Genomic DNA, 61705 nt, shown 5'->3' with positions numbered 1-61705 from the left:
CAAGCTGATCAAGCACTTTTATCTGAAACTTGGTTCCTTACAGGTTTGGGCAGTCGGGACAAAAATGGGAACACGGGTTATCGCTAGCTCTGGAATTTAATTCGAAGAAGGTAGGTTCAAAAGATATCATACAACTGTGCTCTTTTGAAATTGGCCGTACAAGGAGATTATAAATGTAAAGTAATAGAAAGAAAGTAGGGAAGATGTCATTGCTTCTGCTAGTAATCTGTTAGATGTCATACCTTAGGAATTTAATTTTTTGAGTCTTCCCAACTGGAAATCTATCTTACCCAAGCACAGGACTGACAGAAGAAAAAAGTAAAAAATTAACTAGAAATGAGAAACTGTGTAGTCAGAAGAACAAATCTATGGCTGGGGTTTGCTCATTTAAAACCTAATGAATCCCAACAGGCTCAACAGTTTAAAAGTAAATTGTACTAACTTCTAACAAGTACTACCAAGCAAAATTGAAAAGGCTACTAAGCGACTCCAGTAGTATCAACTATAACATCAAACAGAGTTGGTTTGTAATTTTGCATCTACTTTAGTATGACATGTATCAGGAAAAAACAAAAAAGAATCAAGCCAGCATTTTATCTGAGTTGCAAGCTGTAGTTAGCTGTGTTATAAACTTCATTATTTGGGGTGTGGGGCACTTGGTGCAGGTGCAAGTGTAAGATCTTAGCTTAATCTGAATAGGCTAAGAACTAACCATTGGTTGCATTAACAGGCCGAACAGATGTGCTATGGCTACTTGAGCTCAGTTAGTCTGATGAATATCCAACTCAGCCTGGTTTCTGAAACTCAAAAGACAGACAACATAATGAAGATGCTTTTTTAACATGTTGAGAGAAGGACAGGGAAAAGTATCTAAATGCTTTTTATAATTCATTGATCAGGGGGCAACATAAACCATGACTAGATATATTGAATGATGCTGGCAGGTTAAATGGTTAATAATGTTTTTACACTTTTAAGCATCATATTTGGTAGAAATTTTTCCACAGAAGTACATATTTCACATAGTTCCAAAACCCGGCCATCATCAGGAACTGAATTAATAATTCTTTTTAGGGATTTTGTTTTCCCCACAGAAAAACAGAAAATGTCACAGATCATAAACAAAAAAAATATTCATAAACCTAAGAGAAAAAATTAGAAAGTTTTTGTAAATCAAGACCCAATAGAACTATTAAACTACAAATTTGTCACTACCATATATATGTCGCAATCGTAGGCCAAGGCATCAGAGCTTGAATTTATACATCCCATACAGGAAATTCAGAGAGCTTACATCACAATCAATACGAAACACGAAAATTTAACAATTCATATGAGTAGTGTGCTGCATTAACCAAGTTTTCAATTCAATTTTGTGAAACAGTACTCAACCAAATCACTTTTCCATTTACGCATCTTGTCAGTGTGACGAAAGTTCTCACCACTATAGTTCAAGTCGGAGGAGGTCCACGGAATGAGTTTTCGACTCTTGAGCTGAAGAAGAAAGTCATAGCCATCGCAAGGATCCAAAACACGAAACAGAGAAGCACAATTTGTTTTTTCCTAGCGATGAGTTCAGCAAAGCGATCTTTCTTCTTTGGCTGAGCGTAGAACTCGTCTACAATGATACACAACAGCGCATCCAGAAGCTTCTTTGATCGAGTATCTATGTCCACCGAGTTCAAGGCCTGAGATCGAGCTTTTTTGAGAAAATCAACCACAATCTCCATCTCCACAGATCTGTTCTTCGAACCATCCAGTTCGCTTGATCTGTACAGATTCATTGCAAGCTTTCCTGGTTCGTCATTTTCAGTAGTGACCGTAGAAGATGGAGTGAGATCAGAAGGAAGCAGCGATTCTGACGAAGCTGTAGGAGTCGGACTCATCGTCATTGAGAAGCTCTAGAAAATGAACCACAGAATTCAAACTACATTATGTGAAATTTTTTCTTCTGTCTTCATTTCCTATATTTTCTCAGAAACCAAACAGTACAAGTTGATATTGAATTCAAAGCTTAACACGTTCGTAATCGTTCTAATTTCGTTGATAGTGAATACGAAAGAGTAATCAACGAAAATTAAGCATCAAACAACACGACTATCAAACTTATATATAGATAAAGATGAATTTGCGTGCAAAATAGATTACATGAATGCAATTTTTCACATAAAAATGTACACACAGCTTGAAATTTGGATTGGATTGGAAATTGAATCTTACATCTGTGATATCTCCGGCGTGATTAGATTCCGAGATCTCAGAAATCGAAGATAACTCATCCTTGGAAGATTCATCGGAAACTGACGTAAACACCGCATTCAAGTTCTTCTTCGTGACCTGGAGAAGAAGAAAAAGCGAATCTGAATTCGAATTCGAATTCGAAACGTAGAGATTATGGTTTGGAAATGTACCTTCTGGAGCTTCTTCAACGAGGAGTCCTTGAATCTCCGATTCGCGAGCTCTGGTTTTTGGTGCTCTTTCATTTTTGCTGTGTGTTTTCGCGGAAAGATTTTGAATTTCAATTTTTAACCGAGTATGGGAAAAATGAACCGTATATATAGTGCGGGATTTGAGAGAGATTAGAGAATTGGGCTTTGTCGTTTTAGGTGGGCTTTTGCTTCTTCCGAATTCAAACTAGTTTTGGGCTTTAAATTGGCCCAAGTTGGAGTACGCTTTGGGACAGGATGCAAGTTCCAAACTTCACACATCATCTATAGTTCTATCCTACTATTTCAGGGCTTTTTCTTGTTGGTATTAAACATTTTTTTGGTTCTAACATAACCCAACCGCATATATATATATATATATATATATATTTTTTTTTTGAGAAACAAACACACACACGCACAAAAGGGAGAGGGAAAGAGGTTCTAATACAAAGGAATACCACAACTCCACTCAAAAGCCATGGTAACTTTTAAGGGAGGGTGGGGCAAGTTATACTACACACAACACATTCTCTTAAGCAATGTGGGACAATTAGCCTTTTTTTTTTTTTTGAGAAACAAACACACACACACACACAAGAGAGACGGAAAGGTGTACGGCTTATATTTAAATAGAGGCAAAACTTGAGAATAAAACTGTAAAAATATATTTCTAACTCTCACTCAAAACATTTCCTACAAAATATGATCACTCTCCCACTAGTCCACTGCTTCAAAGCAACTATAGGTTTACTATTTATTTATTTTAAATAAATAAAAAAAGTTGAACAACCCCACGTTGCTGTTGTTGTTCTTTTTTTCTTTTATAACAAAAAAAAAATTTCTCAAGTTTAAGATGTATTTTATTTTTCTAACCTTCTATAAAAAAAGTTTTATATTTGAAATTTCAAATGAAAAAGAAAGGTCCAAGAATTAATTTGAGTGACATACTACAAACTATCACTAACTCACTATCTCAGCACCATGCACTATATCAACATCCATTATAAACATCGTCAAGATCCCTCCATAATATCTAGAATTGACGACGTTAACATCAAGAAGTTGAATGCCCACCACCATAGAGTGTGGTTTGGTGGTAGGAGTTCTCTGTCGTTTAACATAATACTTGGCAAGAGTTGAGTGATTAGAGTAGTACTTTAACGAATGTGTTGTGCCCCACTATGATAGCCCTATCAAGTCCAAATGGTACACATGATATTACTCATTGTTGTCACGTGGCATGAGGTTGATGAGTCCACACCAAATACCCTCTTTTTATTCGGGAAAAAAGAAAAGAAAAAATTGAATGCGCAATCGTTTCACTAAATCACATTTGAATGTTTGTACATGGCCATATCTTAGTAGTAACAAAGTTTGCTTATAGTTGCAGGATTAATTGGTCCGACCTAAAAGAAATTGATTTTAGTATAGGATTACTTGACCAATTAGATTAATCAATCTGAATATCTCTCAAATCTCAATCATCTAAGACTAAGAGAAATGAAAAGGCAAATATGTCTGCATTTAATCAAAATAACTTAAATCTAATATATATATATATATATATCATAAAAAATATTGTCAAACCAAGTGTGGTTCTACAACTTGACAAATGCATTGTTTTTGACTAAAATGTTTTTCTATTTCCATATCCTTCTAGTAATTAAAGAAAATAGGATAAACAATTACACAATTTTGTACAAAAAATATTAATATTAATACAAAACGGTCATTTGGATAACGACCTGCATATTCCAAAACCACTCACAATACTTCCATTCTACTAACATTTACATTAATTAATTAATCAATAAATTAGCCCAACAACCCCACTCCAAAAAATAAAAAAGAAATTACATTTTTGAAAAACTAAACCACATCTTCCCTTTACAAACAATATGATTTCCATGCCTAGCTTCAGTGGTTTGTTGTTTTTCCTAGTCTTTCGATCCTTTTCTTAGCAGTTTGGGTATGCAGCTTTGCCTACATTGATGAATTGCTAAAGTAAAGATAATCAAGATACACCACCTCTGTTCTTGAGGATGCCCACACTAAATAGTCCTTGCTTCCTAAACAAAATATTAGATACATTTATCTATTAGTTTACAAAGTAGAAGAAAATATTAAAGAACCAAAAAATAAAAATAAAAAAACTCAAAACATATTATATTTACTTTTTCAAGTGTGGAATAGATAAAAGAAAAAAAAAAAATCAAAACATATCAAATTTCACACCTTCATCTATCCTTTTTTTTTTAATATATGATTTATTAAACCCATAAAAGAAAGTTAGACCTGATAACAGCTTTGGACCTCTGGTTATGATCGGACAATGCAAGAAATTACAGTCGTGCGGACATCTGTTGGAAATTCCCTTTGAATTATGAAAGCTAAGTTTTTTCCTACATACCCCATATGGCTAAAGAATTTATGAACCCCTAAATTGGTATTAAAAAAAAAAAAAAAAAAAAAAAAAAGCCCAATCAAATGAGTATAAAATACATGTTAATGCAATTCAATAATTAAAAGGAAGAAATGGATTCAAGGCAATATACCATTGGACAAAGAAACAAAAGGAATCCAAAGACCATTCCTAAACACAACACTTCCAAAATCAACATTGTACTCTGGTCCATCCATTTTGTTTAAAACATGGGTTGAGTATTTTAGTAATCGAAGGAATATGAAAGTTGTAGCAGTTTAAATCTCTAATAGATATCAAGTTGACCAGGAGGGTTGTCATATTTTGTAGGCCATGTTTCAGGTGGGAGTTAAGGGGGTATTATTACCGTGTTATTCTCAAATTTTGGTTTTGCTAAATTTTAGGGTAGAGGGGTCTTTTTGGAAAAAAACAATCTGATCCAAATAGGGAAAGCTCTTTAAATACTAGTATAGATATATACGTTTGATTACAATTTAAACTACTTTTTAAAAAAACTAACTACTCTTAACTTCTTATACTTATCTAAATTAACAATATCAAATCCTTCATTATTCATAATTATATCTCTATAGGTTGGAAGTCTTGAATCCAAGAGGTTCAATGTGATTTTTTTTTTTTTTGGGTGTTTAATCATTAATGTTGTTTTGAAAGTCATATGCTTGATTTTAGGTTCATCGCTAATGCATTATGTTGTTATTTACTTATTTTTATTCTTTTGTGTAGATGAATTTATTGGTTAAGATTTTTGCCTTGTAGATTGTGTTGGGACCTCAACTATTAGGTCTCTTTGGGGTTTCAGGTTTATTGTTTCAAATAATTTAATCTTGCTTTAGACAAGTCTTCACGTCTGTCATGTTCTATCTTGCTCTAGTTTTTAATCTCTCACATTCTTTTTTTTTTTTTTTTTTTTTTTTTTTTTTTTCACCTGTGAGTTAAGGTTGGAAATGTGTTCCAGTCTAACAATACTGATTCGGAAATAGGGATGAAGGGAGGATTGCAGCGAAAAGCGAGAGACGAAGAGAGCATGGACTATGGAGGAACCACAACTAAAGCATATACTTTGATGTTTTGTGACAATGCAATAATAGAATAGTTGTGTTTGAGTCTATTAATAGTGTCGGGGTTGTTATCCACTGCATCATGGACTAATCTACATTTTTTTTTTTTTTTTTCTATTGGGGTTATTATTGAAAACTTGGATTTAGGTGGTAATGCACAATTGCATAGGATAAGTCTTCATGTGTAGAGAGTTAGGAATTTTTTTTCCTTTTTTTTTGAGGGAGTTAGGAAGTTAATCATGAAAGGTACAATAATTTTGTTTTTTTTTTTGTTTTTATTTTATTTTATTTTATTTTATAGTGCTTGTTTGAGAATTACTTATTTCGGATAGTTTATTAATTATTTGCATATGTGAGAGGAAAAAAAAATAAAAAATGACTTATTTTCAAATAATTGAAACTAAAACTATTTGAAATAAAGTTGAGACAAAGAATAATGTGAGACTCACAAAAAGTACATAAAATAAGTGAAAAGACTATCCATAAATATGAACTCGTGATGTAAATTTTAGACTTAACTTTAATTAGTAATTTAAGCATAGTTTTTTTTTTTTTTTTTTTTTTCAATTTACATATTTATTTTTTGATTTTTTTTATTTAACTCCCAGTTCAACTCGTGATCTACTATTTTTTTTGATAGTCAACTCGTGAACTACTAGTTGAACCACCACTAACCCTCATTAATGCTTGAGTTTAATAACTGTGGTTGTGACACTAAATATGGTTGTGACACCATATTTATATGTTAATTAATACTAGTTTGCCCGCCACCACCTATCATATCGACCTTATACTTTGATGTTTTGTGACAATGCAATAATAGAATAGTTGTGTTTGAGTCTATTAATAGTGTTGGGTTGTCATCCACCGCATCATGGATTGATCTACATGTTGCTTATTTATTTATTTATTTTTTCCACTGGGGTTATTGTTGAAAACTTGGATTTGGGTGGTAATGCACAATTGCATAGGATAAGTCTTCATCTGTAGAGAGTTAGGAATTATTATTATTATTATTTTTTTTTTTTTTGAGAGGGTTAGGAAGTTAATCATGAAAGGTACAATAGTTTTTTTTTTTTTTTTAATTTTTTTATTCTATAATAGTGCCTATTTGAGAATTACTTATTTCAGATAGTTTATTAATTATTTGCATATGTGAGAGAAAAAAAAAATGATTTATTTTCAAATAATTGAAACTTAAACTATTTGAAATAAAGTTGAGATAAAGAATAATGTGAGACTCACAAAAAGTACATAAAATAAGTGAAAAGACTATCCATAAATATGAACTCGTGATGTAAATTTTAGACTCAATTTTAATTAGTACCTTAAGCATAGTTTTTTTTTTTTTTTTTTTTTTCAATTTACATATTTATTTATTTATTTTATTTAACTCCCAGTTCAACTCGTGATCTACTAGTTGAACCACCACTAACCCTCATTAATGCTCGAGTTTAATAACTATGATTGTGACACTAAATATGGTTGTGACACCATATTTATCTGTTAATTAATACTAGTTTGCCCGCCAATCACCTCTCATATCGACCTTTCGTTTTAAAGATTTTCAAAACACACAACAATCTGTAACTGTAACACCAACACTATGCAATTCCACTCTCTCTCTCTCACGAATCACTACAAATGTGTTATGCATACAATCTCACACTCCCAAATCCCACACACATATCCATTTTAATTTCACTTCTATAATCTCTCTCTCTCTCTCTCACTCTCTTTGATCAAAAATTCCAAAACGAATTTTTGAGAGAGTTAGGAAGTTAATTATGAAAGGTACAATAGTTTTTTTTTTTTTTTTTTAATTTTATTTTATAGTGCCTGTTTGAGAATTACTTATTTCGGATAGTTTATTAATTGTTTGTGTGGGGCCCGAAATCTGAGGTCCCAGCCCACTTTGTATTAGAAGCCCAAGCCTAGGCCGAGGAGCCTTACTGCTAAGGACGCGCAATGAAAGCTTCTCGAAGGTCCACGGATGTGGCCGAGGACGACTTTACGCCCAACATCTTACGGAAAGACTTGAAGAAAAGGACAAATCCAGTACAAGATAAGCACAAGGGGGAAGGCTGCCAACGCCTTAATGTGGAGCCCAGCGCCTGACAAACCCACACTCATATCCTGCTATCCAGCCTTCCCCAACCACTGTGACGTGAGGATTGATAAGACAAGTAACCATCCTGAACAATGAGAAACGGACACGTGGGTGAAGAGTGGGAATGAAATACTGGTATAAAAGGGAAGCTCGTCGCATTGACAAAAGGGGGGGATTTCCCAGGAACCAGAGGGAAGGGGGAGAATGAACTCATAAAAAGGAGGATGGTGAGGACGAGACGCTCCTCAGACAAATTCCGAGGAGATAGATCTTCACACCCTATCCATGTAAGGCTTAGCCACTCAGGCCAAACCCATTTTCAGATGGGTTTCCGTGAAAATCCCGACGAAACCGTTGCCCAACGACCAAGGTCTAGCCTTTTCCAAGCCCACTCTCTACAAATCGTGTTGTTTGGACCCTTTACACAAAAGCCCAATGTCATCCTTGGGTCGTAAAAATCGTGTCCTTACAATTGGCGCCGTCTGTGGGAAGGGCTCGCACGTTGGCGCAGGTGGCGGTGGAGTCAACTCTCTAGCAAGCAGAGGTTCGCGGAGTTTCCTCCATCTCCGGCGACATGCAGTTGTTGCCTTGACATAAATTTCTGCCAGGGGCTACGCCTTGCAGTGCCAACGGCGCGGACAGCTTCAGGGGCTTCTGACCTCAAGCCGGCTCTCCCCGCCCTGGCCTAGGGGCTCACGTTCGAAAAATAAACAAGCAAAAAAGAAATCTTACAAGTTTTGGACATAACTAAGGACTTGCATGGTCCTCGGACTCAAGCCTATGGGGAAACCAAGTACATAAAAGAAATCTTACAAGTTTTGGACAGAACCAAGGCCTTGCATGGTCCTCGGACCCAAGCCTATGGGGAAACCAAGTACATAAAAGAAATCTTACAAGTTTTGGACAGAACCAAGGCCTTACATGGTCCTCGGACTCAAGCCTATGGGGAAACCAAGTACATAAAAGAAATTTTACAAGTTTCGGACAGAACTAAGGCCTTGCATGGTCCTCGGACTCAAGCCTATGGGGAAACCAAGTACATAAAAGAAATCTTACAAGTTTTAGACAGAACCAAGGCTTTGCATGGTCCTCGGACTCAAGCCTATGGGGAAACCAAGTACATAAAAGAAAAACCACAAGTTTTGGACAGAACCAAGGCCTTGCATGGTCCTCGGACTCAAGCCTATGGGAAACCAAGTACAAGAAAAACCACAAGTTTTGGACAGAACCAAACCTTGCATGGTCCTCGGACCAAGCCTATGGGGAAACCAAGTACATAAAAGAAATCTTGCAAGTTTTGGACAGAACCAAGGCCTTGCATGGTCCTTGGACTCAAGCCTATGGGGAAACCAAGTACATAAAAGAAAAACCACAAGTTTTGGACAGAACCAAGGCTTGCATGATCCTCGGACTCAAGCCTATGGGGAAACCAAGTACATAAAGAAATCTTACAAGTTTTGGACAGAACCAAGGCCTTGCATGGTCCTCGGACCCAAACCTATGGGGAAACCAAGTACATAAAAGAAATCTTACAAGTTTTGGACAGAACCAAGGCCTTGCATGGTCCTCGGACTGAAGCCTATGGGGAAACCAAGTACATAAAAGAAAAACCACAAGTTTTGGACAGAACCAAGGCCTTGCATGATCCTCGGACTCAAGCCTATGGGGAAACCAAGTACATAAAAGAAAAACCACAAGTTTTGGACAGAGCCAAGGCCTTGCATGGTCCTCGAACTCAAGCCTATGGGGAAACCAAGTACATAAAAGAAAAACCACAAGTTTTGGACAGAACCAAGGCCTTGCATGGTCCTCAGACTCAAGCATATAGGGAAACCAAGTACATAAAAGAAAAACCACAAGTTTTGGACAGAACCAAGGCCTTGCATGGTCCTCGGACCCAAGCCTATGGGGAAACTAAGTACATAAAAGAAATCTTACAAGTTTTGGACAGAACCAAGGCCTTGCATAGTCCTCGGACCAGAGCCTATGGGGAAACCCAGTACATAAAAGAAATCTTACAAGTTTTGGACAGAATCAAGGCCTTGCATGGTCCTCGGACCCAAGCCTATGGGGAAACCTAGTACATAAAAGAAATCTTACAAGTTTTGGACAGAACCAATGCCTTGCATGGTCCTCGGACCCAAGCCTATGGGGAAACCAAGTACATAAAAGAAATCTTACAAGTTTTGGACAGAATCAAGGCCTTGCATGGTCCTCGGACTCAAGCCTATGGGGAAACCAAGTACATAAAAGAAAAACCACAAGTTTTGGTTAGAACCAAGGCCTTGCATGGTCCTCGGACTCAAGCCTATGGGGAAACCAAGTACATAAAAGAAAAGTCACAAGTTTTGGACAGAACCAAGGCCTTGCATGGTCCTCGGACTCAAGCCTATGGGGAAACCAAGTACATAATAGAAAAAACTGTTATTCGAACATTAAATTCTATCCGAGGATAACTCCCCGTTAACAGTTGGGTTAATCCCTAAACTGCATGGATCCCCCAGTCTACCCTCGGATCCCCAACACCAAAGGGATTGATGTAATATAGTGCAATATATTACCCAAAAACACAATCGAAGTCCCTCGCTATTCGGCTACCCTCTCGGACGAATTATTCAGAGTTCATCGATCTCGGTCATTTGTTTTGCATGCATCGCTTAGTGCTCGGCCGTTATTCCGGTTAGTTTCCAGAGTTTAATTTACTGATAATTACCATTTTGATACTTGATAACATTGATAAGTTTAAAGACGAGCGTGTATTTAATGTTCACGCACTAAGTAGTTGTTGCAGAAAAGAAAAGTATTTAGAAAGAAATAAACTTATCTTTTATTAAGACAAAGAAATAGTACAGCGTACAATGAAAAGCTGAAATAAGCTTATACTAAAGCTAACTACGTGAGTAAAAAGAAAAAATACAAGAGAATGAAGGTAAAGCCGAAGAAGAAGCACAGATGAGAGGTTGGCTGCTGTTCCGAGGAGTTGTGTAAGAAAACCATTCCTCAATACTTTTACATGCCCATAACTCAGGCAGCCAAAGAACCCAACGTGGGGCCTGCACCGTTGAAGAAAAGGTGCAGAGAGCACCTGGCCTCGGGCTAGCGCCGCTGAAGAAAAGGTGCCGAGAACCCAACTTGAGGCCTGCACCGTTGAAGAAAAGGTGCAGGGAGCCGGAAGTTGAGGAGCCCCCACGAGGGTTTGCCTGCTACAAGGCAGACGGCGATGATGGCTGAAATTCCTTCTTCTGACATACCAAAAATCTGGCATGACCAGAACCTGCTTCGGATTTTGACTAAAAGAGGGAGGAATACCATTTTCCCCCTGTCAAAACGGAGGACTGACTTGAATCTGTACCATCCTTGTCCATACCATACCACCTTGAGGATTCGGTGCCTCTGAAGTGTGCGAAGACCTTTCATCCCTATCCATGCCTCGAACATCTTGCTTTGAGGCAGAGTGGCACTAGAAATGAAGATCACGAATATGAAAGAAGAAGTATGATCCTAAAGAAAGCAGGAGAGTTCATGTGCAGATGGAGTGACCCCCTACCCTATTTATACACAGAAGTAAACCGGTGGCATTTAATGCATGCAAATTTCCAAGGGATGCTACGAACGAAGTAGACTTGGCTCAATTTCCAACTTCATCCTCAGCCGTAGGATCTGAAGATCCTCGTGAAGGCGCGCCTCGAGTACCAAAATGTTAGAGGACCCTGTGTGAGCGAAAAATAAAGGAATGACCCTTATCTTGACACGCCTCCCATGTAAATGACAAAATACAAATAATAGTGGAGTACTGAATTTGGGCGAGCCATAATGTGGGCCCAACGTCACCAAAACCCTCCTCCCCAACTAAAAAGCTGGACAGCAGGATTTTGAGGGGCTATTGTGGGGCCCGAAATCTGAGGTCCCAGCTCACTTTGTATTAGAAGCCCAAGCCCAGGCCAAGGAGCCTTACTGCTAAGGACGCGCAATGAAAGCTTCTCGAAGGTCCACGGATGTGGCCGATGACGACTTTACGCCCAACATCTTACGGAAAGACTTGAAGAAAAGGACAAATCCAGTACAAGATAAGCACAAGGGGTAAGGCTACCAACGCCTTAATGTGGAGCCCAGTGCCTGACAAACCCACACTCATATCCTGCTATCCAGCCTTCCCCAACCACTGTGACGTGAGGATTGATAAGACAAGTAACCACCCTGAACAATGAGAAACGGACACGTGGGTGAAGAGTGGGAAGGAAATACTGGTATAAAAGGGAAGCTCGTCGCATTGACAAAAGGGGGGGATTTCCCAGGAACCAGAGGGAAGGGGGAGAATGAACTCATAAAAAGAAGGATGGTGAGGACGAGACGCTCCTCGGACAAATTCCGAGGAGATAGATCTTCACACCCTATCCATGTAAGGCTTAGCCACTCAGGCCAAACCCATTTTCAGATGGGCTTCCGTGAAAATCCCGACGAAACCGTTGCCCAACGACCAAGGTCTAGCCTTTTCCAAGCCCACTCTCTACAAATCGTGTTGTTTGGACCCTTTACACACAAGCCCAATGTCATCCTTGGGTCGTAAAAATCGTGTCCTTACAGTTTGCATATGTGAGAGAAAAATAAAAATAAAAAATGACTTATTTTCAAATAATTGAAACTTAAATTATTTGAAATAAAGTTAAGACAAAGAATAATGTGAGACTCACAAAAAGTACATAAAATAAGTGAAAAGACTATCCATAAATATGAACTCATGATGTAAATTTTAGACTTAATTTTAATTAGTAACTTAAGAATAGTTTTTTTTTTTTTTTTTTCAATTTACATATTTATTTTTCAATTTTTTATTTAACTTCCAGTTCAACTCGTGATCTACTACTATTTTTTTTTAATAGTTAACTCATGATCTACTAGTTGAACCACCACTAACCCTCATTAATGTTCAAGTTTAATAACTATGGTTGTGACACCATATTTATCTGTTAATTAATACTAGTTTGCCCGCCAACCACCTCTCATATCGACCTTTCATTTTTAAGATTTTCAAAGCACACAACAGTCTGTAACTGTAACACCAACACTATGTAATTCCACTCTCTCTCCCTCACGAATCACTACAAATGTGTTATGCATACAATCTCACACTCCCAAATCCCACACACACATCCATTTTCATTTCACTTCTATAATCTCTCTCTCTCTCTCTCTCTCTCTCTCTCTCAGATCAAAAATTCCAAAACGAATTTTTGAGAGAGTTAGGAAGTTAATCATGAAAGGTACAATATTTTTTTTTTTTATTTAAATTTTATTTTGTAGTGCCTATTTAAGAATTACTTATTTCGTATAGTTTATTAATTATTTGCATATGCGAGAGAGAGAAAAAAAGACTTATTTTCAAATAATTGAAACTTAAACTATTTGAAATAAAATTGAGACAAAGAATAATGTGAGACTCACAAAAAGTACATAAAATAAGTGAAAAGACTATCCATAAATATGAACTCGTGATGTAAGTTTTAGACTTAATTTTAATTAGTAACTTAAGCATAGTTATTTTTTTTATTTTTTTTTTCAATTTACATATTTATTTTTTGATTTTTTATTTAACTCCCAGTTCAACTTGTGATCTACTACTATTTTTTTTGATAGTCAACTCGTGATCTACTAGTTGAACCACCACTAACCCTCATTAATGTTCAAGTTTAATAACTATGGTTGTGACACCATATTTATCTGTTAATTAATACTAGTTTGCCCGCCAACCACCTCTAATATCGACCTTTCGTTTTAAAGGTTTTCAAAACACACAACAGTCTGTAACTGTAACACTAACACTATGCAATTCCACTCTCTCTCCCTCATGAATCACTAAATGTGTTATGCATACAATCTCACACTCCCAAATCCCACACATATATCCATTTTCATTTCACTTCTATAATCTCTCTCTCTCTCATTGATCAAAAATTCCAAAATGAATTTTTTGAGAGAGTTAGGAAGTTAATCATGAAAGGTACAATAGTTTTTATTTTATTTTATTTTATTTTATAGTGCTTGTTTGAGAATTACTTATTTCAGATAGTTTATTAATTATTTGCATATGTGAGAGAAAAAAAAAGGACTTATTTTCAAATAATTGAAAATTAAACTATTTGAAATAAAGTTGAGACAGAGAATAATGTGAGACTCACAAAAAGGACATAAAATAAGTGAAAAGACTATTCATAAATTTTAACTTGTGATGTAAATTTTAGACTTAATTTTAATTAGTAACTTAAGCATATTTTTTTTTTCAATTTACATATTTATTTTTTATTTAACTCCCAATTCAACTCATGATCTACTATTTTTTTTTTTTGATAGTCAACTTGAGATCGACTAGTTGAACCACCACAAACCCCCGTTAATGTTCGAGTTTAATAACTATAGTGACACCATATTTATCTGTTGAGTAGTACTAGTTTGCCCGCCACTACCTCTCATATCGACCTTTCGTTTTTAAGATTTTCAAAGCACACAACAGTCTGTAACTGTAACACCAACACTATGTAATTCCACTCTCTCTCCCTCACGAATCACTACAAATGTGTTATGCATACAATCTCACACTCCCAAATCCCACACACACATCCATTTTCATTTCACTTCTATAATCTCTCTCTCTCTCTCTCTCTCTCTCTCTCTCAGATCAAAAATTCCAAAACGAATTTTTGAGAGAGTTAGGAAGTTAATCATGAAAGGTACAATATTTTTTTTTTTTATTTAAATTTTATTTTGTAGTGCCTATTTAAGAATTACTTATTTCGTATAGTTTATTAATTATTTGCATATGCGAGAGAGAGAAAAAAAGACTTATTTTCAAATAATTGAAACTTAAACTATTTGAAATAAAATTGAGACAAAGAATAATGTGAGACTCACAAAAAGTACATAAAATAAGTGAAAAGACTATCCATAAATATGAACTCGTGATGTAAGTTTTAGACTTAATTTTAATTAGTAACTTAAGCATAGTTATTTTTTTTATTTATTTTTTCAATTTACATATTTATTTTTTGATTTTTTATTTAACTCCCAGTTCAACTTGTGATCTACTACTATTTTTTTTGATAGTCAACTCGTGATCTACTAGTTGAACCACCACTAACCCTCATTAATGTTCAAGTTTAATAACTATGGTTGTGACACCATATTTATCTGTTAATTAATACTAGTTTGCCCGCCAACCACCTCTAATATCGACCTTTCGTTTTAAAGGTTTTCAAAACACACAACAGTCTGTAACTGTAACACTAACACTATGCAATTCCACTCTCTCTCCCTCATGAATCACTAAATGTGTTATGCATACAATCTCACACTCCCAAATCCCACACATATATCCATTTTCATTTCACTTCTATAATCTCTCTCTCTCTCATTGATCAAAAATTCCAAAATGAATTTTTTGAGAGAGTTAGGAAGTTAATCATGAAAGGTACAATAGTTTTTATTTTATTTTATTTTATTTTATAGTGCTTGTTTGAGAATTACTTATTTCAGATAGTTTATTAATTATTTGCATATGTGAGAGAAAAAAAAAGGACTTATTTTCAAATAATTGAAACTTAAACTATTTGAAATAAAGTTGAGACAGAGAATAATGTGAGACTCACAAAAAGGACATAAAATAAGTGAAAAGACTATTCATAAATTTTAACTTGTGATGTAAATTTTAGACTTAATTTTAATTAGTAACTTAAGCATATTTTTTTTTTCAATTTACATATTTATTTTTTATTTAACTCCCAATTCAACTCATGATCTACTATTTTTTTTTTTTGATAGTCAACTTGAGATCGACTAGTTGAACCACCACAAACCCCCGTTAATGTTCGAGTTTAATAACTATAGTGACACCATATTTATCTGTTGAGTAGTACTAGTTTGCCCGCCACTACCTCTCATATCGACCTTTCGTTTTTAAGATTTTCAAAGCACACAACAGTCTGTAACTGTAACACCAACACTATGTAATTCCACTCTCTCTCCCTCACGAATCACTACAAATGTGTTATGCATACAATCTCACACTCCCAAATCCCACACACACATCCATTTTCATTTCACTTCTATAATCTCTCTCTCTCTCTCTCTCTCTCTCTCTCTCAGATCAAAAATTCCAAAACGAATTTTTGAGAGAGTTAGGAAGTTAATCATGAAAGGTACAATATTTTTTTTTTTTATTTAAATTTTATTTTGTAGTGCCTATTTAAGAATTACTTATTTCGTATAGTTTATTAATTATTTGCATATGCGAGAGAGAGAAAAAAAGACTTATTTTCAAATAATTGAAACTTAAACTATTTGAAATAAAATTGAGACAAAGAATAATGTGAGACTCACAAAAAGTACATAAAATAAGTGAAAAGACTATCCATAAATATGAACTCGTGATGTAAGTTTTAGACTTAATTTTAATTAGTAACTTAAGCATAGTTATTTTTTTTATTTTTTTTTCAATTTACATATTTATTTTTTGATTTTTTATTTAACTCCCAGTTCAACTTGTGATCTACTACTATTTTTTTTGATAGTCAACTCGTGATCTACTAGTTGAACCACCACTAACCCTCATTAATGTTCAAGTTTAATAACTATGGTTGTGACACCATATTTATCTGTTAATTAATACTAGTTTGCCCGCCAACCACCTCTAATATCGACCTTTCGTTTTAAAGGTTTTCAAAACACACAACAGTCTGTAACTGTAACACTAACACTATGCAATTCCACTCTCTCTCCCTCATGAATCACTAAATGTGTTATGTATACAATCTCACACTCCCAAATCCCACACATATATCCATTTTCATTTCACTTCTATAATCTCTCTCTCTCTCATTGATCAAAAATTCCAAAACGAATTTTTTGAGAGAGTTAGGAAGTTAATCATGAAAGGTACAATAGTTTTTATTTTATTTTATAGTGCTTGTTTGAGAATTACTTATTTCAGATAGTTTATTAATTATTTGCATATGTGAGAGAAAAAAAAAGGACTTATTTTCAAATAATTGAAACTTAAACTATTTGAAATAAAGTTGAGACAGAGAATAATGTGAGACTCACAAAAAGGACATAAAATAAGTGAAAAGACTATTCATAAATTTTAACTTGTGATGTAAATTTTAGACTTAATTTTAATTAGTAACTTAAGCATATTTTTTTTTTCAATTTACATATTTATTTTTTATTTAACTCCCAATTCAACTCATGATCTACTATTTTTTTTTTTGATAGTCAACTCGAGATCGACTAGTTGAACCACCACAAACCCCCGTTAATGTTCGAGTTTAATAACTATAGTGACACCATATTTATCTGTTGAGTAGTACTAGTTTGCCCGCCACTACCTCTCATATCGACCTTTCGTTTTTAAGATTTTCAAAGCACACAACAGTCTGTAACTGTAACACCAACACTATGTAATTCCACTCTCTCTCCCTCACGAATCACTACAAATGTGTTATGCATACAATCTCACACTCCCAAATCCCACACACACATCCATTTTCATTTCACTTCTATAATCTCTCTCTCTCTCTCTCTCTCTCTCTCTCTCAGATCAAAAATTCCAAAACGAATTTTTGAGAGAGTTAGGAAGTTAATCATGAAAGGTACAATATTTTTTTTTTTTATTTAAATTTTATTTTGTAGTGCCTATTTAAGAATTACTTATTTCGTATAGTTTATTAATTATTTGCATATGCGAGAGAGAGAAAAAAAGACTTATTTTCAAATAATTGAAACTTAAACTATTTGAAATAAAGTTGAGACAAAGAATAATGTGAGACTCACAAAAAGTACATAAAATAAGTGAAAAGACTATCCATAAATATGAACTCGTGATGTAAATTTTAGACTTAATTTTAATTAGTAACTTAAGCATAGTTATTTTTTTATTTTTTTTTTCAATTTACATATTTATTTTTTGATTTTTTATTTTAACTCCCAGTTCAACTTGTGATCTGCTACTATTTTTTTTTGATAGTCAACTCGTGATCTACTAGTTGAACCACCACTAACCCTCATTAATGTTCAAGTTTAATAACTATGGTTGTGACACCATATTTATCTGTTAATTAATACTAGTTTGCCTGCCAACCACCTCTAATATCGACCTTTCGTTTTAAAGATTTTCAAAACACACGACAGTCTGTAACTGTAACACTAACACTATGCAATTCCACTCTCTCTCCCTCATGAATCACTAAATGTGTTATGCATACAATCTCACACTCCCAAATCCCACACATATATCCATTTTCATTTCACTTCTATAATCTCTCTCTCTCATTGATCAAAAATTCCAAAACGAATTTTTTGAGAGAGTTAGGAAGTTAATCATGAAAGGTACAATAGTTTTTATTTTATTTTATTTTATTTTATAGTGCTTGTTTGAGAATTACTTATTTCAGATAGTTTATTAATTATTTGCATATGTGAGAGAAAAAAAAAAAGGACTTATTTTCAAATAATTGAAACTTAAACTATTTGAAATAAAGTTGAGACAGAGAATAATGTGAGACTCACAAAAAGTACATAAAATAAGTGAAAAGACTATTCATAAATTTTAACTTGTGATGTAAATTTTAGACTTAATTTTAATTAGTAACTTAAGCATATTTTTTTTTTCAATTTACATATTTATTTTTTATTTAACTCCCAATTCAACTCGTGGTCTACTATTTTTTTTGATAGTCAACTCGAGATCGACTAGTTGAACCACCACAAAACCCCGTTAATGTTCGAGTTTAATAACTATAGTGACACCATATTTATCTGTTGAGTAGTACTACTTTGCCCGCCACAACCTCTCATATCGACCTTTCGTTTTAAAGATTTTCAAAACAAACAACAGTCAAAACTGTTAACTCCAACACTACGCAATTCCACTCTCTCTCCCTCACGAATCACTACAAATGTGTTCTGCATACAATCTCACACTCCCAAATCCCACACACATATCCATTTTCATTTCACTTCTATAATCTCTCTCTCTGATCAAAAATTCCAAAACGAATTCGCAATGGAAACAAAGCTCTTCTCTCTCTGCCATCAACCTCGCCATTTCTCTCCCAACTTAGGGTTTCCATCCACGAACTTCAATTCCACACTCAAACTCAAGCTCAATCTCCCTCAACCTTCTTCGAAGCTAGGTTTTCGAACGAGTCCGATCGTGTTCGCTTCCACTTCGACTTCACAAGGTGAATCTAACGCGTCCTCCACCATTGAAACAGAGAAGCAAAGCTCGGCCTCTGTTAGTCCCCTCTACGTGCCTACCCCTCCAAATCGAGAGCTTCGAACCCCTCACAGCGGGTAATTCGTAATTCATCATCGTAATTTCGTTCCAATTCAATTTAATTTAACTATTACTTTTGAGTTTTTTAACCTCTAGGGATTTGAATTTGGAATTGTTTGGATTTGAATTTTTGTTATTAAGATTTTTGCCCTTGAATTGATTTTGCTGTGGGTAAAATTGAAGCAACTGAAAAAAAGATCAATGACATTTAGCATTACTAGGTTGTAACCCGTGGTATTCATCTCGGTTTTTGTGTCGAGTATTATGAATAATTTACGTTATGTGATAAATTATTGATGGTCTCAAAAGTTTAAGTGTTAGGAAATGGTAAATTTAATTATTTAATCTAACACAGTCCTTTACACGTGGGAGATAAGGTGTAGACATTGATTGTCACAGAAGCTTAAGTTCTTAGGAAATAGTGAATTTAATCATTTAATGGATCAGGATGGCATATGTTTTGCTTTACAGAGCTATAATACTTTAGTTAAGTGATTTGGGCTTTGTAAATATAATTTATCTACAATGACAGGAGTAGCAGGTGACTACAGTACCTTTTTCGGGTTAATTAACAATTGGCTTATTTTATAAGTTCGCATAATTGTTCCCCACTTATTGAATCAGGTACCATTTTGATGGAACCACTAGGAAGTTCTTTGAGGGTTGGTACTTCAAGGTCTCTATTCCGGAACTCAGGCAGAGTTTCTGCTTTATGTATTCCGTGGAGAATCCTGCATTCCCTAAGAAATTATCGGCTTTGGAAGTAGCACAGCATGGACCTAGATATACTGGAGTTGGGGCTCAAATTCTTGGCGCGGGTGACAAGTATATTTGCCAATACTCTGAAGAATCTCGTAACTTTTGGGGAAGTAAGTTTCTTTGCTTTAAGCTGTTCAACTTATTGTCTTTTCTTCAAAAGGGACATACATAGCATCAGATCAATCATGTTAGTGTAATCCTTGTTATCCTGTCTTAATCATGCTTGGTTGTAATAATCATCCTTATTTGTCAAATTAGCAATTACAGTACATTATTACTTGTTGATTTGACGCACACAACATTAATTGAAGCACATTTTGCCCCCCAAAAATGAAATTATTGGGATGTGAAGTGGGAATTCACCCATAACTGTGCTTTTTTCTCCCCACTTTATATTATCGTTCATAGGCAAGCTACTGAGATTGCAACAAATTTGGTGAGGGGCTTACATGTTTCCTTTGAGATTTGGGAAATGAAATGCACATGTTTCAATTCGTATTTACTAAAAACTTAATGTATACACACATGGATGTCCCTTGACATCAGTATTCTTGGATGTTTTGGGGCATCGTAGTTGCTTGATCCTTTGCATTTGTTGACATTTGGTGGTTTACGATATATCACCTTTTTATTTCAATATATATTTCAAGAGAATTATCGTATGTTGTGATATTTAGCCAATTTAGTTTAGTTTACTTTTGTCAGGTGTCATCCATATACCTTGAGACAATTGAATGCATGCATTTGTCATTCTATGCAAGTGTTGTATACTCAGCGCACTTGCTATGAAAAGTAAATACACTTTTATTCTTCAAGCTGTAGTTTTTGTTTAATTTCATTATCCCCTGTTCTCCCGCTCCCCCTTTTTCCAACAGTTCATTTTGTTGGAGTGGGGGGCTTTTTGGTGTTACTGTTTGGATATTTTTCGTTTATTTGAATGCATTTTTTTTGGCTTCTAGGTAAGGTAGTATGTTAGAGATCTGCTCTTTTTAATTTTTTGGTGAACAATGTTGTCTAACGGTTCAAATCTATGAAATATAGTGTTGAGTCTTTCCATGTTAACATGGAAAAAGGTTTGTTCAAATTCTATAGAGTCTTGACTCTAACTTACAATTTTTAATTCATAGGTAGGCATGAGCTAATATTGGGGAATACTTTTATTGCGGAAAAAGAATTGAAGCCTCCAAACAAGGAGGTCCCTCCTCAGGTTGATGCGCCACTTTGGATTTTTATTTTTGTGCATAAATGTTGAAATGATTTTCTTTTGATCATATTTCTACAAATCTAATGTATTCAATACAATCACAGATTTGATTGTAGTCCCTGACTATGATCAATTGCGCTTTAATCTCTCATCAGTAGCTATTTTGGGTTATTAAATGTTTGAGGATTGTCAAAGACAGTGTAGTCAAAGGCGAGCTCCCTGGCTCGCCTAGGCGAGGCGAGGCACCACTAAGGCGCCTTAAAGGCTCTAAGGCGAGGCACCTTTAGTGAGGCGCTCGCCTTTAGAGCCTAGGTGAGCAAGGCGACTACCTTAAGCCATGAAAAAGTCGCTAAGGCGAGATCCTCAAGTTTTTTTATTTTATTATTATTATTATTATTATTTTTAAATAGAAGTTTGTTGTGAAACCTATTTTTAGATTATTAATTTCAAATTGCATGTTATAAAACCTATTGTTAGTTAAATTAATTTACCAATTTGTTTTGTAAGACTTACTGTTATATTGAAGCTTGTTTTAAATCGTATTGTTAGAACTAACTAATAGAGGCTAAACCATGTTAATCCTATTTTGAAATAATTTGATAGACCTAATTTCTTCATGCTAGACATTGAAAAACAATTCATTATAATATTATAATACACTAGGTACATATGATTTAAGTTCTGTATGTATAATAAATATATTAAGATTTGGCGCCTTGCTTTACTCGGGCTAGTGCCTTTTTGTCGCCTCAGGTGATACTAGACCTTGGTGCCTTATGGTCTCCTTTCGCCTTTGACTACCTTGGTCAAAGAAAGTTCCTAACCCCCCATTTTGTTTTGTAAGCCGGTACAAAATGGGGGGTTAGGTATTACGTGTTTGAGAAAATTTAATTATGTCTTGTTAGGCAAATGATTGTGGAGATATGGCATGGAGAGAGATGCTCTTTGGAGGAGGGTTGTAGAGGCAAAATATGGGAATGAATGGGGTGGTTGGTGCACAAAATTTGTGTCAGCTGTGTATGGTGTAAGCCTATAGAAATTCATTGCAAGCAATTGGTTGAATTTTTCAAGACTCCTATAGTATGATGTGGGCAATGGTACTAGAGTGAAATTTTGGGAGGATGTGTGGTGTGGGGATTGTACTCTTAAGGAAGTATTCCTAGAATTTTACTGTGTTAGTTGAGCAAGGGAGTCTCCCGTTGTGGAGGTTATGTGTTTCTATGATGGAAGGATCCATTGGGATGTTCAGTTCTGTCATCCAGTGCATGATTGAGAATTAGAATCATTGGCATTGTTTATGAACATTACTTACTCCACGTTTGTGCAGCGTGTTGGTCTTGACGAAGTCTGTTGGAAGCCAACTAAGAGTCAAGGTTTTGAGGTGTGAGAATATTATCATATTTTATCCCCTCCCACTGTCATATCATTCCCTTGAAAAATGGTGTGGCAATTGAAGGTTCCTCCTAGGGTAGCATTCTTTTTTGGTCTGATTCTTTAGGTAAGATTTTAACTACAGATAATCTTCAAAATAGGCGAATTATTGTCCTCGATAGGTGTTACATGCGTAAAAGGTGTGGAAAATCGGTGGATCATTTTCTTCTTCATTGCCTTATAGCATATGAGTTGTGGTAACCGATGCTTTGCTTGTTTGGAATTCATTGGGTTATGCCGCATAGGGTTATCGAGTTGTTAGCTTCTTGGCACGGTAAGTTTAGTCAACATCGCAATATAGCTATTTGGAGGCTTGTGCTACATTGCTTGACGTGATGTATTTGGCGAGAATGGAATGCTAGAAGTTTTGAGGGATGTGAATGGCCTATACTCAGGATTAAGTCTTTTTTCTTTCATAGTCTCCTTGAATGGAGTTTAGTTTTACCAACTTTTTCTTGTTTTTCCCTTCATGTTTTACCTGATTATTGTAATTTTTATTCTTGATTATTTTGCCCTTATAGTACATTTCCAGTGTACTTGGGTTGGCTTTGGTTTTTAATAAAATTTTTCATTACCTATCAAAAAAAAAAAAAAAAAATTATTTGTCATTTAGCAGACCTTTTTATACGTTGGAGTGCATTTATATGCATAGCTGGTGCTCTATATTTGACTGTGGGCAAACTTTGTCCTTTTATATTTGAACTTTAGAAATTTTCCTGTTTGAGTACTTAATATCTTCCATGATTTCAAGTTCATGATTTCAAGTTGATAAAGCAAGAGAATGTATATTTGCATGAGAATATTAATGGCTTGTAAGTTGTAACGCAAAGTTTGTTCTAAACACTTTTATGTGTTATTTTGTGCAGGAATTTAACAAAAGAGTGGTGGAAGGGTTCCAAGTCAGCCCATTATGGAATCAAGGATTCATTCGTGATGATGGCAGGTAACACAATTTTTTCTGGTCATGTATCGCAATCTGTCAGATACACATAGGATGTATATGGGTTATTTTGCTGAAATTTTGATGGTATAGTGCGTTTCCTTATTTGGGCCTTAAAGTGAACTGGGCTTTTCTAGTTCTTATTCCAATCATTTTTTCCAATCAAATCTTTTTCTCTCTCTCTCTCTCTCTATATATATATATATATATAGAGAGAGAGAGAGAGAGAGAGAGAGAGAGAGAGAGAGAGAGAGTTGGGTTCAAGTTACACCACCTAATAACTTGTTATTGAATTAATATTTTGAAAATTCAACCATTGAATTATATGTTCTATATGTTTTTAACATGCATGCCAATTTTCATATTAATCGGATGCTATTTACCATTTGATCCATAAACTCATATTTTATGCATTATTTTAAACTACAAAAATTTGAATTTTAACAATTGATTAATGACATGGATGTTAATTTTTAGTCACCTTGAAATTTTGCAAACATAAAAAATATACAAAGATAATATAATCTAACGGTGGATTTGTCAATATTCACATCCAATTAAAAAATATTGATTCGTGTAACATTGCTTGGAGTTACACTAGATGTAACTTGAACCCAATCCATATAAATATTCCTTATAAGAAGTAATAGCATTAGAAATTCTATAAATTCACAAGAAAAATAAATGAATGTCATAAGATTGCAACAAAGTTTTTGCTAAATAAATTCTTGTTACTTGTCTTAAAATTTTGGATCAAAAAAAAAAAAAAAAAAGCAAATCTCAAACTACGTAAACAATAGAAGAAAAATAAAGGTTAAAGACTTCAACTTAAAGCAATAAACAAATACAGCACAAAAAAAACATAAACAAAATAAGGGAAAAGAAAGTTTAAGCAATAAACCATATAACATATACTGATATACTCATACCTACATGCTAACTGGTGATTCGTTATTAGATTACTATATTATAATTCATTATACAGTAAAGAAGTAAGTGATTTCTTATTAAATTACTATATCATCATACATTAAACAGTAAAGAAGTGAGAGAACAATGTTTTTTTGTTTCTTCTCTTCTTTTTCTTTTCTTTAGGTTTTCGCTTATTTAAATTACCATATTATCATACATTAAGTAGTAAAAAAGTCAATAAGGTGAATCTACTAATGTAATTTTACACAATTTACAAACCCAACTGGATCACACGGTTTGCTTAAAACCTGCTGGGTTTTATCGGTTTTAACCAGATCTTGTGCACATCTGATCCAATTGATGACCCGGACCGGTCTATGTGTTGGGTCACCTACTGGTTCGACTAGTTGGGTGAAGCCAGGTTTAATAACTCTAATTCAGATCCAAGTTCTCCTTCATGGGAGAACCTATCAATGCTACTAAGGTACAAGGCTCTTGGCTGTTGGGATAACTAAAATTAAGAGCATCTCCAGTAGCCTATTCAAATTTTCACCCAAATTTAAAGGAAGAAGGAAATAAAAAAAGAGAACATATTTTCTACTTTTGCTTATCCACTTTTTCAACACTCCCTTCAACAACCTCTCTATCATTTCTCTATTTTATTAAAATAATATGTTTTATGAGAGAGAGAGAGAGAGAGAGAATCACATCGGTGGTGCCCCTCCGCAGCTCTTGTCCTTGCCACTCTCATCCTAGCCCTCCACCGTGCATAGTCATCGTCGTCCTCCTGACTTGCAAAATATTATGTTGTTTTGACTGATCAACTGTGTTGATGAATTGGGCTGGGTGAGGAGAGAGATGTCTGAGAGAGAGAGAGAGAGGAAATAATGGGGTTGGGTTCTGGGTTCTGTGATGAAGAGAGAGAAAGGTGCTGGGTGAGAAAAAGATGTTTTTATTTTTTTTTTGAGAATGGGGTGAGAAAAAGATGTTGGTAGAAAGAGAGGGGACAAATGAATATTTTAATTCAGGTGTTGAATATTTTACTCTAAAGAATTGTTTTACAGAGCTACTCTCTTCAAAACAAAAATATAAACAAAAAATCAATTAAATGGAGAGATTGTTGGATTTTGATTTTGTGGGTTTACTCTCCAAAAATGAAGAGAAAAAAGGCTTGAGAGAGTCTATCAAAGATCCTTTGAGTATTGGAATATAGGACTATACCTCAACCATCTGAAACTTTTTCGTTGAGGTAACAAAAAAAGAACAAAAGGAAAATGCCCTTCTAACTTTTTCTTAATAGTTCACCTTGGGGTAACCCAGCCAAACCAATCTGAGACCAACCAAGAATTTGGGCAAACCAAGGTTCAGACTTTGCAAACTGTGGTGGGCCTATGTTGAAAAAATCCTACCCAAGATAAATCTGGGCTAGGCTAGGGTTGAATTTTTTTTTTTTTTTGGATAAGTAGGCTAGGGTTGAAATTCTTACAACCCAAACCCAACTTGTAACCAAGACCCATTAGCCCAGCCCATAACCCAACTTGTAGTCCAACCTCCCAATCCAAAAAATAATAGAAATTATATTATTTGTAAATAAATGTAAATTAGATGTTAATTTTTGATTGGCTATCATTAGTTGATTAATTTCATGGTTATTTGATGTTGTTTTACCTATAAAATTATTTGTGGCTATTTTGTTTTCTTCTTTAAAGATATTTATATTTATAAGTTTTTTATTCTTAGTTTTGTATTTGAAATATATCAATCTTAAAATCTTATTTGTAATACTTTGATATTTGTTCAGTTTTTAAATGATGACTAAGGAATAAATAATTTATAGCACGTAAATACTATGAGTTATTTTTCATAGTTGGAGCTAAGTACCATTTGTAGAAGTCAGCATAAACCCAACCTAACCTGAAGATCAGATTGACCCAACCTTGGAATACAACCTAGACAGAGCTCAAAATTTTCATACACTCTGGGTCTGGCTGAATTGTAGGGATAGAAGGTTGGGCTGGGTAGGGTAGATCATGAGGTTGAAAAGCTTGGGTTTAGCTTAGGTTAATCTTAAATCCAAACTAGTTCATCCAGGTTGTAGCCCAATTTGTCAAATTAGTAATGATGTAGTGTGAGTTTGCTCTTCATTTATTTGATAGATGTGACTAAGCTCTTCATTGACAGGTCAAATTATGTGGAAACAGTGAAGACTGCTCGTTGGGAGTACAGTACCCGCCCTACTTATGGCTGGGGTAATGTTGGGTCCAAACAGAAGTCCTCAGCAGGCTGGCTGGCAGCTTTTCCAGTCTTTGAACCCCATTGGCAAATATGCATGGCAGGCGGATTGTCAACAGGCATGGCTTCTTCCGTGCATTGGCTATTAATATCTGGCTTTTTAGTTCACAATTATCTTTTTGCTTTGTCATTCATATTGTTATTGGTTGTGAATCTTTTCATTTTTGGTTAGGCGTAGGCATTCTGATGTTTGAATTACTGCTTTTAGTTAATTACTTAAGTACAATGCTTACACCTATCAATATAAGTAACAACTTTAGTGTTTGTTTGGGAATAACTTATTTGGTTAGCTTTTATGTTCAGCTTTTTAAAACCTTATTTTTTTCCTCTTTTTTTCTAAGTAAAGTATACTTTAGCACACTTTCAACAAAAATCAATCAGCTGATGCCAAATGCACACATAATAATTGGTATTAGCATATCTGCATTATTTACTGTGAAAAACCAACTCTTCACCCCCTCCCCCTTAATATCTATTACTTTGATCTCCATGGGGGTGTAAAACTGAGAACTTTTTTAGATTAGGATGTGAATGTAGAACGCCATTGCTAAATGTGGATAGAAAGCTAGAGGAACAGTTTTCTAATGCTTCACTCCAATAAAAGGGATGACACAATACATCTACTTCATCCATGTATACATAATTTGTTAGTTACTAAGAGATCAGTCAGAATTTTTTTTTTTTTAAATTATTAATAAGTGACCGATTACATTTCTATTCCTAGTGTTATTGGCTTCCTATTAGAACTAATGGTACATAACATGTGTTTTGCTATTTGGATCTCCTGAACTGTCAAAATTCATAGTTCAAATACAAAAACCTGGATGAATGTGAGTTTAACACTTCGCTAACTATTGAAAATGTAGTTGCAAGTATGAATGAGAAGGGCTGAGAAATCATTTTGTGAAGGGTTGAATTAAGTAATGAAATACATAGATATTGCTGAATTGAAGAGTCTAATCAAACAAATGGAGTATAGATGTGGACCTTGGGAAGCTCTATTAATTTCTCTAAATCTAAAATGAATTTTTTGAACCAGTGTTATGCTACAAAACTATTATTGATTGTGACAGGCTGACAACACTTGTACTGATAGATTTGATGTTTCCAGTGCTTATTCTAGCTTTTGTTATATACTCTCTATGAGATCATTTAAAAACAAAAAAACTGGTAGCTTTTAATGTTTTGTGTGACCTGCTTTGGAAATAATGTGAAGTTATTTTTCTTTTGGGACTATTATGTGTATTTCACTTGGAATCTCTTTGCTTACATTTAAAATTGTTTCTTTAGAAATCTGCATGCATTATTTGGGACAGGGCCTCAGGTTTTAAGTTTGAATTTCAGGTTTGATAGAGTGGGATGGTGAAAGGATTGAGTTTCAAAATGCTCCTTCTTATTCTGAAAAAAATTGGGGTGGAGCATTCCCAAGAAAATGGTTTTGGGTAATTGTTTCACCCTTCATTTAGTATCTTGCTATAGCAAAACTTTACCTATTTATCTGTTCATTATTTGTTAGGCGGATGAGCTATAGCCATTTTCCGTAATAATTATAATTTTTTTAAAAAAAATTTTATTGAAAGAAATAATAGATAGTTGAGGATATTTATCTACAATACAAAGAGAGAGTCTTATGCCCTTGCATTGCCATATTGAAAGGGTATGGCTATTGTAATCCATTGCTTTCTGCCCATATATTCTGAAGAGCTAAATTTTTTGGCTAAAAAGAAAGGGAAAGGACTTATGTTTTGTAGATCTGAATGGTCAAAGAAGCCCTATAGACTTCACCTTTGGTGGAGTGATGCAGCAGAGTGGCCAAAAATATTTAATATTTTATTATCTCATAATTTTTCTTATGTGAGATGCCTTATCTCATATTTGAATTTTTTTTTTTTTTTTTTTTTTTTTTTTTTTTTTTTAATTTTAAAATTTGAATTTAGGCTTTAAAGTTGTTGCAGATCTTATGGGATGTAATTGTGGCTTAAAGTTAAAGTTGAAGCCTATTAAAAAGTGGCTCCAGGAATACTTTTGAGCAATGTATTTTGAATAAAATTTCTGATGATTCTCTATAACACGGTAGTGATTCCAAACACCCTTAGGTGGTGAAATCTAAGATTTCTTGTTTCTTCCTTTTATTCTTTATTTTTGCAAACCTTTTCTGCATCAACTTGGTCTTAGAGCATAATCTGATCTAGTTTAAGCCATTGTTTCCTCCAAATAAACCATGAAGCCCACCACAACTCCAATGAAACTCATCCTCTCCTTCATGCAAGACTTTGATCCCCAAACCCCCTTTACAGAATCCTGCCCACCCACACCCATCACCATTGAAATCAACCACTAGAAAATTTTATGCCCACAAACCCATATCAAACCCAATCCCATATGGGTCCAACCAATGTCCACAACTCATGACAGACCTAATGCGAACCTGAACTGTAACATCTAGATCCATCCCTTGCTACCCCAGCCACTGTTGCAAGCTGACCCCCCGTAACTACCTGCGTACAAATAGTGCTTTAATGAATTTTACAGTACTTTATCAACAAAGGATGTATGCTTTCTGAAAGCAATGAAGAAGAGAGGGAGAAGAAAAAAAAGCTGTTTGTTTGGTGTGTGATGTTTGAGAGCCCCAGTTTGAGGCTAGGTTAATTTTTTTTTTTTTTTTTCTCTTTTTTCTCTAGTCTCATCTACTGAGTATTTTCAACCCCAAACTCTAATACCTCAGCCCAAACGCACCCCTAACCTATACACCCTGATTCAACCCCCAAATCAATAGATTTTATTTATTTATTTATTGAGTGCTGAGTTTAAGATCTTGCATCAAACAAATTAGTCATCAGTCTAGGTTCTTGTTATAATTCTTTGTTGAAACTTATTATTATAGTGTAGTATGGTTATATTGAAAGCACCTAATTTTGATGGTCTTCTAGACCCATGGATCTTCACCAATTGGTTAGATGAGATGGATCAATTTTTTAAAAGAAGTAGGTTTATGAGATGACAAGAAGTTTAGGTTTGCCACAATGAAGCTCATAGGTAGAGTTAAAGATTACTGGTCCATTATTGAGAATCTTCACCTTAGAGAAACAAGCCTACCTTAAATGATTGGGTTGAAATGGGAAAAAAAAAAAAAAAACACTAAAAAAGAATATATTCCCCAGTCTTATAAGGAGAAATATCTTTCCCAATCCTATTAAGGTGACTTTTCAACTAAAAGAAACAGTTTGAGGCAGAAATAGACCTACTATTGGCTACGTGGCACAATTTAAAGAAGACAAGATGACTTTTCACGCAATTTCTAGCCCTACACACGTGGAAGCTATATTGAAACCCGTCCTAGACTTGTTTACGAAGATCAATTCAATGGCTCCTTCCTCTCAAAGCATTATTGTTAGCAATGAAATTATTGCTTCCACTTATTATTAAAGAATTATTAAAAAAAATAAAAGCAATGAAATTATTGAAGGAACCTCAAGAACACTAAGACTTAGTGCTGAAAAAGAAATACAAGTGCCAATTGCCAGTAGATGTATACTTAATACAACTTAAACCATGTGTGGTATACCTATACAGCCTGTTGAAAAGTCACTACTTGATGAGGAGGAAGTTCAACAAGAGAGCCAAGAATTAGAGGCTGCAAATGTTGTGAAAAATGAGTTTGGTTGCCTTTGCTACTCATCAACCCTCCATTGTGCAAGGAGTGAAAAGGCAGGACACGATGGGGCTTCCTATGGATCAAGATAAGCTGTATAATTTATTCCACCCTTTGATTTTATCATTACAAATGAATTTTATATGGTGAACAATTTTTTTTTTTTTCATCTTGTTGCAGTTAAAACTCAGAAGTGCTTCATCTTAGAGGTCGAGTTTTCTCCAACTAGGGGAGAATGTTGTAGAGAGAGCAGCCAAATTGTTTAAAATTTTACTATCTCATTTTTACTTATGTAAAATACTTGATCTCATAATTGAATATTTTAAAATTTGAATTTGGGCTCTAACTTTGTTGAGGGTTTTATGGGACGTATTTGTGCCTTGATTTGCTCATTGAAGTCTATTAAAAAAGAGGCTTCAGGTTTAGTTTTGCGCAATATATTTTGAATAAAATTTATGATTAGAGATGACTTTTTTGCAGTTTGGTGGTGATTCCAAACACCCCTTTTTTTTTTTTTTTAATTTCTTTCATTCCTTATTTTGCAAACCCATTGTGCATCATGGAGCCCACTTTCTGTTTGGTCTGTCTAGAAATATTGTTAGACATTATGTTGTTTATTAGTAGAGCTTCTTCAAAAAGATGTTTGTTCCCCATTAGTTGCGTATTCATCTTTTGGTGTATTGACGCTGAGGGTTCTGCCCAACTCTCTGTATTTAAAATGTCAGCATCTGACTGGCTGATGTCTCTCTGCAGGTTCAGTGCAATGTTTTTGAAGGTGCAAGTGAAGAAGTTGCTCTTACTGTTGGTGGTGGGTTGAGGCAACTACCTGGACTAACAGAGAATTTTGAAAGTGCTGCATTGGTATTTTTCTTTTCATTTTTTTTTTTTTTTGGTGGTGGGGGGGTGGGGGGTGGGGGAGTCAATTTCAATTTGCTTCACTTTCACTTATTTTTATTTATAAAAAATTATTAAGTATAATTTTGGTTCCTAAAGTTTGGTTAAATCTTGAAATTTAAAATGATTGCTTTTAGTCCCTTCGATGATGTGGCCGCCAAAATAAAAATTAATTGATATGTCATAGCTCCATTAGACACGTTAGGACTAAAAGCAATCATTTTAAACTTCAAGGACTAAAATCGCTCATGGGCTGAAGTTTAGTATGCTTTGTCAAGATTTTTTTATCTGGGAATGTGGTGTTGTGGAGTTATTTGAGATTATCATCTTCTTGAAAATTAAGGGAAGAAATGATGAAGAAAAAATGAAATGTATTCCAACTCTTGGCCCAATTGTGCATAAAACATGCCTAAAATCTTTAGAGCACTTTTCCAATAAAAATTTGGCTAAAATACAAATTACACTTTTCAGTTTTGATATGTTTTCAAATCAATCCTAGAACTTTCATTCTTTTCATTTTAGTCCTTTTTAACTTTAATATGTTTTTAATTTTAGTCATTCTGTCTAATTCCATTCAATTTCACCATAAGTTTGCTTTTACTTTCCAAAAAAAAAAAATTTCAAGTGTACTTGACGGTGCAGATTGGACGGAAGGACTACATTAGAAAAGATGAAAGTCAAAGAACTAAAATGAAAAGAATGAAAGTTCTAGGATTGATTTGAAAACATATCAAAGTTATAGGTTGTATTTTGTGATTTGGCCTAAAAATTAGACCATATAAAAGTGCTTTGTCTCGAACTAGTAATACAGTCTCCTCTTTATGTATTGACAAATGTTATGATTCTGACTGGTACAGATTGGAGTTCACTATGGTGGAATATTCTATGAATTTGTGCCATGGAATGCTGTTGTCAGTTGGGAAATTGCTCCTTGGGGTAACTGGTACATTGTTGCCGAGAATCAGACACATAAGGTAATAGTACATCTCTTAATAGATATTTCTATTGTCATCTCCTGTGTGTGCTAGCTTCAAATCCCAATACCTACTGCTGCCAGTGAAATCTATGATTTCGATCATGTTATTCATTTGAATATGTGAAGCACAACACCCCTGTGGCAGATACTGCAAGCTGGTTTTAAAATTATTGATCTGAACATTTTAAGCCTTGTTTGTAGGGTCATTTGAAGGATCAAATGGTTATATTGGGATCGTATTCAATAACAGATAGTTTCTTGTTTATGGGGCAGGTTGAAGTAAAGGCAACGACGAAGGATCTGGGTACAACATTGCGTGCTCCAACAGCTGAGTCTGGCCTTTCTCCAGCTTGTAAAGATACTTGTTTTGGTGAGTTAAGATTGCAATTGTGGGAGCGGAGATATGATGGCAATAAGGGGAAGGTGTGTTCTTATCTCTCTCTCTCTCTCTCTCATGCTTATATATCAATCTGATCATAAATAGATTGCAAAAAAACACCACATGCTATACTGGCTTATTGAACATAAAGTGTATCATTCAGACACAGTTATTGAAATCTTAAAATTTATTGTTAATTATGATGTGAGAAAATCCTGCAATGAGGTCTAGATAATCTATTCAAGTAAGTCCTCTCACGAATAATAATTTCTTGACCGAGATATCTCGCGGTTGACTATAATGGACTGCTACATAAATCTCTTCACTGGGTAGAAATATTAATATGATCTTCCTTTCATTGGGTTTCCATTCAGAAATTAGCAAGAATTTTGCTTTTGGCCATTGGTAAGATGTGTGTATCGATACGTTCATTAATTTCAGACTGTTCTCTCTCTCAGCTTGCAGTTAGAGTGGACTGAAACTAAAGCATTGTGGTTTTCTCATTTTTGGTATTTCATGCATCCTAATTTAATATTATCTACTTACATATAAATGGACCAATAGTATCTCTTATTTGCTCATTTAAGTTTCATCAGTTATATTTTGATCCTAAAGGTTTCTTAAACTCTGATTCACATGAATCATTTACAAGTGAAATTTCAATTAGTTTTATCTTCATTATTCCAGATATTTTGTCAGAATCCTCATCATGCGCACTAATGATGGGGTGTATTTTATCATAAACTACTGTTCTGCTATATTTGAGAGACATTGGGCTTATATCACACAGTTATGGTTTCTATTGAGATAAATATTAGATACATTCCATGTGAAATACCACCTAGTTTCATTGACTGAAGGGTATTGTACCTGCTATCTTTGAAGGATGACACAAATATTAGCATCCACCATTTCATCCTTAAGTTTCAGTTTTTCATTGTTAGTTGATGATCATGGAACATTTTAAAGGAGCTCTTAACACTGAAAATTGTTACTTAACAGATTATATTGGATGTTACAAGTAACATGGCAGCTGTAGAAGTAGGAGGGGGACCATGGTTCAACACTTGGAAGGGAGAAGCAACAACGCCCGAGCTCCTTAGTAGAGCTCTTAGGGCTCCTGTTGATGTGGATGGGATCTTTGGTTTGATTCCATTATTTAAACCCCCTGGTCTGTAGCAACTTGCTGCGTTGCTTTACTCACAAGAGGAAGTATGGCATGACGATTCTACAATGGCAAAAGTGTCTTTCGGATGTGTAAAGAGTTCTGTGGATGTTTATTTGAAGTTTTGAACTGTGTAAAAACCGTGACACATTTTTTAACTTGGATAATTTCTTTTGCAATTGTGTCATGCTAAAATTGAGCCCAAAAAAAAAAAAAAAAAAAAATTGAGAATGTGTATGCCTGGGATGGTTTATACGCAAAAGAGTAAAAGACATGTAGTGCCGACTAATTTGCTACTAGCTGCCGACTGATTCGCATTTGTGCTTGCTGTTATGCTTGGTTTTAAACAACTCTTTAGTTTACAAATCAGAGGAGAGGATGTATACCATCTTCAGTGTATTTGTAAGCATTTCATTGGTTAAGTACTCAGAGCATCATAGACTAGGTTTTATAGGATTCTCAATGTTTGTAGAGAATTTCCAAGGATTGTTAGAGCTAGGTTCCGTTATTTTGGATTAGGAACAATTGTGATCCCAATTTTCCTAGGACTCGTGGGACGCATCCAAGGGTTGACCTACCTAAGTAGGTTTATAGCTAGAGTTTTTTTTTTTTTCAGATTTTTATTTTTGAGAAAAAAAGAGTTTTTTCAGCTAAATCTAATAAAATTATACCAGTCATCATTCAATGGGTCAAGTGACTCAAGTAGTCAAGTGACTCAAGTAATAAGTACGTTACACTAAAAAAAAAAAAATGCAATAAAATAAATAAATTCATTAAAAAGCATTCTCGTAAATAATGCTTCTCACATTTCTAATAGGTTTCGCTTCATCGCACGCTGTGTGCGCTTCACCCATCACTTTGGAATTATTTAAAAGTATAGCCCTTTGGAGTCCAGATGGAAAACTCTAAAATTCACCACCCTCTTTTCTACCAATCTTTTTAAATACTTTTGGTGCCACCACAAGAGGGTCATATCCAGTTGATGCCATTAACATTAACCCAATGTAATCTGCTTCCACTTCCCCACTGTGAATGAAACAAATTGTAACATCATTATAATTTTTAAAAAAAATTATCACCACAAAAAGAAATTTGAACCACGTTTGAGTTTTGATTGACAGATATATGATAAGAAACGACGACAAAAAGGTAAATCCAGTCCATGTTAACTACAAGTCCACAAATAAAGAAGGTTCTAATCAATCCATACAAATTCAATAAATAACATATTTTATCTTAAAGAAAGTTTTAAGTAAATTTCTTACAAGTAAATTTCTTCAGAGCTCTTACAAGTAAATTTAAATCCTTTCTTTATATTTACAAATCTAAAGGCAATTTTAAGTAATTCATCCCTACGAATTTACCAAACAGTTGCTGGCCATATAGCATCTCCTGCCCTCCCAATCTAATTAGTTGAAAGTCATCAGAACAGCCTTATTGCCCTAGGGTTCTTCAGCGATAATATGGAAATATACTTGAAACACAAACTCGTTCCTCCCACAAGAATTCAAATGGGGAAAATTATTTTGATTGAAAACATGCATATTTAAAAAGTAAATAAATAAGCCATCAAACGTATAAGATTAAGATGAGTAGTAAGAAAATACCCCTCAGCTAACATAAACGTCTCATGCTCCTTTCTTAAATTATACTTAAATTATTCCTTGGAAAGAAGATGAAGCAAAAATCGGTGAATCCTTGGTATAATTTCTGCTTTATGTTGAGCTGCAACATGTCCGATCTAATAGACAAGGACAAAGTTTAGCTACAAAATTGATTGTAACCTTAAACTATAACCTTATTCAATATCATTAACATTACTACATGTTTTAAAAATCTAACTGTTAGATTGCATGTTTTATACGTTCTTAATACACATGTAAGATTAATTATTTATTTTTTAATTACAAAGTTTGTCAACAGAGCACTTTATTTGTAATGTATGCATTTTTTATAAGTGGGTTGATAACAGAGACCAAAATGAAAATAATTTTCAATGTTCAAAAACTTAAATAAACACAAAATCAATTTAAGAACCAAAACGAGATTAGGCTCAAAATCTAGGACCAAAGTGTATTTTCGGCTATAGTTTTGCATAAAGCGGCCACCATGCCTTTGTGAATTATGACCACATATATTTCTTCATTATTTCCATGTGATAAAAAAGTGTCCCATCATCCATTGTAACATTATCTTCTTCACCCAAAAAAAGATGCCATAGTACACTGGCCCACCATTTCCATCATTGTAGTTTTGCTAGCAGAATCCCATTTTTCATATCTACTACCCTCACGTGATATAGCACTTTATTTCGTTTTTTTGCTGAATAGCACTTTATTTCGTTGGGACTCGGTTTAAGAGCACTAGTATTAGGGATGGAAACACCCTCGGTTGTTATTTTATAACTTTAAGCTCAAAAACTTGTTCCATTCAGGCGTGGGTTTGCAAATTATTTTGCAACATGTGAACAGTTGGTTCTTATAGAGGAGGATGAGAGCATTGCGTTGGGGAGTAGTACTACAGAGGCTACTAGAGTAATAGGAAAAAACTGTCTTGTGATGAAGGTACTCTCTCACATAAGAGCATAAACATTGATGCACTTAGGAAGAACCTTAGAATGATGTTAGAACCAAATAAGGGTATCCAGATAAATGAAGTTGAGGGTGAAATCTACCTAGTAGAATTTGGGGATGGGCGGGATAAGAAGAGAGTTTTGGAAATGTGCCCGTGGACATATGAGAAGTATTTGATCCTGTTGAGAGAGTTTGAGGGCGAGCAGGTCCCAAAGGAGATCTCACTATGGCAATCCCCGTTCTGGATGCAAATACACAACCTCCCGTTAAAGAGCCAAACCAGAGAGACGGGCAGAGCTATAGGGGCAAAGTTGGGGGAGGTTATGGACGTCAACATTGCGGAATTTGGAGTTCATTGGGGAAAATCCTTGAGAGTTAGGGTAAAGATTGATATTCACAAGAAACTTGTGAGGGGGAAAAAGATCGTTATTGAGGGGGGTGAGCAGAGGTGGATAGCCTTTAAATATGAGAGGCTCCCAAATTTTTTTTATAGGTGTGGGCTGCTTAGCCATGGTTTAAAGGAATGTAAGGGAATGGTGTTTTGGACCATTTGGAGATAAGCAAGATTCAGTGTGGGTCATGGTTGCAGAGTAAGGCACCGAGGAGAAGCAGCGGTGAGTTGTCGAAGGCTAGACAGGAGGACGGAAGGCGCGATAGGGGATGGTCGAAGAATAAAGCTGAGGGAAGTCAAGCGAGAGCGAAGCACATGATGGAAGAAAGGTGTGGGGCAGGAAAGGCACCGGAGTCAACGCTCCTACCCTTGGGGACTGGTATCACTGAGAATGAGACAAATAACATGGCCCAAAGCTGTCAGGAGCTAGTGAGTGATCATGAGAAGGGAAAGGGTGAGTGCCTAGGAGAGAAGACAAATGGAATCCTTCCTATTTCATGCAAGGAAGATGGCGAAGGAAGCGAGGTGCGAAAAGCACCAGCAGATGTGATGCAGTAGGAGACAGGGTCTTTACATGGGGAAGACAATTTGTTTGAATTTAGGGTGGCATCAACTAACGAGGGAAGTAACAGGTTTGTAGCCCAGCAGGATTTGAAGCGCGAGCCGGGCCCAATGGCACTATGCTATAAGGAAGATACGGGCTAGATTGCAGAACATTTGGGCCCAACGAATGGCCATTGGAAGAGTCGTGCACGTGAAGCCCGCAATGAGAACCTGAAGGAGGAAAAAGCCCCAGAGTTAAAGAAGAGAGTTGGCACTACCCCACTTGAAGAACTAGAACCATATATACCAGATCAGAAAAGAAGGAAAACAGTAGAACAAAGCAAACCACAACAAATAAATACTGAAACGGATGGCAATGAGGCGATGGCTGTAGAGCAAACCGCCGAGCTTAATGAGTGTCTTGGCTTGGAACTGTTGGGGTTTAGGGTCACTGCCAGCAGTCTGAACTCTTACCGGTGAGGTGAAGGCAAAAAACTCAGTTTTATTTTTTCTTTCAGAGACTAAGACTAGTGCGAGTCGGATGAAGGGGCTTCAGAGAAAATTAGAGCTTACTCAAGGAATATTGGTGCTGAGTGATGGCCAAAGCGGGGGGTTAGTGATGCTATGGCACGAGGGAGTAGCGGTGAGTCTTCGGAGTTGCTTAAACTCTCATATTGACGTTGTAGTGAACGGGAGGATGGGGCGAGTTCATGGAGGGTGACGGGTTGTTATGGCCAACCCGATGCTAGGAAAAGGCATATCTCTGGGAGTTGTTTAGGCCGTTGAAAAATCAAAGCACGTTGCCGTGGGTGGTGTTCGGCGATTTTAACGAAATAGTTCATCTAGAGGAAAAGCTGGGATGGTTGGAATGAGATGCGGATCAGATGAGAAATTTCAGAGAATGTTTAAACTTGTGTGGGCTGCTTGATCTGCGCTTTGTGGGGGCAAAGGTTTACTTGGTGTAATGGCAGATTTGGGGAGCAAAGAACGTTGATTAGTCTAGACAAAATAGTGGCAAATGAGAGATGGTTTGCGTAATTCCCCGAGGCACAAGTTCAGCATATCTCAATGTCTACTTCGGATCATTGCTTGCTTGCATTATTTCTAAGAAAGAAAAAACCCACTAAGCCGACAAAAAGAAGGTTTGTGTTTGAAGAAATATGGGTTAGGGACGAGAGATGTAGAGAGGTAATAGCATCGGCTTGGGCTTCTTCTCAAGCAAACGCAGATGGGTGCATTGTGGAAAAAATTAAAAATTGTCAATCCCAGCTCAGACAGTGTAATTAGACGATATTTGGAAATGTAAACACAAGGCTAAAACGGTTGAAGGAGTGTCTCTAATTTCTCGAGGGGCAAAATCTCCTCCATGAGACAGCAAGTGAAATTCAAGAAGTGAAGAAGGAAGTCAACGAGACACTAATAAGGGAGGAGGTGATGTGGAATCAAAGGTTGAGGGCACTTTGGCTAAAATGTGGGGATAGGAATACCAAGTTTTTTCATGCGACAGCATCCCAAAGGCGAAGAAGGAATAGGATTGATGGGCTAGTGGAGGAGGGAGTGTGGTATGATAGTCCTGAAGACATTGAGAGAGTGATCCTTAACTACTTCTCATGCATTTACAGTACCGACCACCCCACCTCATTTGAGGCAAGCCTAAACGCAGTAGGCAAGCGGGTCACTCAAGAGATGAATGGCAAGTTGCTGAGAACATTCAAGGAAGAGGAGATCAGAGTAGCTTTGAACCAAATGCATCCGACCAAAGCCCCAGGCCCTGATGGTATGTCACCCATTTTCTTTCAACAATATTGGGATGTGGTGGGGTAGTCTGTGTTAAGCTGCGTTTCTCAAATTCTCAGTACTGGTGTGATGCCTTCGGGCTTGAATGAAACTTATATATGCTTGATTCCTAAATTTACTTGTCCACAAATGATTACTGAATTTCACCCAATCAGCTTGTGCAATGTTGTATATAAAATTGTGTCCAAAGTCCTTGCCAACAGGATGAAGAAGATTTTGCTAGAAGTGATAAATGAGTCACAGAGCGTTTTCATACCAGGGAGGTAGATCACAAATAATGTGCTAGTGGCGTTTGAGACATTGCACTGCATAAACTAGAAAAGGAAAGGAAAAAAGGGTTTGATGGCTATTAAGCTCGATATGAGTAAGGCCTATAATAGGTTGGAGTGGGCTTTTTTGGAGGCGATGATGAGAAAATTGGGATTCCAAGAGGAATGGATTAGGCTGATTATGATGTGTGTAACAACGGTCTCCTACTCAGTCCTAATCAACAGGGGGCCAAAAGGAAAGATTACTCTGACGAGGGGTTTTCGCCAAGGAGATCCTATCTCCCCCTATCTCTTTCTTTTATGTGTGGAGGGGTTAACGGCTATGCTTCAGAGGGATTGATAAGTGGGATATCAGTGTGCAGGGGAGCTCCAAGGATTTCACATCTCTTGTTCATCGACAATTGTATCATCTTCGAGGAGGCAAGTGTTAGAGAAGGAAATAGGGTCCTAAAGGTTCTTGATGATTATGAAAGGAAGTCGGGACAAAAGTTGAATAGAGAGAAAACGTTGCTCTTTTTTAGCAAGAATACAAGAAGGGAGATCCAAGAGGAAATCAAAAATAGCTTTGGGGCTCAGATCATTCATAAACACGAAAGATATTTGGGGCTGCCTACCTTAGTAGGGAGAGGAAAGAGAAAGACTTTTAATGGGATAAAGGACCAAGTTGGAAGGAAAATGGCAGGGTGGAAGGGTAAATTACTGTCCAACGCAGGGAGAGAAATTATCATTAAAGCGGTTGCCCAAGCAACTCCAACATATAAGATGAGCTGTTTCAAACTCCTAAATTCCCTGTGTAGAGAGTTAATTCCATGGTGAGCCAATTTTGGTGGGGTTAGAAGGATAAGAAAAGGAAGATGGCGTGGATATCATGGGAAAGTATGTGCACACCCAAATCAGAGGGTGGCATGGGCTTTAAAGACTTGAAAGCCTTTAACCTAGCACTCTTGGCAAAACAAGGGTGGCGACTTAGCCAACATCTGAATTCTCTCATTCACAGAGTGTTTAAAGCTAAGTACTTCGCAGAGTGCAAGTTTATGGAAGCACAAGTGGGAAAGAAGCCATCCTATGTGTGGAGATGTTTAATGGCAGCCAAGGAAACTATTGAGGCAGGATCCCAGTGGTTAGTAGGAAATGGGAGGAAAGTGAATATTTGGCATGATAGATGGCTACCATCGCCCGATTCTTTCAAGGTCATCAACCCCCAGAGACATAATACAGATGTGGAGAAGGTTGCACAACTCATTGCCAGTGAGGCAGGTACGTGGAAGGTTGAGTTCATAAGGGAGGTCTTCTTTCCTCATAAGGCAGAGATTATCCTTAGCATTCTATTAAGCCCACAAATGTCAAAGGACTTAAATGTATGGGCTTGGTCAAAGAATGGCTCATTCATAGTGAGAAGTGCGTATGGGGTGGCGATTAAATTGTTGAGAAAGACTAGCTCAACGAGAACAAGTGGGGACTGCTCTAACAAAACAAAAGTAGCTCAGGTTTGGAAGGTTGTGTGGAAGCTCAGATGCCCAAATAAAATAAAACTTTTTCTGTGGAGGGCTTGTAGAGAAATTTTGCCAACAAATTATCGCTTGGCTACGAGGAAGGTGAGTAACAATGACCGTTGTGGCTTTTGTGGTGAGTGTGAGTCTTCGAGTCACACACTTTGGGATTGTAAAGTTGCTATTGAAGTTTGGAGGGAGGTGGATTTTGGCCTTCCAAGATTGAACCAGCCCACGAGGGACTTTGTGGATGTGGTTTGGGTGGTGATGGAGTGGAAGGAAGATATGGACTGGGCTTTGTTTACCATTATAGCATGGCATATCTGGAACAATAGGAATAAATTCAAGCACGAGGGAAGATATAAGGATCCGAGAAGAATAGCTTGGGAGGTGTGTGAGCTTGGGTTAGAAATCTAGGAAACTCAACAGCCTCATCCACACAGTATTGCAAGGGTTAACAATCAATGGAAACCACTGAGGCAGGGGAGGTACAAAGTAAATGTTGATGGGCGGTTTTTGCTAGTTAGGGGTGGTGTGGTGTGGGGGTAGTTATTAGAAATGAGGAAGGTCTGATCATGGGGGCGATGAGCAAAAAACTACCCTTCTTGCTAAGGGCCATGGAGGTGGAAGCGAAGGCATTGGAGGAAGGTATTTAGCTAGCATGGGATCTGGGATTTAGGGACATAGAGTTGGAAAGTGATGCGCTGGTCGTGGTGGGTGCAGTCGTTGGTTATGATCCAGGCCCTTGTTTAATTCAGAAAGTGGTAGAAGGTGCAAAGCTCTGGCTGAGAGCTTTTAGATCCTGGAGTTGCGCTCACGTTTGTCGACAAAGTAACATGGTAGCACATCTCATGGCCAGGGAGGCTTTTAATGTAAACGATTCTGTAGTTTGGGTAGAGGATACCCCCAATGTAATTGCAAAACAAATTTAGTTGGATGCAAATGTTGTGGACAGTTTTGTCCTAAGTAATGAATGTTTAGTCATGGTTTTCACTATCAAAAAAAAAAAAAAACACTGTTCACTTGGCTATAAAAAAAATAATATTATCTTATTAAAAAAATTTGTTCTCTTTCTCACTTTTTTTTTTTTTTTTTTTACTACGCTTCTCCCAGTCTCTCAAATCTCCAAAACTGTCCTCTCTCAACTCTCTGCACTTCTCCCTGGCCTCAATCTCCGAAACTCTTTTCTCTTTCAACCCTTCCTCATGATCCTCACTATTCTAAGTGGTGGGTTTTGGTGATGGCACAGATCGGAGTTTAGGTCGGTGGCTATGGTTGGAGTTTAGGTCAGTCGATGGATGGATCGGTGATGGATTGCTTGATCATTTGGTGGCTGGATCGATAATGGTTGGTGGCTGGGTTGATGTTTAGTGGTGGGTTTCAGTGGCTGAGATTGGAGTTTGGTGGTGGGTTTCGATGATGGTACAAATCGGAGTTTGGTGGTGGGTTTGTACTTAGATCGAAGAGTAATGATGGCTGGACTAGCTGAGTTTTTTTTTTTTTTTTTTAATCAGATTTGGGTGGGGTAGTTTGCTTCGATGGGTTTGTGTGGGTAGTGGATGGGTTTATTGTTTTGGATTTATGGTGGGTAGTTGATTGTTTTGTGGCGGATTCCAGTGGATTTGAGGTTGAGATTTGTTAAGGGGAAAATTTTGATGTTTCCAAATAGAATATTGGGTAGCCAAGCTGAAACTCGATGATGGGCCCTTGAAATAAAACCCAAAGGCTATCGGTATGGTGTAAGTCCGTCCAAGCGAGAGATAAAGGCTGCACCCTAACAAGAAGACAACAATAAAGCATAATAACACGTTAGTGTTGTTAATTTGTTATATTATTAATCCTTTTACGGCGTCATAGTTCAAATCAGTCCTTTAGCGGTACGGTATTATCTCCAGCGGTAGGGGTGAAATTATACTTAGAGTCCAACAATTAATGATCAAATAAATTTAGGAAAGTGTTTACTCCTAGGGGTCCTTGTGTGTCTTGGTCAAGGGAATTTATAGTACAAATGTGAGGGAAAAAACTAATTATTACAAATACATTAGATCCTTCATCATAATAATAATAAACAATAATTAAAGGCTCCATAATTATAAATAAAAGAGGAAAAATAGGATGGAATGAAGGGAGAGAAAGATCCCCAGCTCAGTGCAGCAAGTATTAGACTAAGATTTTGGTGAGTGTGTGCTCATAAGACATGAATGAGACAATATGGGCTGTTTTGAGTGAGTGGGATGAGGTTAACTCTAAGGTTAACGCTTTTTGTGAGTAGTGTTCTATTTGTGACTAGTTGAGAGACATTTATGGGTTGTGATTGTGTGAAAGGGGAAAAGAGTGTCTGAGATTGGATGAGTGTGGGTTAAAAATGATGAGTGGTGAGATTAAGGAAAGCTAAACCACGAGCAAAGTAGTAAACAAACCAATGGTTTCAGAGGGAGTGGCTGTCTTGGTTAATTATGGGACGTTTATAGAGTAGGAAGGTGTAAGCAAGGTGGTGAATGTTGGTGTTATGGTGACTATAGGCTGAGAAAGGTTGTGAGTGAGCTCAAGAGAAGCTTAAAGAAAGCAAATAGGGATTGAATTTCTGTAGTGTTTAGTTAATGACATAAAATTTTTAGAGAGGCTTCCCCCTCTGCTATGGGCTGAGGTGTGTGTCTTTTTTATAATGGAGCTTGAGAGAAGCATTGATTGGCAAGAATCCAAAAATGCATGACTCATCAGGGGTGACGAACCAAGGTTAAGTTTCTTGAGAATTTTTGGTCAGCAGTAAGAGTTTCACTTTAGAAGCTGCCTTGCTTCTTTGGGTAACAATGGGATTTTAGAGCTTTTTGCATTAAGTGTCAAGATTTTCAGGGCTGAGCTTAATTATTGTGTATCAAGAGTGAATCCTAATGCTGCAAAATGAGATTTGATCCCCCAAGAAGTAAGATTTCAACACCCCAAGCCAAGTGTCAAGTTCTAGTCTACTTTAGGGGGTTTCGATGGAGATCCCTTTATGCCCTCCAAACCAAATGTTCTCAAATTTTCCCTTTTAGGATTCATGGGCTTGGTCCATGAATCATGTCTTGATCGTTTTTAACATTTACAACATCAATTTGTTGAAATTTGGATAATTTGGTTTCAGCTCGCCTTCCGCTAGAGGTGCAGTATTGAGGAAGATCATGGAGTCTCTTCATCCTTTTAACTTTGGCTGATATGACAGCCCTTAGCCACTGTTCACGTCAGGTAGAGAGTGGCAGAAAATTGATGGGACAACCCTTAGTCCATTCTCAAAGGCTTGGTTCCCTTGTATGAGTTTCTAGTTGCTTTTTGGTTAGTTGCTTGTGTTTTTTGCTTGGGCTTGCTCACATGGGCTAGGTTGTGTGTACATGTTGCCATGGGCTTTCATTCCTCATGGATTTTATTAGTATATATTTTTGGGTTTTTCATAAATACTTGCAATGGGCCTTTGAGCAATTAGTTGTAATGTTTGAAACAATAGGACAAGTTTCAAAATACTTTTGTAAATACTATTTACTTTGATGAATTCCATGTTGTAATAATGTTTGTGGTTTCTAATAATCGCATCATAACTTAAATGATGAGCTTGTGGGTTTGAATGTTTACCATGAGTGTCAAAGGCGTATATTATGGATGTCGTGATGCAAATGATGTCCATGTATTTCATGGGTTTATAACAATCATAACTTTCCATGGGTTTTTACAAGATGATTGTCATGGGTTTTGAGAATAGATAATTCATAAATTCCATGAGCTTGTAATATTGTAATAATATGTTTGAGAATAATTATGATATAGTATTTTGCCAAGTATTTAATAACCTTGGGCTTTTGATAGAGTAGTGCCAAGTAGTTAGCTTGGGTTTTTAATAGTGCCAACGTAAGTTGGGCTTTTGATGTTGCCAATGAGATCATAACTTTCCATGGGCTTTTACAAGATGATTGCCATGGGTTTTGAGAATAGATAATTCATAAATTCCATGAGCTTGTAATATTGTAATAATATGTTTGAGAATAATTATGATATAGTATTTTGCCAAGTATTTAATAACCTTGGGCTTTTGATAGAGTAGTGCCAAGTAGTTAGCTTGGGTTTTTAATAGTGCCAACGTAAGTTGGGCTTTTGATGTTGCCAATGAGAATTGAGCTTTGATATTGCCAATGAAAATTGGGTTTTAAATAGTGCCAACGTAAGTTGGCCTTTTGATATTGCCAATGGGAATTGGGTTTTGATGTTGCCAATAAAAATTGGGTTTTGATATTGCCAATGAGAATTGGGCTTTAATGTTGCCAATGAAAATTGGGTTTTGATGTTGCCAATGAGAATTGGGCTTTGGATAAATAAATTGCCATGTGTTTAAATCATAGGCTTTGATCATGGATTTGAATTCCATTGATAAAATTGTTTTGCCATGGACTCGAATCATGGGCTTATATTGCCAATTATAAGTATTATTGGGCTTTAAATAGAATATAATAATAAAATTGGATAAAATATGAGTTTTGGGGCTTTTTGTGATAGTTTATATCATAACCCAATTTAGATAATGAAATATGAAGCATTTGTGATTAACATAATAATAGAGCAAAAAATATTTGAGAAAACCCAATAACTTACTAGTGGTGTTTGAAAATAAATAGGTGGTACCCAAATAAAATTAGGTGTAAAAAAAAAAAAAAAGTACCCTAACAAGATTTAGGGGCAGTCACGAGTCAACTATGAGTTTGTGATTTGGGTCAGTGGGTTGGGATTTGGGTGGGGGTGGTTGGTTGGATAAACTTTCAGTAATTGGGTGGTGGTGGTTAAGCTTCGGTGTTGGGTTGCTGCTGGGTGGTTGAGCTTATACGTTGTGGTGCTAAAGAGATAGAGACAGAGGAAGAGAGGAAATAGAGAGATGGGAAAGGAGAGAGAAAGAGTAGTTTTTTAATATTATTAATTTTGTAGTTAATATTATTTTAATAAGTTGTATCTAAAAATAGAAACTGGAATGTTGAATGAGTTGTAAAATGAGATAGTAAAATAGATAAAGTAGGTTTTTAGGGTGTAAATAAAACTTTTTTGGCATTTCGATGCTAATGCTCTAAACATGAAAAAAATAGGAAGAAGGATGCAAAAAATAGGTGAAGTTTTTGAGTCTTTTGGCTAAATATTGCAAAAAATGAGTTTATTGTTGTTATAGGCACTGTTCAAAGTTATTTAGCAAAATGAGGAGAGAGACTGAATTTCGGCAACACCGTTGACGAAATTGTAAGAAAAAGTATGAGAGAGAAGAAAGATGAGTGATGTGATTGGGAGGGAGAAAAAAATGAATTTCGGTAATGAGATTACTGAAATTCTTGTCCTGCCCAAGCTCTGCCCTTGAAGTGCCCCAGTGCATGCTAGGGGGAGTGCCTGAATGATTTACCAATTGTGGCAACCAAGTTGCCGAAATTGGAGGTAATTGAGGGGAGAGAAAATATGAATTGTGGCAACCAAGTTGCCGAAAATGGGAGGAAAAAAAAAGAGTTGTGGTTGGTGAAATCTTGGGGAGGAATAAAAAAAAAGTGCTACGTCTACAATATTTTCACAACAAATCACAAGTGGTTAGTTGTTATTAGTTCAAATTTGAATTTAACACTGAAATTACTTTTTTAACCCGACAATAACAATCAGTAACAACCTGTCACTTAGGATTTGTTGTAAAAATATTGTGGACATATCATTTCTCAACAAAAAAAAGTGGCAATTGATTTGTGGCAATGACATTGCCAAAATAAAGGGGGAAAAATTGTGAGAATGGATTTGTGGCAATGGCATTGCCGAAATAGAAGGAAAAAAAATTGTGGGAATGGATTTGTAGTAATGGCATTACTGAAATAGAAGGAAAAAAAAATCGCGGGAATGGATTTGTGGCAATGGCATTGCCGAAATAGAAGGGAAAAAAAATTGTTGCAATTGATTTGCCAAAAATTGGAGGAGAGAGAGAGAGAGAGTTGTCTGAATAAAAAAATATAGTACACATATTCTTATTCTTCAGTAGTTTTTTTTGACATGTTTTGTGTGTATGTCATGTTCTTTCATTTTGTATTGTAAAAGTACCCTGTGAGGAGTCAATCAACCAATCACCTCACCTCTTCCTCTGATTCTTATTCTATGTTTGGAATATATTCATTGATCGTTCCCAATAAAACTACCTATTGATATCACGCCTAAAATCTATCCCATAGATTCTTTTTTTGTCTTTTTATTTCTCCTCTTCATAATAAAAGGCAAGTACACCCTTGTCTTTTTATTTCTCCTCTTCGTAATAAAAGGCAATTACCCTTGCCAAAGGATTGCATCTCCTCACAAAGTTACATCCTCCGATTGTTCAGTTACTCTTTTGTTTTGCTTCAGTGTGCACAACTAAGGATTGTAAGTTTTTGGTTAATGTAAGTTTCTTTGCTTATTAACTTACAACTCTAGAAATTAACAAATATATTATTATTGTATAAACATATGCTTTGTAAATATTAGAAGCTAATACATAGTAAAATATTATGTATTGTTATAGTTAATATTATTTGTATGCCTATGATTATGATTATTGTTGTTGTTGTTGTTATTCAAATTTTAAATTAATGAATTTTTATGGTTATCTGAGTTAATTGGATTTTTGAGGAGAGAGATACGTCTTAAATACTGATTAGTGCTCAAATCTGATTTTTCCTCTTCAGATTGTGGTCCTTTGATTTCTTTCCTTATTTGAAGCTTTCAAACATGGCAAATGATCCAAGCACTCCATAAAAAGTATACATTTTAGGTGTTATCGAAACCCTAAACTATAATACACAATATATATATATATATATATATAGACATAAAATAAATAAACGTACACCCCAATCCAACTAGCAGTGATAGAAAATATCGTAGCATATCAAATTAGTACCAACTTGTTCTTTCAAATAATACAAACTAACAATATGGTCCAACTCCTAAAAAAAAAAAAAAAAAAAAAGTCCAATCAATCCATTGAAGTAGATTGAATACTTATGTTAGGTCATACATTTTGGCCACTAGGGGAGCCAGTCACAGTTCGAGTGAGGCATGTTCTTCTATTATGGCCTTCTTGCCTACAAAGACTGCACAATGGCCTTGGTTGATACTCTGCGCCTTCGTCCATTTCATTTCGAAGCCGAGTTGTTCTTGGTCAACCTTTTTCACTGTGTAGCTTGACATTAGGATACAAGACCACGAAATCAGGCTCATTCCAATATACACTGTCTGGAACCATGCGAAATCTAGGTGCATAACAGGCAATTTGTTCTTCCAAATGGTAGCAGCGGTCAATATATCACATTGTAGAGATGCCTTGATATTTACACATGGCAATGACATGTGAGCACGGAATCTTATAAACCTGCTATTTTCGACAACTACAAGTGCATTTACCTCATGACGATGATTACCCCTATATGCAGAGTTAGGGTTTATTGGTGTTTTGACTTGAAACAGACCATCTTTATGACTGAACACAGTAACTAAATGCTTTGGTGCTTTTTTTCCCATTTATTGAATTTATTTTTTGCATAGGCTGTAATGAGTTCGCCGGTAGTAACCTCTACACGTGCCTTAGTATACCAATTGGCAAAGTAGGCTACACAACAGTAGTATGTAAGTTCAACTAACGTAGTTATGGGCAAATTTCTAGCACTCTTTAGAATTTCGTTGAAGCTTTCAGACAAATTTGTGATCATTGCCCCATGACGATGTCCACCATTGTGTGCTAACGTCCACTTTTCCACTAGTATGTCCGTTAAATACTTCTCACCATTTGCACTTAATTGAGTAATTCTATCCCTGGTTATTTGATACTTTCGTAACTGATTCTCCATGCCTGCCCACATTACCATAGCCTTCAAGTTTTTATTCCCAATTTGTTAATTGAAATTGCTAGCCACATGACAAAGGCAAAAACGATGATACAAACGTGTCGATTGACATATAGTCCGTATCGCTGCCATTATACCAGGGTGACGATGATCAGATATGACACATAACCCTTCCCGATTAGTGACATTAATTTGAATACAACACAAAAACCAATACCAGCTATCATCAGTTTCCTTCTCTACAATGGCAAAGGCAAGTGGAAAAAGTCTGTTGTCACCATCCCTCGTTGATGCAATCAATAACGTACCTCTATACTTACCATATAGGAAAGTTCCATCTATACTAATCATTAGCTTACAATGTTGAAAACCTTCAATTGATGGACCAAAAGCCTAGAACACTCTCTCGAATATCGCACAGCTTGGCATAGTAGCAGGTACTATTCTCCAAATAACCTTTCTGCCTGGGTTTGAATCAGTCAAAGCTTTCGATCATTTTGGCAATAATTGGTAAGATTTGTCCTAATCACCAAACACTCTACCAATTGCCTTTTCTTTCGCCTCCCACACCTTAAAATAAGAAGGCCAATATTGGTACTTATTGTAAAGAGTCTGTTGAAGTGAAGAAATCTTTATGGTTAGATAATTTTTGATAACATCCCTCAACTCTTTCTCAATAACATGGGTGTCTAATTGCTAGTGATCTTGTGTGAGCGTGGACTCTGTACATGTGTGTAGGCCATTGTATTTTCTAACCTCAAACAACTCATGTGTAGCCCGGAAGCATGCTCGAAGATGCCAAGAACAATGTTTGCACCTTACAGACCAACATGCTGGATCTGACTCTTTTACACTAAATGTTTGGTTCCTCTTGATGTGATAGTGTTTAACAGTAGCTTGTAGTTCATCCTTATCAGAAAAAAGAAAGCCCACATAAAACTCTTAGGTAGGGTCCTAAATACTCTGAGTGGGCTTTTCAAATAGTAGGGTTGGATCAATCATATTATCTCACGTGTTCTGTGAAAAGCTTAGTGATAAAGGTTGATGGAATGCCATAGCTGGACTGCTTTCTTGATTAGGTTCATTGAGAGGCTCCTGCTCATCTCCAACATCATCAAAGACCTCGTCATCATCAAGTTGGTCATCACTATCCATGGCCTACATCCTTTTTGATAATGTATGGACCGCATTTTTAGTAGTAGCAGCTATGCGGTATGTATCATTGGGATCATTAGCAGTTCTCTGAGTGGCAGTTTGGTCATATTGAGCTTCAAACTCAAAACAAGTAGTCTTTTGTGTGACATGCTCAGTTGGATTATCATAGTCAGCATCACTGGTGTTCATTGGCCGATAAGGAACATGTTGGTCCTCAGTTGCAACATGGATATATGAAGCATAATAGTCAGCACCACCAATGTTGATTGGGGAATGAGTTGCATTTTTAAAATAATGACCAATATGAGTGGCATATGGATCATGGAAGTGCTTGCCATGTGAATAACAAAACGTTGCACTTGGTCCTTCGTTGGCATATTGAATGGGAAAAACATCTTGCTGGCTTCTTATGGGCTTTACACCCATGAATAACTTTGCACCTACAAATCCATATTGGCGGTCTAACATTTCGAATATTGCATTGACACCATTATCATTTTCTACCAAAACTTACTGGTAAGTCACAGGATGTGGATGACATTGAAAAGGAAATTTATACTAAATAGTCAGGTTTGAATCTTCTCTATTTATATGAAGCGTGGATGCTACTCCATCACATAGTTCTTCAAATGTAACATCCTGGCTTAATGGAAGCATAGAAGGAGGTGGCTCTTTGTAATAACCCCATTTTCACCATGTTTAATTATTCCGTCGGAATGGATGAGAAAAATGAACAACTTTTCTACTATCTACACTAAAACATAACAATAGTATTAATATATTAACACTACACAACCATTACAATGCAATACAAGAAGGTAATCCATTAAAAATATTCAATGTTTAAATAACTAGAGTCGAGAGAGTTCTATTAAAGAGGATTGGTTCATTGATAATTTATTACTGTCCATCATAGTAGTTAAAACTATTTTTTGTTTCCCTTTTCTTAAGTAACTTAGCATAACATTAACATTTAGAAGGAATTGTTATAGTTCTGTTAATTATTTTATGTAGCTCTTCATTTTGCTTCTTCTAAAATAAGACAAATTATATAATGTTCTCATGCATTCATACGATAATAGATAAATATTTCTAATATCGTACAATTTTCTTTATTATTATTATACCTGTAAGGGACAGATTTTGAGGCCCAAGCCCAGCAAGCGAGCGATTCTAGCCCAAAAGACCCTCAACAATGAATTTATAGAGAGTAGGTAGTAGAACTAGGTCTTGACAGAGTAAACGTAATTGTTAGTAAGCCATGCAACCATTTGAACGTGGGAATACTTCATTAAGTTTCTTGGGATAACAGTTCGTGGGGCTGTACCCTAAAGTTTCGTTTACAGAATTCCTTTCTTTCTCTCTCTTCCTTTCCTTACTTTTTGCTCTCCAGCTTCCGATCCCCTGATCATGGGGGTTTTCTTCTCTTATATAGCATCCTTCGAATGATAATGACCCTACACTTGTTGATCATCTAGGACTCTACTTGAGTGCGTGTCCCATAGGACATCCTCTCCCTTTTCTGTGAGTTGCACTGGCCAAGATAATACTGTTCTCCTGTCCTCTCCACATTAATGCGGCTGGAAAAGTAGCTTCCTTGCATTTAATGCGGCAGTTGTGGTTGCCCCCTGAACGTCTAGCATTTTCCTTTGATTTTAGATGACCTTTCACCATGTAAAGGGTGTGAATTGGACTCCCGTTTGGTGCGTCCGAGGAGGCACTCCTCCTCGGACGCCCCTTAAACAAGCCCGGCCCAACATGGTTGGGCTGGGGGTCCTCTGTCTGTATTTTCGCTTCCTATTATGGTTGGGCTTTGTACGAGTACCATGGCCCACAGTTTACTGGCGAACTTTATCCCCACAATAGCCCCTCAAAATTCCGGCTCTTCCTTCTTGATCCGAGGAGGAGAGGCGGGATTTTGATGCCTACTGGACAGTTCGTTGTGGATTCCTGCTTTACACGTGCGGGGGCGTGCCCTCACGTGCCTCATTAATGCTGCAGGCATTTATTGACCCTGGGCGAAGTAATTGCAGCTTTTGGAGTTTTACGCTCTTTTAATCCAACGGTTGGAGACCGGATCAACAGTGGACAACGTTTCATTTGCATTAGGCGGGAGCGTGTTTGTCCAACTCCCTCTGAGTATATAAGGTTTTGAAGGCGTTCATTCCTCGCTTTTGACGAACACTCCAGTGTTCAGAACATCTCAAAGCCTTCTCCTTCAGCATGTTCTTGCCTTCGCTGCCGTTCTCTTGAAGATTCCGTCGAGTTTCTTACTCGTAAGTGCGCGCTTCTTCTTCGTTACTCTTCATTAGACAAACTGCCTTCACATTGTCTAGGATTAGAGGGGATGGGTAGGCTTGAAAAAATGGTAGACTCTCCGGCCGGTATGGCGGGTTTCAGGGCGAAGTATCATATTCCACCGGAGGTAGGTTTAGAGTATTACCACCAGGAGGAAATTTTGTTCAAGAGAAGAACGGGGGAAGTCGCAATTCCAATGATAGCCTTCGTGGAAGGAGGAATGATGATTCCAATGGGGAGAATAACTAGGGACTACCTACATGGTCATAGATTGGCCCCCCACCAGTGCACCGCGAACCTGTTCCGGATCCTGGGGTGCGCCGACGCCTTAAACGACCAGATGAACCTCGGCCTTTCATGGCACGACGTGGTTCATCTTTATGAATGCCATAAACTCGGCAACTCATACTACTTAAAGTCCAGAACTGACGAAGTGAGGTTGATATCCTGCCTTCCCAAGTCCAGCAAAGGCTTGAAGGACGACCATTTGATCGTCTCCGGACCATGGCATGACGACATTCACTGTCCGGCTAGGGCGGGAACGCTAGGTGGGGTGGCATAGAACTAGATTCCGTGGGGAGGACCTTAGTTTTGAGCCCTCCCCCCCCTTTTTCTTTCTTTCTTTCTTTTTCTTTTTATTTTAAACTTGTTGGTTTGGTTGCATGCCTCCTCGGACTAACATAAACCCTTTAACAGCCTTTGCAGACAAGGAACGAACATCCCCTCGGCTGAGCTTGGTCAACGTCCCGGCTCTAAATTACCTCCTGAGATCTGAGATTTTCGTAAGCGAAGACGGACAATTACGGTCGGCTCCCTTGATTTTGGACTACGTTCCCCTCACTCGATCCTTGGTAGACGCCGGCCAAGCTATAAGGGCTGGCAGTCCAAGATTGGCACGTATTGACGTATCCATACCAGGGTTCCTTGCTTCAACAGACTTACCTCCTGTTCAGCTGCCTCCCCAACGCGCCTTTCCCGCAGTGGTTATCTCGGAGGAGGAGGCTGGTTCTTCGCATTCATCCTTAGAGGAACAAATAGATCAGTTCCAATTTACCGAGGAAGGAGAGGTGTCGGCTAGGGTAGTAGAGCTCTAGGACTCCGACGCCGATTTAGACCGTGCCTCTACAGCTCCTGATACTGGTTTAGTCATCGCACAAGTTGATATCAGCGAAGAGACTGAAGAAGAAGGAATGGATTTGAAGTCAAGGACTGGCCTCAGGGGCCTTCTATCTAACAGGAGCAAGGGGCAGTCCTCTAAGGACGTCTCGAAGGAACAAACTGCCCCTAAGGCTCCTGCTCCTCCTCTTCCTCCCTCCTCGGATGCGGCGCTACAGCCTATGCCTAACTTAAGGTGAAAAAGGCCTACAGAAGAAATGGAGGAGGGAGAGATTGGCCGTGAAAAGGCCAGGCCTCAAAAGAAAGGCAAGGAGAAGAATGAGCCCCGAGAGAGGAGGACTAGGTCCACTGACAGCCGAGACAAGGCAGCCATTCGTAGGGAACAACGAACATGGTCGCCGCGGATCGAATTAGACGGCGCCCCGATCCCCTGGGATGCGACCCTATGGGAATCCCAACGGGAGCAGGCATCATTCTTGGCCGAGGCACTGCAGCAGCCTCTTTTCTTGCCTCGTGATATGGAGGGGCTCAGAAAGACTCGTCAGCTAGAACTTTTCATGTCCTTGAAGAGGGACATGGCCATGGTAAGTGGAATCTTCTATCTCGTCTCTATATTGTGTACCCTCTTATCGTCATGTTTTCATAGGGTTTTTATTTACTTCCGAGCGCAGGTCACTCAACAAATTTTTGTTGCGGAGGAATGGGCCAAGAAGGCTTATGAGGACTTGCATAGGGAGGCTCAGTCCCGTTTTGCCACCGAGAAGGCCGCTGGCGATCTCAAACAGGATTTTGATTGTCAGAATAATGAAATAAAGGAGGTGAAGAAGGCTCATGCGAGCGCTGAAGCCGGCCTTAAGAATGCCGAAAAGCAAGCTGACGATCTGCGCATAAAGCTCCGCCAATCTGAGGAGAAGCTTACGGCGGAGCAGCAGGCGGTCTCAACGCTCAAGGCTGAGCTTGCAAGGACCAAGGAGGAGGCCCGCTTGGCAGGGAAGCTGCCGAGAAGGCTGTGGCGGCCTCATATGAATGTGGAGTCCATGATACTGAGGCTAGGCTGGCCGAGGAAGTTGCCATTGTCTGCAGGGAATACATCACCACGTCCTAGGGTGTAGCCCTGGATCGGGCAGTTGTTCCAGCAGATTCTGATCTCAGGAAGGCTGAGAACATCTTTTTCCCGGAGGACGTACGCGAGATTCCTGACGAGGTTGCCTCCAAAGAGCCTCTTCCAACAGACTCCTCTATTCCCGAGGCTGGGGGCACGAAGCAGGCCGAGCAGGGCAAGTCACCTGAGGACAACTTTCGTATTAGCGAGATCCTTGCACAGGCCAAAGAGATTGCCCTGGAGACCCAAGCAGCAGATAATCAGCCCGCTCCGACTTAGGGCTCTTAGGAAAGTAGTGTAGGATTTCATTTGTTTTACTTTTCATGTTTTATTCTGTTTTGCGTTGTTAATGTTTGTGAACAGAACCGCTTTTGGGTTTAAATGATAGAGGTTATTTCCTTTCAGATATCATTGTTTTATTTTCTTCTGTTTTCATCATGAATGCATACCTGTTCTGTCACCTACTGCTGAAAGTTAAGTATAAACGAATGAATACGTGAAAATAATGATAGTTCATAATTAGACAAAAATGCAGGACTTGGGTTCTGTTGAACAATTAGTGAGAATCATATCACGGTTAATTTTCCCCAAGTCTGTGGCCGAGAAGCCATGCAGGACTTGGGTTTTGTTTAACACTTGGTGAGAATAGTATCGCGGTTAATTTCCCCCAAGTCTGTGGCCGAGGAGCCATGCAGGACTTGGGTTCTGTTTAACACTTAGTGAGAATCGCTTCGTGGTTAATTTCCCCCAAGTCTGTGGCTGAGAAGCCATGCAGGACTTGGGTTCTGTTTAACACTTGGTGAGAATCATTTCGCGGTTAATTTCCCCCAAGTCTGTGGCCGAGGAGCCATGCAGGACTTGGGTTTTGTTTAACACTTAGTGAGAATTGCTTCGCGGTTAATTTCCCCCAAGTCTGTGGCCGAGAAGCCATGCAGGACTTGGGTTCTGTTTAACACTTGGTGAGAATCATTTCACGGTTAATTTCCCCCAAGTCTGTGGCCGAAGAGCCATGCAGGACTTGGGTTCTGTTTAACACTTAGTGAGAATCGCTTCACGATTAATTTCCCCCAAGTCTGTGGCCGAGAATCCATGCAGGACTTGGGTTCTGTTTAACACTTGGTGAGAATCATTTCGCGGTTAATTTCCCCCAAGTCTGTGGCCGAGGAGCCATGCAAGACTTGGGTTCTGTTTAACACTTAGGTAAGTAACTGCACAGCAATACGACATTTAAAAATTATATCTTTCATTAATAACAGTACCTTTTCAGGTTGTTTACATTCCAAGGGTGTGGCACTATACGTTCGTCTAAGTCTTCTAAAAAGTAGGCTCCTATGCCGGCTACAGAAGTGATGCGGTACGGTCCCTCCTAATTTGGTCCGAGCTTTCCCCATGCGGGGTTCCTCGCGGTGCCTAAGACCTTCCTCAGTACTAGATCCCCAAGCGCTAATGGTCTGGACTTCACCTTGGCGTCGTAACCTTGCTTGAGCTTCTGCTGATAGTTAGCTAGGTGGACCATCGCGCCCTCCCTTCTTTCGTCGATGAGGTCCAAGCTCTTCTCCAGAAGTTTGTTATTGGTAGCGGGGCAGAAGGTGGTGGTCCTCTGGGTTGGGAAGTTCACCTCCAGTGGAATGACAGCCTCGGCCCCATAGGTCATTGAAAAAGGGGTTTCCCCCGTGGACCTACGAGGCGTGGTACGGTATGTCCACAAGACATGGGCTAACTCCTCTACCCATCTTCCTTTCGCGTCATCTAGTCTCTTTTTCAGTCCGTTCATTATGGTTTTATTGACGGCTTCCGCTTGTCCATTACTCTGGGGGTAAGCTGGCGTGGAGTACCGGTTAACAATTCCTAGCTCACTGCAGTACCTTCTGAAAGGCTTTGCTGTCAAACTGGAGCCCGTTGTCCGACACCAGGGTGTGCGGGGTGCCGAACCTGGTGACTATTTTTTTCCAGAGAAACTTCTTGACATCGACGTCCCTAATGTTTGCCAGTGCCTCAACCTCCACCCATTTGGTGAAGTAGTCGGTGCCGACAAGAAGAAATTTTCTATTCCCTGTTGCCTTGGGGAATGGGCCAAGTATATCTAGGCCCCATTGCGTAAATGGCCAAGGACTGGATAAGGGGTTTAGCTCTCCACCAGGCTGGTGTATGCTCGGAGCGAATCTCTGGCATTGGTCGCACTTCTTCACATAATCCAGGGCTTCCTTATGCATGCTCGGCCACCAATAACCCAGCGTTAAGGCTCTGTGAGACAAAGACCTACCCCCCGTGTGACTTCCGCAAATTCCTTCGTGTAACTCTTCCAGGATGAGTTCTGCAGCCTCTGGGTGTACACACAGCAAATACGGCCCTGAGAACGAGCGTCTGTAAAGCTTGGAGTCCTCCGACAACCAGAATCAAGTAGCTTTTCTCTTGATTTTGCCAGCCTCAACCTTATCATTTGGCAAGGTGTCATGCTTTAAGTACAGAACGATAGGGTCCATCCAGCTCGGTCCTGCTCTAATGTTATGTATTCCAATCCCATTGGCCTTCTCTGTTAGTGGACGGAGGATCTCTTCTACTAGAATGACTCGAGGTAGGGGTTGAGCCGAGGAGGTAGCCAATGTCGCGAGAGAATCAGCATGAGTGTTCCCACTTCTGGGTACGTGCGTCAAGTGGAAGTGATGAAATTGGGTCTGCAGGTGCTTAACCCGAACTAGATACTCTTGCATTCTTTCATCCTTTGCCTCCATGTCTCCATTTACCTGCCTCACAATAAGTCTTGAATCCGAGAACATGTCTACGGATTTCCCCCCCATTTTCCGGATCATTCCCATTCCCTCCAATAGCACCTCATATTCGGCTTCGTTATTCGTGGCTGAAAAACCGAGTCTTAATGACTTCTCTATGGTTATCCCTTCAGGTGAGAGCAGGACAAGTCCTAACCCTGAGCCCCTTTGGTTCGATGCGCCATCAATGTATGCTTTCCACCAAGTGGGTCCACGCGGGGAAACTGTGCTGCTCACCCACTCACCAGCCCCCAGTAAGACCGACACTTCCTTTCCTTCTGCTGCAGGCTCCGCAAATTCTGCCACTAGGTCGGCGAGGACCTGGCCCTTTACAGCGGTGCGAGGCATGTATTTAATGTCAAAGGCGCCCAAAATCGTTCCCCATTTTGCAATTCTACTTGTGTAATCGGCGCTGCGCAGGATGGACTTTAAGGGGAGTTGAGTTAACACCACAACAGTGTGTGCTTGAAAGTAGTGGGGCAGCTTTCTTGTGGCCTGTACGATGGCCAAGATAGCCTTTTCGAGGGGAAGGTAACGGGTTTCTGCCTCCTGCAGGGATTTGCTAACGTAATAGACTGGTCGCTGTGTGCCGTTGTCTTTTCGGATTAGCACCAAGCTTACTGCATGCGGGGCCACTGCTATGTAGGCAAACAAAACCTCGTCGGCCTCGGGGTTGGACATAATCGGCGGTTGGGCGAGGTATTCCTTTAGCTGTTGGAAAGCTATAGCGCATTCCTCATTCCACTCAAATCCTTTCCACTTGTGTAATAGGAGAAAAAATGGCTTGCATCTATCTGCTGAGCGCGAGATGAAACGGTTTCAAGCTGCTATCATACTAGTAAGCTTCTGGACTTCTTTAAGGTTTCGAGGAGGCTGCAAGTTATGGATGGCTCTTATTTGGTCAGGGTTAGCCTCAATGCCTCTGTTAGTCACCATATAGCCCAAGAATTTTCAAGATCCCACTCCAAATGAACATTTGGTTGCGTTCAGCCGTAGTTTATACTTTCTTAGTATTTGAAAAACGTTGCCGAGATCATCAATATGGTTGGGAGCCAACTTACTTTTAACCACCATGTCGTCTATGTACACTTTCAATGTTTTTACCCATCTGCTGTTCAAACATCCTGGTCATCATCCTTTGATAGGTTGACCTGGCATTTTTTAGGCCGAAGGGCATCACTTTATAATGATAATTCCCAACTGGGGTGACAAAAGCAGTCTTCTCCTGGTTTTCGACGGCCAAGGGTATCTGGTGGTAGCCCTGAAAAGCATCTAGAAAACTCATTCTAGGATGTCCGACAGTCGAATCCACCAACCGGTCTATCCGGGGCATAGGGAAGGGATCCTTTGGGCACGCCTTGTTTAGGTCGGTGAAGTCTACGTAGACCCGCCATTTCCCGCTCTTCTTCCTTACCACTACCGTGTTGGCTAACCACTCGGGATAAAAGACCTCTTTGATAGCCCCTGCTTTCTTCAATCTTGTGACCTCTTCTCTCACGGCGTCGGTATGTTCTTTTGACGGTCGTCGGGGAGCCTGCCTCTTAGGTGTTATGGCCGGGTTCACATTAAGGTGGTGGCAGATGAAATCTGGGTCGACCCCGGGGGCCTCATAGGGGTCCCAAGCAAACACGTCTAAATTCTGTCGGAGGAAAGCAGTTAGTGCCGACTTCTCTTGGGGCGGTAATTCCGAACCAATTTGAAAAAACCTCTCAGGGTCAGATCCGACAAGTACTTTCTCCAACTCCTCACAGTTCACCTCCATGGCTGGTCCTCCCCTACCCGCAGTTGGGACCGTAGTCATTAATTGCTATAAGCCGTTCTCGGCCGAAGTGGAAGCTATGCAATCCTGCTGCCGCAAGATTGCCAACACCATGCATTGCCTAGCTACTCCCTGGTTCCCTATTATCTCTTTGATCTGACCTCCTGACGGATATTTCACCTTTTGGTGCAAAGTTGACGACACAGCCCCCAGTGCATGAAGCCATGACCGGGCCATGATGGCTGTGTAAGGGGAGTATGCATTTACGACAATGAAGTTCACTTCTACCACATCTGAGTCTGTTTGCACAGGCAACCTAATCATGCCTCTCGGGATGACGACCTTTCCTTCAAAGCTAACTAGGGGGGAATCGTATGGCGACAAGTCTTCCTGCTTCAAGTTCAGTCCCTTATACAAATCAGGGTACATTATCTTCACTGCGCTGCCTTGATCAACTAACACCCTTTTCACGTCATAACCTCCTATTCTGAGCGTAACGACTAAGGCATCATCGTAGGGTTGGATAGTTCCTTGTTTGTCTTCCTCCGTGAACCCGATTAATGGCGTGGCGCTCCCTGGTTCCCTGGTTCCCTATTATCTCTTTGATCTGACCTCCTGACGGATATTTCACCTTTTGGTGCAAGGTTGACGACACAGCCCCCAGTGCGTGAAGCCATGGCCGGGCCACGATGGCTGTGTAAGGGGAGTATGTATTTACGACAATGAAGTTCACTTCTACCACATCTGAGTCTGTTTGCACAGGCAACCTAATCATGCCTCTCGGGATGACGACCTTTCCTTCAAAGCTAACCAGGGGGGAATCGTATGGCGACAAGTCTTCCTGCTTCAAGTTCAGTCCCTTATACAAATCAGGGTACATTATCTTCACTGCGCTGCCTTGATCAACTAACACCCTTTTCACGTCATAACCTCCTATTCTGAGCGTAACGACTAAGGCATCATCGTAGGGTTGGATAGTTCCTTGTTTGTCTTCCTCCGTGAACCCGATTAATGGCGTGGCGCTCGTTCTAGCCCTCTTGGATTCCCTGTCGTCTGGCTTAGTCGGGAAACTGCTCACTGACATTACCCTGAAGGGGACAGAGCCTGTCCTTCCAGGTGCGGCGAGAATGACATTAATTGTGCCAATGGGTGGCCTCAACGTACTTTGTCTGGTTTCATTGTTTGATGGTTCTTGCCATCCTTCAGGGCGATGCAGCAGATGTCTCAGCTTCCCTTCTCGGACGAGTCAGTCTAAATAGTTCTTTAGGTTCCTGCAATCATCAGTAGTGTGACCTGGCTCTTGATGGTACGCGCAATACAGGTTCTGATTACGCTTCAAAGGGTCGCCAGCCATCTTGTTCGGCCACTAAAAGAAAGGCTCATACTTCACATTCTCTAGGATTTTGTGAAGAGGTTCTCGGAACACAGCATGGACTGCCTGACCCCCAGTAGATCCGGACTGCTCTACATAGTCCCTTCTCGGCCTATTACTGTTGTTAAATAGTTCCGACCTGAAGTCCCTCCTCTCCTGAGGAACGACCTTCGCTTTACCCTTCCATATCTGCTGGTCCTCCTCGACCCTTTTGTACTTGTCAATTCGGTCCATGAGTTGGCGCACGCTGGTGACTGGCTTTCCAGTGAGGGACTTTCTTAAGCCATGTTCTGTCGGCAAGCCCCTTTTGAACGTACTGATGGCGACGTCATCATATTTCCCTTCGATCTCGTTATACATTTCCTAGTATCTATCCGAGTAGGCCTTCAGCGTCTCTCCTTTCTGCATGGACAAGGATAGGAGGGAATCGAGAGGCCGAGGGACTATAGTGCTGGTGATGAAACGGGAACCAAAAGCCTGCGTCAGCTGTTTAAAGGAATCTATGGAATTCGGCTGGAGGGAATCGAACCATCTCATCGCCATGGGTCCCAAGCTAGATGGGAATATCCTACACATTAACGCCTCATCCCTGGTGTGGACGGCCATCCTTTGATTGAATTGGCTCACATGCTCCACTGGGTCGGTCCGACCATTGTATATAGCAAACGTTGGTTGATGGAATCGCCGAGGAAGCACTGCCCTCTCTATTCTACGTGTAAACGGTGACTGGGAGATGCGATCCAGGGCCTTACTCATGGCATCGTTGGCCAGGCCTTGGTAAGATGGGCTTTTGTGGCTGCGTTTACGAGGCCTCTCTTTCTCATAGGAAAAGGTCTCACTCGGAGGGGTTCTTGATCTTCGTCGATATTCGTTATCTTCGTCACTGCTAGAGCCCGAGCCGGGTGAAGGACGTTTCTGCTGTGCTCGGTGTAGTTTTTTCTTCAAATCATCAATCTCTTTTCATAAAGCCTTTCGGTCGTTTTGCTCATGGGATGCATGATCCTTCCCCTTTGAACGGCTTTTACTCGTGTAAGAGGTGTTCACGCTTCCCTCTCGTTGGTTATCTTGGTCGTTCCCTCGTTCGACATTTAAAAAATTGTCCTACCGTTGAGAATCTGCACGTCCGGTTTGGCGCGGGCCTGATCCTTCCATTTCTTACTGTTCACTTGTCGAGACACAAATTCTCCCCACAGACGGCGCCAATTATAAGGGACAGATTTTGAGGCCCAAGCCCAGCAAGCGAGCGATT

The 61705-nt window shown here is 38.1% G+C and overlaps 3 protein-coding genes across 4 annotated transcripts; 1 reads left to right on the top strand and 2 right to left on the bottom strand.

Moving 5' to 3' along the window:
- Nucleotides 1–1229: 1229 nt before the first annotated feature.
- Nucleotides 1230–2505, bottom strand: LOC115969887. Its single transcript, XM_031089522.1, has 3 exons — nucleotides 2412–2505; nucleotides 2221–2337; nucleotides 1230–1901 (listed from the first exon to the last, which is right to left on the bottom strand). Exons 1-3 carry the CDS (start codon nucleotides 2481–2483, stop codon nucleotides 1452–1454), a joined length of 639 nt encoding a protein of 212 aa, XP_030945382.1. The 5' UTR covers nucleotides 2484–2505; the 3' UTR covers nucleotides 1230–1451.
- Nucleotides 2506–7636: 5131 nt separating this feature from the next.
- On the top strand, nucleotides 7637–34269 carry LOC115971144 (tocopherol cyclase, chloroplastic). 2 transcript variants are annotated; one of them, XM_031090853.1, is made up of 11 exons: nucleotides 7637–7653; nucleotides 19056–19383; nucleotides 19991–20235; nucleotides 21253–21332; nucleotides 23627–23703; nucleotides 26794–26963; nucleotides 28249–28346; nucleotides 31310–31417; nucleotides 32308–32424; nucleotides 32700–32849; nucleotides 33808–34269. In XM_031090853.1, the coding sequence occupies exons 2-11, from the start codon at nucleotides 19094–19096 to the stop codon at nucleotides 33982–33984; spliced, it is 1512 nt and encodes a 503-aa protein (XP_030946713.1). In that variant the 5' UTR covers nucleotides 7637–7653; nucleotides 19056–19093; the 3' UTR covers nucleotides 33985–34269. The 2 variants fall into 2 exon arrangements, with proteins under 2 accessions (XP_030946713.1, XP_030946712.1); XM_031090852.1 differs by lacking the exon at nucleotides 7637–7653 and adding an exon at nucleotides 13178–13224.
- Nucleotides 34270–59592: 25323 nt separating this feature from the next.
- Nucleotides 59593–60168, bottom strand: LOC115970502. Its single transcript, XM_031090130.1, has one exon. It carries the CDS (start codon nucleotides 60166–60168, stop codon nucleotides 59593–59595), a length of 576 nt encoding a protein of 191 aa, XP_030945990.1.
- Nucleotides 60169–61705: the final 1537 nt, after the last annotated feature.

This window comes from Quercus lobata, chromosome 12 (genome assembly GCF_001633185.2).
Source record: "Quercus lobata isolate SW786 chromosome 12, ValleyOak3.0 Primary Assembly, whole genome shotgun sequence".
Taxonomy (NCBI): Eukaryota; Viridiplantae; Streptophyta; class Magnoliopsida; order Fagales; family Fagaceae; genus Quercus; species Quercus lobata.
The sequence above is the reverse complement of the archived record's forward strand: the minus strand, read 5'-3'. Positions and strand labels throughout refer to the sequence as shown.

Excerpts from the sequence above, each read along its gene's own strand:
- LOC115969887 (XM_031089522.1), bottom strand. The coding sequence starts at position 2,483 with ATGAAAGAGCACCAAAAACCAGAGCTCGCGAATCGGAGATTCAAGGAC. Across the intron at positions 2,338-2,411 it reads CGTTGAAGAAGCTCCAGAAG|GTCACGAAGAAGAACTTGAA; the intron begins GTACATTTCCAA and ends CTTCTTCTCCAG. Across the intron at positions 1,902-2,220 it reads ACGCCGGAGATATCACAGAT|AGCTTCTCAATGACGATGAG; the intron begins GTAAGATTCAAT and ends TTCATTTTCTAG.
- LOC115971144 (XM_031090853.1), top strand. The coding sequence starts at position 19,094 with ATGGAAACAAAGCTCTTCTCTCTCTGCCATCAACCTCGCCATTTCTCT. Across the intron at positions 19,384-19,990 it reads CTTCGAACCCCTCACAGCGG|GTACCATTTTGATGGAACCA; the intron begins GTAATTCGTAAT and ends TTATTGAATCAG. Across the intron at positions 32,425-32,699 it reads CCGAGAATCAGACACATAAG|GTTGAAGTAAAGGCAACGAC; the intron begins GTAATAGTACAT and ends TTTATGGGGCAG.
- LOC115970502 (XM_031090130.1), bottom strand. The coding sequence starts at position 60,168 with ATGTCAGTGAGCAGTTTCCCGACTAAGCCAGACGACAGGGAATCCAAG.